At 45.4% G+C, this 71,542-nt stretch overlaps 2 long non-coding RNA genes across 2 annotated transcripts; one reads left to right on the top strand and one right to left on the bottom strand.

Annotated features, from left to right (window-relative positions):
* Positions 1-25,385: 25,385 nt before the first annotated feature.
* On the bottom strand, positions 25,386-29,268 carry LOC123086125 (uncharacterized). The gene is made up of 4 exons (XR_006440508.1): positions 28,415-29,268; positions 28,053-28,230; positions 26,142-26,442; positions 25,386-25,632 (listed from the first exon to the last, which is right to left on the bottom strand). It is a non-coding gene; the product is annotated as an uncharacterized lncRNA (long non-coding RNA).
* A 406-nt stretch (positions 29,269-29,674) lies between these two features.
* Positions 29,675-33,169, top strand: LOC123086124 (uncharacterized). Its single transcript, XR_006440507.1, has 3 exons — positions 29,675-30,213; positions 32,278-32,437; positions 32,578-33,169. It is a non-coding gene; the product is annotated as an uncharacterized lncRNA (long non-coding RNA).
* The last annotated feature ends 38,373 nt before the right edge of the window (positions 33,170-71,542 follow it).

Raw genomic sequence — 71,542 nt, 5'->3', positions numbered from 1 at the left:
TGAAAAAAAAATTAAAAGAAATTTACTAATGGCACATCGTGGGAGTGGTGCGCCATTACTAGTTCAACTAGTAATGGCGCACCGCTCCCACGGTGCGCAGCGGTGCGCCATTACTAGTTGAACTAGTAATGGCGCACCGCTCCCACGGTGCGCCATTAGTAGTTTTGAAAAAAAAATTGTTACTAATGGCGCACCGTAGATGTGGTGCGCCATTAGTATTTGGACACTAATGGCGCACCACATGTCTGGTGCGCCATTAGTATAGTATATACTAATGGCGCACCACATGTCTGGTGCGTCATTAGTGTCATTTCCATCTATAGCCCTTTTCCTAGTAGTGATAGTGAGAGGTGAATGATTAAGAGGTGCACCGGCATGTGAAAACATTTGAAACAAGGAAAAGGGATATGATCAACACCGAAATATTGCATTGAATCCATCGAAGAGAAAAAATGAGAACGACGAATGTTGAACTTGAAGCTCGTGAGCATCTCCATGAGAAATCACCGGTTAGGAACATTGAAGGAAAAGAATGAAGAAAGTTCACATGAATAAAATGGATACTTGATTAAGATATATGAGTCCTTGAAGAAAATGGTGGGTGGGTGGGAAAACAAAGGCAACTTCGGCAGATGGAATAAACACCGTTGAGAAAACTTAGAATTGATCTCGCGAATGTTGAAATGATCGGATCCACTTGAATAGCAACACACCGGTTAGAAATAGAATTAATATGACAATCTCGATGATCGAAAAGGATTAGCACTCCCATAGAAATATGAGAACACCATTTAGGAAAAGGTATGGATTCAACACTTGACATTGAAGCAACTCAAATACCACAACTCCAAAACAAAACAAAGGATTTGGCTTGCAGAATAAACTGGAAACAAACATATGATAGAGATTTACCCAATCCCATATCATGCATCTGTCGGAAAGATATTCTAGGGGCTACTTGAATTCCCACTTATAAACTCCTGAAACTTTCTGGTTATGCAATCAGGTGTTGGGGATATAGGGGAAGCATAATAACTCACCCAAACTAACAACCCCTACATCCAGTTGTATCCATCCTTCAACAAATAACCTAGAAACCTTCGGAAATCATGTACCTCAACCTTCGAAAAGCATCGTTATATGAGTTATGGAAATACTCCCGAATTCCCGCCCCAGTACTGGGTGGCATCGATGTTATCTCACCAACAACTACATAAAAGAGATTTTCGATGTCGGCGAACTTAGGTATTCCAGAACTGTAACAATAAAATTGTGACGTCAACACCTCGGAGCTCAACTCCTGCCACAACCCCTAAATGTCAGGAGGCACCAAGAACAATGTTCTCATCACAAGACTATCGGAACGATTCCAAGATACCCGCATGATCCTAAAAAAAATCGTGAAATTTGAGGGAGAGAAAAGTCAAAACTTCTACGTCAGGAGGCCTCACCAGAGCGACGAAGGGACTGGGGAGTAAAAAGAATCCTACTCTCTGATATATATAATCCTAAGACTCAAAACATGTTGTTCTAGACTCAACAACGTCAGCGATTCGATCAAGCAGGGGGGCTCCTAAGTCTGGGATGGCTCTGATACCAACTTGTATCACCCACAATGCGGCTTATATCCCCCATGTGTCGGGGCACGACTTAGAGGCATAGTCGCATGGTAGTTTTGTCGCAAGAGGGGTAATCTTCACACAATCCCATTTACAGAATAAGAAAGGGATAAAGAGTTGGCTTACAATCGCCACTTCACACAATATATAAATAATTCTTGCATCATCCAAATACACTCATAGACCGACTACAGTCAAATCCAACAGAAAAGGAAGATAAACCCCAAATGCTAGATCCCCAATCGTCCCAACTGGGCACCACTACTGATTAACCGGAAAAGACACATAACAACGACCAAGATCTTCATCGAGCTCCCACTTGAGCTCGGTAGCATCACCTGCACTGGTATCATCGGCGCCTGCAATTGTTTGGAAGTATCCGTGAGTCACGAGGACTCGGCAATCTCACTCTCATGAGATCAAGACTATTTAAGCTTATGGGTAGGGTAAGGTAAGGAGGTGGAGCTGCAGCAAGCACTAAGCATATATGATGGCCAACATATGCAAATAATAGCGAGATGAGAAGCAACGCAATGGTCGAGAAGCTAGAAGTGATCAAGAAGTGATCCTGAAACTACTTACGTTCAATCGTAACACAATATCGTGTTCACTTCCTAGACTCCGTCGGAAAGAGACCATCACGGCTACACATGCGGTTGATTCATTTTAATTAAGTCAAGTGTCAAGTTCTCTATAACCGGATATTAACAAATTCCCATCTACCACATAACCGCGGCCACGACTCTCGAAAGTTTATAGCCTACAGGGGTGTCCTAACTTAGCCCATCACAAGCTCTCACGGTCAACGAAGGATATTCCTTCTCCCGGATAGACCTGATCAGTCTCAGAATCCCGGTTACAAGACATTTCGACAATAGTAAAACAAGACCAACAAAGCCGCCCGAATGTGCCGACAAATCCTGATAGGAGCTGCACATATCTCATTCTCAGGGCACACTGGATGAGCAATCCGTACAACTAAAACCAACCCTCAAGTCTCCCCGAGGTGGCACTGCAAAGGGCTCAATTTTTGGACCAACACTCAGAGGAGCACTGGCCCGGGGGGTTAAATAAAGATGACCCTTAAGTCCGCGGAACCCAAGGGAAAAGTGTTAGGTGGCAAATGTAAAACCAAGGTTGGGCCTTGTTGGAGGAGTGTTATTCAAAGCAAACTATCAAGGGGTTCCCATGACACCCAACTGCGTAAGGAACGCAAAATCAAGGAACATAACACCGGTATGACGGAAACTAGGGCGGCAAGAGTGGAACAAAACACCAGGCAAAAGGCCGAGCCTTCCACCCTTTACCAAGTATATAGATGCATTAATTAAAATAAGAGATAATATGATATCCCAACATATCCATGTTCCAACATGGACCAAACATCAGCTTCACCTGCAACTAGCAACGTTATAAGAGGGGCTGAGAAAAAGCGGTAACATAGGCAAACAACGGTTTGCCAGGAAGTTGGGTTAGAGGCTTGACATGGCAATATGGGAGGAAAGATATAACAAGTGGTAGGTAGCATGACATAACGATAGAGCGAACAACTAGCAAGCAAAGATAGAAGTGATTTCGAGGGTATGGTCATCTTGCCTGCAAAGTTCTCAGAGTTGTCGAAAGCTTGATCCTCGTTAGCGTACTCAACAGGTTCCTCGGTCACGTACTCGCCTCCCGGCTCTACCCAAGGCAAGAAAACAAGCAATGGAATAAACAATCAAACACGATGCAATGCACAAGCAACATGATGCAAAACATGGCATGATATGCAAGATATGATATGCAATGCATATGCGTTCTCCGGAAGGGAAAGAATGATCAAGGCATCAACTTGGCAAACCAAGTATGCCGCTGGAAAGATGAGATGATTTCGGTCGAAATTGATATAAAGATCACCGGAAACGGATGCACGGTTTGCAAATGACAAGAAAAACAAGGATGACGCAAATCTGCAATTAACAGCATGATGGCACTTAGAATGCAACAAGCAACTAAGCTACTGCACTCCAAGATAGCAACAAAGCATATGTCAGTCATTTACAAGAGATGCTTGACAAAACATGAGCACTGAGCTATGGCTAAATCACAATAGAACAGGTTCAAACAAGCACGGTAAAAGTGCAAAAGATAACAGCTTCACAGACTTGGTGAAAATACTAACATGTCAAAAACGACATCAAGAAGCACTTTGTAGAGCTAGCAAACAACATGCTACAAGAACATATCATGGCAAATAAAGTAATGGCATGCTTCTACTAAATACACAGAACACATGTCCATTACCGAACATGAGCCAAAAAGGCACAGAAGGTATGATGGCACCCATGTAACCATAGCATGTTTTATTAACAGTTCTAGACTTGGAAGAAAAACAGAGCATGGTATAAAGAGATTCATGATAGCAATTTTGCGAGCTTATGCCACTCACCAAAAAGCATTAAATGACAACATAAGCATACCAATAGCAAGATGACATGTTCATGAAGCTAACCATGGCAAGCTAAAGTTAATAGGATGCACAGATCACCAGCAATACACATTGCAATTTTGATTAACATGTTAACAATCTGCCAGTAATAATTTATAGCAAAATTAGAGTAAGCAAATGACATGCTAGAGCACTCCATAATTGCAACCAGGGGCATGCATGTATCGAGCGTAACCACATGTTCAAAACATCCTTACTGAAGTAACTCAAAACAAGCATGGATCTCATGGTAGCACCAAGTATACATGGCCTCAAAATAACAGCAGGAAAAGGACATAACAAAATCCTAAGTCCCTGAAAACAGCAACATCACAGAGCCTAGTTTGCATGCTTGTTCTAGTCACCACATAGATCACAAAAATACAAGACATGCACCCCTGTAAAGATGACATGATGTAGTTCAAAACACATGTCGACCTCATGTTAATAGAATGCACACATCAAATGCAACAAAAATGACAAATCACCATGATCTGATAAGTACCAGTAGTTAACATTTTATAGCACTCTTGCAACAATGAAAGTGGCATCATAAAGGGCAGTAACATGCTTCGAAATCCTGCTAACGTTAATAGCTCAACGAGACGAACATTTTAACATGTCACTTGCATGATTCGGAGCAACAAGCGTGGAGATATGACATGTCAAAGGTGGCATAAAAATATCAGGGAAAGGAGTAGTGGAAATTTAACCTCCCAGAAAACAGATCTAGGGTTTGCATAATTTTCGAGGACCACAGGAGATGTCGCCGGAGCTTGCGAGGAGAGGCATCGCCGGAGTCGAGGGAGGCTAGAGCGGGGTCAGGGCACATCGAGAACGGTCGGATCCGGGAAGATCCGGTCGCCGGAGGACGACAAGAGGCGCGGGAGGCGTGACGGAGCTCCGGTGGTGGAGCTCGCCGGCGAGAGGCGGCGACGAGCTGTGGCGCGGGCGGTGCGGCGAGCAGCACAGCGGCGGGAGGCGCGGGCGACGAGGCAGTGGCTCGGTGGTGCGACGGCGCAGCGAGGCAGTGACGGAGCAGGGTGCGGCGGCGCGGTCGGTGGCAGAGGCGCGCGGGCGCGGGCGGCGGTGCTAGGCAGAGCGGGCGAGGGCGAATGGGCTCCGTGGTGGCGGTGCGTGGGCTCGTGCGGGCCGGATCTGGGCCGCGCGGTGGTGGGAGGCGGCGGCGACAGGTGGCGGCCTGCGATTCGCCGGGCGGCGGTGGATGGACGTGTCCGGTCCGGGTCGGACAGGTCCGGCGGCGCGAGGAGGAAGATGCTAGGGTTCATCTGCGCGAAATTTCGGTGAGGGGCACATATTTATAGGTAGATGGAGGTAGGAGTGTTCAAATGAGGTACTGTTTTCGCCCCCACGATCGTGATCCAACAACGGAGAACAAGGAGGTTCTTTAGATGGGTTATTGGGATGTTTGGGAGGGGTGTTGGGCTGTAATCCAAAGCGGCTTTTGCGGTTACCCGGTTAACCGTTGGGGTATCAAATGGCCTCCAAATGGAACGAAATTTGGTAGGCGGTCTACCGGTGGTGTACCAAGGCCACTTGGCAAATCTTGGCCCATTCCAAGAATGTTTAACTCCCGCTCACGAAAAGATACAAGACGGGTGCGCCGGGTGCATGTGGGAGTGTCAGATTGCGAAACGGACAACGGGGAAATTGCTCGGATGCATGAGACGGACACGAATGCAAATGCGATGCACATGATGACATGATATGAAATACATGACAAGAACAAAAAAACAAAACAAAGACAAAAACCCAACCACGAAGGGAATATCATATCGCATCTCCGGAAAAGGCAAGAGTCGGAGTTACAAATATGGAAAGGTGTATCCGGGGTGTTATAGTGCTAGGCGTCGTGAACCCTCGCTCATTGTGGGGATTTTATGGTTCCAAAGCATGGTGCCTCATCAATTTTGCGCATTGGGTATTCAAGCACCACACACACCACTTCCATATACATACTTGGGCCACATGCACATAGTGGGTTTGTCTTCATATAATACTCCCTTACAAGGTTATCGGCGACAAGCTAGCCCATTTTGCGAGGCCGTGTGGACGTCTGTCACTTTGACCAACAACGAGCGTGAGAGATTGTACGACCAAGTTGGATTCTGCTTGGTCCGTGTTATAGTACGTCTTGGTGAGATCCCTATCCCCCGACTTGTGTCTGGGGGGGGGGCTACTTCGCACTACCTGCAACCTCCGTGGGGTCGGGGAAGTCTGGTTAATTTGTGAGGCACACGTGCCACATCAAAGTTGTGAATGGTAGTTAAATATCACACCACACCCTTTTCATACATATAGTAGGGCCACCCGCATGTGGTTCGTATGTGGTCTCACCCATCTCGCGCTACAAGCACACATTTGTGGGTCGGCACATGGTCCACCTTTGTCGGGAAGCGAAAGGGGAAGTTCGACCATATATATATGATGGACTCCTTTAGGTTTTGTGTTATGGTAGGCTGAGATTTCATACCTAGCTATTTGAGGCATGCATTCGTAGGGGTGGCTGACTAGCAATAATGTGCTTTTGTGCGACAGGTGCCACATCAAAGTTGTGCATTGGGTATTCGATCATCAAACCACCCTTTTCATACATATATTTGGTCAGCATGTAAGTGTGTTCGTGTTTTGACCCTCTCCCGAGTTATTCTTTTTGCCAAATTTATAAATAACACATGAGTTGGATGTAGAAACCGTCTGGGATTGGGTACGCAACAAACACGGTTCGGTCAGACTACCCAAGTGCCATGCCCGTGCCCTGCAGTTAGTCACATCAGCACAGTAGATTGGGCTCCACGAGGCTTGCCTCCTGGTCTCGAAAATATATACTGCCTCGTAATCTCTAAAATATCTACCGCTTGGAACGTTTTAATGTTTGATAAAACACGATTAGTATCAGCGGACTGTGTGCGATGTCTGTTACTTCCGCTCTGCTTCAATCCCTTGATTCAAATTTTCAGTAGCCCCGGCATTTTACTTCCGCCTGTGCATCCCTCGTGATCTCAAAAGTATCTGCTTGCTCTTCATTCAAATTTTCAGTAGCCTCGCCTTGTTACTCCCACCTCTGCATCCCTCGCAATCTCCACTTGATTCAAATTTTCAGTTACCCCAGCATTTTACTCCCGCCTCTGCATCCCTCGCAATCTCAAAAATATCTGCTCGCCCTTTATCCAAATTTTCAGTAGCCCCGCCTTGTTACTCCCGCCTAGTAAATTTTTAGTTGCCGCGATATTTCCTCAAGCACCACCTTACCCCCCCCCCCCACTCTACAAACACCACACACTCCCCAAAACCTCCACTCACATAGACACACACCACCCCTCCCTCGCTTGAAACCATTGGTAGGTCTCCGCCATCGCCGCCTCCATCCTCAACCTCTACCTGTGTGCCGGGGAGCTCGAGGAGCCAATGGCCAAAAAGAGGTTTATCGCGGCCTCTTCGCCCGACGCCGGTAAGGTGGCCGCCGAGGTGTCCCGGTTGTCCTCTGCGACCTCTTTATCGATCCACCGTCACCGATCGCCCAATCTGCCTGACGCCGCGCCACTACACCGGTTCGAGGACTTCCCCGTCATCCCTCGCTCCCGGCCTCCAACGAGGTCCTACCTTGGGGTCCGGCAGCGGCGGTGGGGGACATGGGTCGTCGAGATCATGGATTAGGAGATCCACACCCGCCGGTGGCTCGGTAGCTTCCACACGGCCGAGCTCGCGGCCATGGAGTATGACCGCTGGCAGGTCCGCTACCATGGCGCGGCGGCTAGGCTCAATTTCCCCTTTGGCACATGTTCGGTCGACCTCGTTCCGCCGGAGCCAGGGGTTGTGAGCTCGGCCATGCCGCGGGAGGACCGCGAGGAATGGGAGCGCCTCGAGGCCGAGGCCGCCGACGATGCCTACATGCAAGAGCTCCGCCGGCAGCACCCGGAGTTCGTGAAGACAGAGCGGGTGATATTTGCCGATGCAGGGGGCGGCGAGGTTACCGTGCTCTCCTCCGATGAGGAGGTCAAAGGTGGCGAGGACGGTGGAGCGGAGGGCGTCTAGGTGGGCTACGAGGACGAGGAGATCGCGTCGACGAGTGGAGGAGTGTCTTCCCCACTGACCCTGATGACGGCACCGACCCGGACTCGGCTCGCGGCACACCATACCTGACGAGGAAGGATTGGCTCGACCTCCACTTCGACAAAAGTAGTTTAGCTTCGTTTAAATTTATGTTTTATTTTCGATTATGCAAAACTATCTCTGTTTATGTTTAAATGCATGCTACTTTTGGTTGAACCTGCTTTGAACTTGATCAAATTGAAGTTTACAACATTATGTTTAGGGGATCGACTAAAACAACATAAAATTGTTGGAGTGTATATATATATCCACTAAGGGTTTTAGTACGTTAACTTTCAAAGGATCGGCTAGAGATGGCCTTATGCCTTGTTTATTTCAGTTCTTCACAATGTGATGCTCTATATCTGCAACTATTTGTCGTGCAGTTCAATTTCATCAATAACAGTTTCAACAATACCACTATGAATTATTGTATTTGGTTGCTATTAAGGATGTTGCAGTTAACATGACTTTTCATTTTTTTTAACAATAACTAGTGTACTTTAGACCTGCACAATACAAGTTTGAATGACTATTTGCTTGTTTTTAAATGTTATGCCTGATGCAATTAACACACCTTTCCACTTCTTGTTTTGCTTAACTAGCATGCTTAAACCTGCACACTGAAGCTATCATTTGTAGATAATGTTGTCTACCATGGATATATTTGGTTGATGTTTTGCCTGTTGTGCTTAACATGCCTTCATATGTACTCATGCAGGATTGAGAACAATGTTGTTTTCCATCGAGGTTAGTTTCATCGCATTGCTTATATGTACTCACTGTTCAGGATATTGGTAGCTGGTACCATATAGCCTGGGGGCTGACAAGGGATTAATCATCGAATCGGACATTTCATTGAATATGTTTGTAACCCATTTATCAGTAGGTTAACTAGGTCCATATTTAATATATCTAAGGCTACATAGCAACATGCATTGTACTGAATGACTAAATATTCAATCCCAAGCTACATAGTAACAAGGAAGAGTGTTACCTTAATGTTCTGATGATGTTTGGATATACATGTAATAAAATCTTATATAATGGGATGGGGGGAGTGTTGGACTACATCATTTTGCAATTGGTGTTTATCTACCAATATGAACTTGGTGCTTTTAGGTACATATGTCATTTCCGAAGATCCAAACTTAGACCCTTTCTGCATATGGGGCAATGAGATATTCATGAACCAGCATCAAGTGAGGAACTGATAAAGATTGTTATTAAATGGGTCAAAAGATGTCCATCGAGCTATTTGTTTACACTTTATGCAAGACAACAGTGAATTGCAGGATGGTAAGTAAGAACTTTGTTGCCTTCTTTTTATTGCCCGTAATAAGTTGTGTTAGATGACAATGTCTGAATCTTTTTCCTTTGTACTGGATCCTGAAGCAATTTACTCAAGATTACTTCTCAAACTACATGATTGGCGGCATGCCATCATAAGGGGTTGGACTAGAGTCGTGCATGCCTTCTGCATCCAGGAGAGCACAATAGGGCCCTTCCGCTTCACCTTATTCAGCAACCAGAATGTATGTTGCCTCTTTCTTTACCGTCTGTAATAGTACAAGTATATAATCCTAGTTCATCATTCTTTATTTGGTGCTCATGTAATTCCGGAACATATGCGCCTGTAAATCGAATAATGCTTTGGTTGTTTGAACCAGATGGATATGAATAAAGCTATAGCCTACTTAGAAGATCAAATTAGCTACAATTTTAAATAGGAGTAATTAAATTAGGGTGAAATTAGGGTGTGCAGGTCATTACGGCGCAGACGGTCTATAAACCACAGTGTGTGCAATATACATCATAATCTGACACGGTTCACGGAGAGGAAACGTGTGTAACAATCCACACAATTGTTGTTTGCAAAGCGTGTATGATGTCGGACACTATCACCAACGGTGCAGGAAAACTAAATGTGTGTGATTGTCTACCTATCGTACATGGTTTACAATCATGAACTTGTTATGATGTGCCAGGCATCATAAACGTAGAATCAGTTTGCTACGTGCCTGGGAAACTCCCATGCCTGGAATGTGCCTAGTTTTAGGTAAAACCACCAAACTCTGACTATGATGGCAATGCGAGCACAAACGAGTAGCAAGGATGAAACGTTTGGGATATTCGAGATATCAAAAACGGTTATATAGGGACAACTGTATGCATCAAGGCTCCCTATCCCCGACGGTTTCTGGGTCGTGTGGGAAGGATCGCACTATCGCAGTCACTCACTTGGCGACGGTTCCAAATGTCGTAATGGAAAGGGGTTTAAACCATTTGTATAGCACCTTGTTGTACCAGTGCATCCTAACCAAGCTCCTCCATAACCTTTACTTGTGTAGGTGTGAGAAACAAACCCGGTACCAATTCATTGTAGCATTACATTGAGTGATACTTGATACATCCTCAATCTTCCGAAAAAGGTAACTTTGGTATTGTTCCCTCACATTCCTACTCACCACAACTTTCTTGTGATGGCTAGGAAAGGCACATCATCTTTGGTCTTAGACCGCATTGAGCGACTAGCTATCGACATACGACACTCTGAAGCAAGGAAAATGGACTACATCAACGTCAAGTAGGACACACACATGGATGACATCCGACACGTGTGGGCCAAGTACAAGTTTTCTTCCCCTTCATCATCTTCAAGGCATAGATGCTCAAGTCACAAATCTTCAACGTGACAATCCGATAAAGGTACCACGCGGCACCATCATCATCTTCGAGACGACCGACAAGCCGCCCGCAAGCCCAATGTGAACAACGACGAAGAGCACCATTGACTTCAAGCACGACAATGTCATCACCAAGAGGAAGCTACAACCACCACCACCACTTCGGCATCTTCGCCTTTGGACGTAGGACATCTTCACCAACTTCGCACGAGTACACCTACATCGACATCATCAAGTCCAAGGCGACCACCTACAAGCGAGGGCGACACTTCCATCTTCAGAAGCCCCTGAAGGAGGATGCCTGAGCATGGGAAATTCGCTTGGTCATGGAGAAGAGCTACGAGGTTCCACATAATATGGGCCTCATACAAGACAACGACAATACGGTCGAGCAAGGGCCATCCCCTTCGACCACGGCAATGAGCACAAACCTCTCCAACAACATGAAGACGGTGCCCCAATGGGACTCTTACTCTGAGTCAACCTATGATAGCGCACATGAGACCTTATCTTTCATCTCGAAGGAGAGCGATGATTTGCCACATGGAACAGCATTCATCTTTGGAGGCGTTATGGATGAGGAGGTTGAGCATGAGACTATCCCTTCAACCAAGGCGGTGATAGGAGTTGAGCATGGAGACATTGGCACCTACATCTCTCCGACTTCCACATATGACAAGATGCTCCAATTCCCATGTGAGGAGAGCCACCCCACAATGAGCAATATGAGTGACTCCACCATATGCGACATTGAGTGCATTTCCTACGAGAGGATGAGTGTGACCACCACTAGCCCCACACACGAGAGTATGACACACATCCCAAGTGAGGTTGAGAGCCATTTGAGTGACTCCACCAATAATATGATTGAGAGCATCTTACCGGGAGTGAGTGAGCCACAACACTTAGTGAGTGAGGTAGTTGAGACGGCATGTGAGGCCACTATGACTTCTAATAACTTAACCTCTAATCCCAGTGTGTTCTCCTTTTTGGTGCTTGATCTCCAATGCAACAATGCGCCAATCTTCAATGAGGCCATACCTCCAATGGGCAAAACGATGACCATGATGGACGATGACGCACACTCCACATGGTACCATCAAGCTGATGAAGCTATGAGTGAGTTCTCCCATATTGCATCATTCCAATCTGAACATACTAACTATGCACACCCCATTAAAATAAATCCCATTCGCACTTATGGCATAGATGACGAGATCATGGTTTTTGGTATGTGTTTCTCTTGTGATGATATTGATATGCTTCATTTGCATCATTTATCCCATATGCCATGCCATGATCATCTAGCTTTGGACATGCATTGTTGTCCATGTTGTCACTTTTATCCATATTATGCTTCTAATATTGCCCATGAGGAGACCCCCATAGTTTCTCATACCCATTAGAAGATTTTCCTACATCCTATGAATTGCATGATCCCCATGATTGTGTGCACCATATGCATCCCATGAATAAAAATGATATTATTGTGCCACACACTTGCTATAACTTGCGTCTCGATCATGTTTAACACAATAATTATCATTGCATGATGGATGGCATGTTTCTATATCATGCTACTCATTTACTTGAGCATTAGATATTTTGTGCTAACCAACACATGCACGTATGCAACATAATGGATGATGTGTACATATACCACGCACACACAATTTTTGCTTTGGCTTTGTTTTGTGTAGGTACTTATGCAAACTCGTCAACCTCATAATCCCATGAGTTAATGAAACGAGATCTTGAGAGCAACGATGATTTGAGATCTCGTGGATTATCCTTACAACCATTCCCTTTGCGCAAGAACTTCGCGCCTTACTTTTACTTGGCTCTAACATGGTTATGGGCTATATATCACTTGTCACCTTATGCCCATTTTGCCATGTTCACTTTTCATGCTATGCTTGTTTCTATGCCTTTGCCATGCAATTGTGACCCTTGCTTACATTTACCCTTGATTCGCCATCTTACTACTTCTATTTGTATTGGCATGCTTGGTGGAGATCCTTGTTGCTTCTGCCATGATCTATACATGCCCCATGCTATTGTCGATTCTTGTGTTGGGAGAGTCATGATGTTCCATTGCTATTTACATAGGACCTCTTGCCAATGCAATGATAATACTTTGCTCATATCTTGTTTACATGCTTGTGATATGTCATGTGCATTATATATGACTACTATTTGCACACATGACTTGATTTCCATGATCACCTCTAGTATGTTGCATCTTTGCACTACTAGCTTGCATGACTTGATTCATATGATTACCTGCCTTATTGCATCACTCATGACACATAATTGCTCGTTTCATTGGATTGACTCAAATTACAAATGCCTTGATGCATCTTGCCTTTCCACATCATCCAGGATACATGAGCTTGTGCATTTCATTAGCAAATTTGTTGTGATCTTCCTCGATGGAATATTCATATATAATGATCACATTGCCCATCTTCAATTGCATGATCGCATAGTCGCATTAAGCACCAATTGCCATGTTCCTGCTCTTAATAAACAATCACTCTGTGACATCATTTTGCAGAATGATAGAACGTTTAGCTTTGTGCACCATGCCAATTCTCGCAACTTTATGAGCGCAACTGAAAGTGCTAGTTATCGATTAGAGGGGGGTGAATAGGCGATTTTTATGGAAGTCTACAAAACACAAGGTCTTTGAATACAGACAAGTAATTGAACCTATATGATATGCAGTGGAAGATGAACTACACTAGACAAGCCATAGTTAAGTAAGCAAAATAGAGAAAGCACGAAGACTAATAGCAGCTAGGTAGTGCGGATCGGAATGGAAGACAGTATGAAGCCAAAAAGGTAATAGTCTTCACACAATGAAGTCAAACAGATCAGACAAGCAAGCAATGACTTCACAAAGCCAAATTGAAATGTAAAGAAGGTAGGGGATAGAATCAGTAGCTTGCTGAAGACAAGGATTTGGTAGACCAGTTCCAGTTGTTGTGACAATTGTACATCTGGTTAGGGAGGCTGAGATTGAACTCAAAAGACTGTGTCTTCACCCTATTCCCCTTGAGCTAAGGACACCCAGTCCTCGCCCACGTCTTCAAGGTAGACTTCCAGACCTTCACAGGCTCCATTCACTAGCGATCCACAATGACTCCTGGATCCTCAAAACGTGATGCCTGACCGGCTAGAGGATGCACAGTCCTCCAGTGTAATAAGTCTTTAGGTCACGCGGACAGAAAGACTTCAGTGATGCCTAACACTATTTGGCTCTAGGTGTTTTGGGCTTTGTCCTCACAAGGATCTCTCTCAAAGGCTTCGGAGGTGGGTTGCTCTCAAATGACAAAAGTCGTGCACTAAATCTGAGCAGCCACCAATTTATAGTGTAGGGGTGGGCTACTTATAGCCAGGAGGCAACTCGACATGATATGTCTGAAATGACCCTGGGTCACTAAGGAACCAACACGTGTCCAATGGTAGGATTTCAAACAAACGCGGCAGCTTGGCTTGGGCTACAAGCAAAGCTGACTAATCCAACTCTGGATAAGATTTGCTCTCATTGTCTTTGCTCAAAGACATAGGATTTTGGTTGACCATCACTTTAGTCATCTGACTTAGTTCACTTGGACCCCACTTAATAGTAGGGTGGTTCTTATGACTCAAGAAAGAGGAAAAGGAAACTATGAAAGAAACTATGTCTTCGCACTCCAAAGTCTTCAAGTGAATGTCTTCATCGTCATTAGCTTCAACGTGAATGTCTTCACGAACCACCATTGTCTTAAATGTCTTCATACATTTTTAGGGGTCATCTATGGTACGTAAACCAAATTAATGAGGGACTACTACCTGTGTTTGTCGGATTTCGGGTTGCGGCAAAACCCTTGAGGTTCGAACACTGGGGTGCGCACGAAGATCTCTCCCCCTCTAGCTCTCGCCCTCACCACAATCTCAAGTCTTAGCACCTCGAACTCACAGAACAAAGGGACACAAGATTTATACTGGTTCGAGCTACCGTTACAGTGTAATACCCTACTCTAGTGTAGTGTGGTGGATTGCCTCGTGGGCTGAGGATGAACAGTTACAAGGGGAAGAACGGCCTCCTGAGGAGAGGTGTTCTTGTCCTTGGCGAGCTTGTGTGGTGTCTGGTGGTCTGAATGATCCTCTTCCTTGCTAAGGTGGTGGCTAGTCCTATTTATAGATGCCCTGGTCCTCTTCCCAAATATTGAGCAGGAAGGGATCCCACAACGTCCAAGTTTGAAGGGGGACAGGTAGTACAAGTTATCCTGACAAAAGTAGTCTTCACCTGCCAAAGGCTCCAATGGTGACGCTGTCTTGGGCTCCACGGTGACCTCCATCCTGCCGTCCTGCTGGTCTTGGTCTTGTTGCACCGATATGGAAACTTTTGCTTGATGCCTCGGGACTCCGCGCCTGAGCTAGCCTCTTTAGCACCAAAGAGGAAACAAGGACACTGCACGCACTGGCGCCTGCCAAGTAACCGCCTGGCCTTGGTCGTCATGGCTTACATCATGGGGACCTCGCGAGGTCTCCCTTGCCTTGATCTCTCCGCCCCTCATGAGCCAGCCTGGTGAGGCTGCCCTCGAGGAGGTCTTGCGTCGTCCGCCTCGCGAGGTTTGGCCCCTCGCGAGGGTTTTGAGTGCTTGCTGGTGAAGATGGGCCACACAGGGTCGCTGGTAGAGCCACGGTGTGGGCCGCGGGCAGGCAAGTCTGGGGACCTCCATTCCCAGAACGCCGGCAGTAGCCCCCGGGCCCAAGGCGCGCTCGGGCTTGGCTTCGAGGCAAAGCCAATGTGCAAGTACGGAGCGTCGCGGGCCCTAACAGCCTGCGGCCTTGGTTGACACATGGTGATTGATTGGTCGTGGGCATCTCCGCTTCCCTAGGCTTCCTCGGCAACTGCTCGACTTGACGGGTCCCTGCTGCATGCAGAAAAAGGTCATCATTATGTTAGATTGTGGAGGCCGGTTGTTGGCCTCCTCTTGGCTATAAATGGGAAGGGGGAGCGGAGCCCCTGTCACCCATCACTTCCTTCGCTCCTTCTGCTTCTTCCTACTCGCTTCCTTGCTAGGAGCGACACTCATGGTGCCGACGAGGAGGTTCTCGGCCGTGGAGAAGGGGAAGGCCTGCCAGGAGGGGCTCGGCTCGCCACCACCCAGGAGGGGCATGGTCGCCCACGCAAGCACGCCACGACCCCCGCTGTGGCCCCTCGCGGCAGCGCCACCCCCCCCCCCCCCCCCCCCCCCGTGTGGAAGGAGTCGCCATGGTCGTGGCAGTCCCGTTGATGAAGTGAGGCGTGTCGTGGTTGTGTAGCCTCCTCGGCCGTGCTTCCATTCGGCGGAGGTGATGGCGGAGTTCATCGTGTGGTCGAAGAACCTGGCTGGCACCTGGCTTCAGCTCCCGCTGTTCTTTGTCGGCGAACTGCCGTCCGCAGGTCCAGGCGGTCTCTGGCTGCAGGCGGACGGTTGCTGCAGTAGGGCTTTGTGGGTCATGGTTGAAGTCTCCGCCGCGGGCAACGCGGCCTTGGCCCGCGGCTGGCAGACGTTCACCCACGCGCGCGGACTGGGCAGGCGGTGTGCCCTCCAGTACAAGTACGATGGCGATGCGACCCTCTTCGTGAGGGTATTTGGGGAAGATGGTCGCCGCATTGGGTGCTGCCCCGAGCACAACGACGGCGACGAGGTGCTCGGCCTTGGTGATGGTCGTGACGAAGAGGAAGGTGGCTTCGTCACTACTAGGAAAAGGCCTACTAATGGCGCACCAGTTTTGCCTACTAATGGCGCATCACTGGTGCGCCATTAGTAGCATGCCACTAGTAATTTTTACTAATGGCGCACCACTGGTGCGCCATTAGTATATAACACCATGCACCATTAGTGTGCCTCCCAGGGGCCATATTTAACCATGTGCTTTGGCACACTAATGGCGCACTGCGGATAGATGTGCCATTAGTATACTTGGCATACTAATGGCGCACTCTGTAGTGATGCGCCATTAGTATGAATATTAGGTTTTATTTTTTTTACTTTTCTGATTTTTGCACATGTTACAAAATATATTATTTGACAGAATATAGACAGTAGCACACAGCAACAGCAAATTCATCGAATACAATAGAAGATTAGTCTCCGAATTCAAAAGACCAAACAAAGATAAAACATTACAAGTCTCGAGACCGCGAGTATCGAGTTTGTCGGAAGTAATATTAATCCTAACAAGTCCTACTAATCATCATCATACAACTTCTACTCGTTATTCATAACAAGTCATACGATCATCATCTTGATAGTCATCGAACCAACCCTACTTAATTGTTCTTAGCACATGATCATCAGTATTAGGCAGGACCTAAATACCCTATTTAAGCTAAAATAGCATAAAACAATATAGACCTTGACTCTCCATTATGGAGAATGGAGAACATCATGTCTCCAATTCTTGCGCTTCGCTTCCTTTTGCTTCCAAGAAGCTCCTTACGACTGTCCATACATTTTTTCCATCCTTTGATTTTCATGTCTCCACTTCTTTTAGAAATCTCGTATGGACAGTTGAGATTCGTAGGACGACCTGGCTGTATGTTCAAAACATTAACACTACCTTTCTGATACATCATATGAGGCACACAATTCTCTGGTATTATCTCTTGAAAAACATAGTAATAACTTCATAGTTAGCAATGATGTACTAGTTTTAGAAGTATGCAAAAGATGCACGGATGTCGTAATAGTAAAAATCTTACCAGGGTATCTCCATGGTAGTTACCGTAGTTGAACACATGCACTAGTGGCACGTATTTACCATAATGTTGAGGAGTTTGTTTGTGGATAATGTAATTCTCAATGTCAGTACAAAATCCAACCAGATGATTTTTCTCCTTGTAAGTTGTTAATTCGGAGCCATCGGTGTAGTGGGTTTTGTCTACCATCTCCCGCACATTCTTTGAACAATAAAAATAAGTTGTCAATGGAAATAAGTTATCAACTATTTTGAAATAAACAATATAAATTAGCTAATAACTATGTTTGAGAAACTCACATAGCGGTAGAACTAGAGGCGTATCAACAAGGACCCAAATGTCCATATTGTCTTGGTTGATGTCAGGATTACCAAGATCCATGGTGATAAGCATACCCTCATCAACACCATACATCTTGCAAAATGCTTCCCAATTTTTGCAACCAAAATGGGTTACGCTCTCAGAATTATATAGATTTACTTCAAAGTCCACATTGTGATGAGTCCTTAGGTGAATTTTCTTTGTTTCAGAAATTTCATGGTCTTCAAAATCCATCCTCTCCAAGACATAGCGTCTTGCATGGCATGGGATAAGCTATACTCGAATTGTAAAAGATGAAAATTACACGTTGAAATAGTTGAAGTCATGCTTAATTATGAAAATAACACTTGTCGTCGTTGTGTACTGTTTCAACTTCAAAGGTCTCCTCGAGCTTAATGCTGAAGCGCCGATCATCGTCCAGGTGAGGCATGTCGCACAGACCTCGATCGTCGTGGCACCAGTCGCACCCCGCCGGGATACTTTCGTCGTCCGATGATGATGACGACATATCCTACGTTCATAATTCAAAACTACATCATTTAGGGTTTGTCGACACCGAGGCATCCTAAAAGCTAAGCTTTTATCATTTAGGGTTTGTCGACGCTGAGGCACCCTAAAAGCCTAAGCTTTCATCATTTAGGTTCTTATCGACACCGAGGCACCCTAAAAGCCAAGGTTTTATCATTTAGGGTTTGTCGACATCGAGGCACCCTAAAAGCCTAAGCTTTCATCATTTAGGTTTTGTTGATGCCGAGGCACCCTAAAAGCCTAAGCGTACATCATTTAGGTTCTCATCGACACCGAGGCACCCTATAGAAGCGAAGTTAAGTTTTCATCATTTAGGGTTTATCGATGCCGGGGCACCCTAGGTTGGGCCTAATCACTTGGCACTAATCACTTGGCTCTATTGCCACCTATGTTGGGTTTATCATCTAGGGTTTATCGATGCTAACAAGAATTCTAAGTTGGGCCTAATCACTTGGCTCTATTGCCACCTATGGTTTAATGCAGCAAGAATGGCGGGGCAGTTGATCCTACTTAACTAAGTACTAAGATACCCCGGCCCATGCATTAGTCGCAAGTACCCCATATGTCCTATTTTTAGCAAAGTCATGCTAAAATTCACGGAAAATTTCAGCATAACCTTTGCTGAAAATAGGACATATGGAGTACCCGAATTTGCCGGAACGGAAGTTAATCGACATTCCGGCAAACTCAAGGGCCTCTTGGGGTACCTCCAAATTCATTACCCCACCCCACCCAGCTACAACCCCACAACACCCCACAATATCATCACGACACAATGGTCGGAGACAAAACCCCCCAATATCATCAAAATACTCCAGTTATGAAGTAAAATTCCTGAAGTGTTCCAGGAGTAGAACCTGAAGTGTAGTCGGTGGCTTCACCTATGTGCATAAAAATCATAAAAATTCAAAATCATTTGAAACCTGATCACTAGTCATAAAAATTCAAAATCATTCAAAATCAAAATCTACTAATTAGTTCTTGTGCTCATCCAGTAGCAACATCTTTCATACATGATCAGTAGTCATGTACCAAATTTTTATTTAAACTGAATTTGCAAATCAACAAGAGCTCTACTTGTTTCAGACTAGATTTACACTAAATACACTAGAGTATTTGACCAGTAGTCATGTGAACTCTTTGAATTTGTAAACACTTCCAGACTTGAGCATTGAGAGTTCACAATTGCAAAAAATGTCCCTTGTTCCTGAACTTGTATTGTACTCCATTCATTCAAGCAGAAAGAAACAATTATTGTTGATACTCATGTGCTTCTTTCCATATAATTTTATTTTATTCAGAGTTTGAGAAATTTTGAACAAAAAAAGAACGCAAGATACAGACTGAATTTGATGTTCAAAAATAACCGATAGTAGCATGCTATGGTACAGATAAAGTTGGGTCATAGTAACACACAGTAACATTTCTGGAATCCAAATTGAAACAATAAATCACAGCTAGCTAGCAACTGAAAATCAAATTGGCACTTTCTCCAAACTCATACATGTCTTCTCTTTTTGTAGCATCAGTGCTCACCTCGATGGATTAACTGAATTTTCTACAAACACCAAGTACTAGGGCACACAAAAGTTCTGAAATTTGTGTGCCTAACTGAATTAACTGAATTTTTAGTAACCGAATAAACTGAATTTTCAAAACTGACAAATATTAATAGGTTGACTATAGCAAATCCAATTTGCATGCTTCACTACATATAATTTACAATAATCCGAGGGGACAAATACAGCACTGGAAAAGTCAATTCAGGTTTATCTGAATTGGCAGCTACAGTGATGCCATTTAAAGCTAGCTAGAGGGAAAAGCCATTTAAAAAAATCCTCTCATCTCATATGAGGAGTGTTAATCCTAAGACTAATAGTTTGTTGTGCAGTACAGCTACAGTGATGCCTTGTCCATTTTGTCCCTCCCCAACTAGATACTAGAGTAGCACTGTTGATGCCCTGTTCTTGCTGAACTTTATGCAGTATATACAACAACTTATCCTCTTAAGCCAAAACAACTTTCTAAAAGCCAGATGCAACTTGTTGAGCTAATTTTGAGCAGAACTCCTTGAGGAACTAGCAGCAAAAGGTACTGAACTAGCAGCAAGCTTGTGTTATTCCTTACTAAGGTACTAAACTGATCAGAACTTCAGAACAATGAGCTTTACATACTAATTTCAGAGGGATTTGAACCTAATTTGACCTAAATTCGAGAGGGATTTGACCTTATTTTGCATCTACACTAGCCCCTAATCCATGGCTAGAGCTAGTAGTAGGAACACATGGTAGAGTAATTAGGCAGCCTTGAGGAACCCAAATCCATGGCTGCCAGATCGAATGAAACAAGGACGGGAGTTGGGGGCACCTTCACCTTGGGTGGCTGAACGACGGCGTCGTGGATTTAGAGGTCTAGGTGGAAGAAGCCCTTGATTGCGATGACTGTGGTGGCTGGGTGCGCCCCTCCTGCTCCTCCTCCTCGAGCAGGACAAGGTCGGCGGCTACACAGTGAGGAGAAGGCCCTCCTCTCCTCTCCGGGCGTCGTCCTGGTCGCTTGCCGGCGCGGTCTACCTGTAGAGACGAGACAAGAAGGGGTCAGGGGTTTGGAGTGGAGGGGGGATTACGGGCGGAGGAGGAGGGGGCTTACGGGCGGAGGAGGACGGGCGGCGGCGCAGTAGGGGCGGCGGAGGGAGGCGCTGCTGGGCTCCTGTGCCGGCTGCGGGGCAGCGGAGGCTTCGGACGGCTGGGTGCGCCGTGGCGTCGGGCTGGCAGTCGTGGCGGCAGGCGGGGGAGCCGGAGCGGGTGTGGAGCGGGCGCGGGGGTCGTTGGAGCGGGCTGGGGGTCGTCGGAGCGGGCGCGGCGGGGGAGGGAAGGGGGGTCTGGCGAGGGAGAGGGAAGGGGGATCGGGCGAAGGGGTATCCAGCTAGACACTATAGCAATGGCGCACCACCCTCTGGTGCACCATTAGTAGTTTTTTTCTGATAGCAATGGCGCACCCTCCTCTAGTGCGCCATTAGTAACTTTTTTTTCTGACAGCAATGGCGCACCCTCCTTTGATGCGCCATTAGTACCATTTTTTTCATTATTTCTTGTTGCATCTAATAATTTGTTTTTTTTCAAATTTGTTATTTTCATGAGGACTAGAACAGAAGATATCATCAAATATCATCAATTTTTTTTGAAAATATCATCAAATTTGTTTTTTTTTATTTTTAATTGAAAATATCATCAAATTTGTTATTTGAAGATATCATCAAATTTCTTATTTAAAAATATCATCAAATTTGTTATATAAAAATATCTTCAAAAAGTGGGGGAGGGTGCGGGTGTCGGCGGCGGCGGTGGAGCGGGCCGGGGGAAGGTGCGGGGTGTCGGTGGCGGCGGTGGAGCGGGGGAGGGTGCGGGGGGTCATCGGCGGCTGTGGAGCGGGGGAGGGTGCGGTGGGTCGGCGGCGGCGGTGGAGCGGTGAACTTTTTATTATTATTTTTTAAAAAATGAAGATAGGAGAGGAGGCGCGGGTGGGATCGAGATCGAGATGGAGGGGGAATCGAGATCGAGATGGAGGGGGATCGACATCGAGTGTCCTCATGAATATTCAATATTTTATCATATTGAATGTGAAAAAATATCATCAAATTTAAAAAAAATATTCATGAATTCAAAAAGTGCCCATGAAATTTAAAAGTATTCATGATATCAAAAAGTGCCCATGAAATTTAAAAATATTCATGATATCAAAATATATACTAATGGCGCACTTCTACAGGGTGCGCCATTAGTAGTTTAAATTAGTAATGGCGCACTGTGAGGCGGTGCGCCATTAGTAGTTTTGCAAAAAAAAAGAATAAAAAAATTCAGTACTAGCGCACTCCATGTCTGGTGCGCCATTACTAGTTAGAACTAGTAATGGCGCACTTCGGTAGGATGCGCCATTAGTATGTATGTAAAAAAAATATTTATCACTAGTGGCGCACCTATTTTCTGGTGCGCCATTAGTGTCTTCCACACTAATGGCGCATCACCAACTGGTGCGCCATTAGTATATAGTAGTGGCGCACTACTTCCCTGGTGCGCCATTAGTGTCAATCCTATCTATAGCCCTTTTCCTAGTAGTGCGTCCTTGGCGCTGGCCACGGCTCATCCAGCTACGGCGGCTCCTCCTCCAGCGACAGCTCCAGCAGCGACGGCTATGACCAGCCGTCGCTCCCGTTTTGAGGGAGGCAGCGGGTCATCTCGTCGCCGCGCTCCAGTGAAGCATGATGAGGGGTCTGGCTGAGCTCAGGGAAGCGCCATGGGTCCGCTCTCACAAACTGCTGTGGGGGCACGCACCACTTTTGTTTTGCTCTTTCCTTCCTGCGTTTAAGAAAAAACAAGTATGGGCCCTGCGGGGGCGTGTAATGAACCATAATTTCCGAGTTGATATGTTATGTGTATCGTCCCTGCGTCGTGTTGTGGTACCAATGTTTTATGTGGGCGTGTAGAGATAACTTAGCTTGATGTGCCTAAAGAAGTTTCTGCCTCACGAGGCGCGCATTCCCCAGTGCCTGGAGAGGCCTCCTTTGCTCGGAAGGCATTTGGGAACTGCAAAAAAATTTGTTAGGAAACTCTTATTCTTCCGAATCCTAGTCGCAGGCACCGCCGGCCATGACCCAGCGCTTCGTATCGCGGTACCCGAGGAGCACGGATTGAGAGAGGTGTGCCAGCTTGCGGGCGCGGGCGTGGGTGCCTCGCGAAGAACAGGAAAAACGCTCACGAGGGCACCTTCACGGGGGCACCTGTCCAGCCCCCTCGCGAGGCATGCGAGGGTGAGCACGGACCAAAACAAAAATCCAAGGAAGAACAGAGGGTAAGGCAATCGAACAAAGAGGACAAGAAAGGCCAGAATGCAAACTTCCATTAAGAAAAAGGGGCAAGCCAACTACAGAAAGCAAATGAAAAGCCGCGTCCGGCACCTAGTCTAGTCTTCTTGTCTTCTCACCAGCGCGGAGCTAAGTGCTGCCACTAAGACGTGGGAGGGAGCCCCCGAGGCCCAAGGGCGGCACTCCTGAGATTCCGGGGCGTATACAACTCCACTCATTATTACGTGAGAGTGTCACGAGCGGAGATCTTCACAGGCACGGGGCCTTGCTTCACAGGCGCTGGGCCTTGCTTCATGGGTAGAACCTCCGGAGGTGCTGGATGTTCCAAGCGTTTTAGATGGAGATCCCGTCCTGTGTCTCCAGGCGCGCGGCGCCAGGCCTGGAGACACGGGCGATCCTAAGCGGGCCCTCCCACATGGGGGAGAGCTTGTGCAGCCCTTCCCTGGAGAGCACCCACCTCATGACGAGATCGCCCACCTCGAGCGTCTTGGAGCGGATGCTGCGACAGGGGTACCGTCGCGGCGCCTGCTGCTACCTTGCCGCTCAGAGCGAGGCTTCACGGTGGCATTCCTCCCCCAACACAAGGTCCATCCCCCGCATGGCGTCCTGCTGCATCTCATCGAACGCCAGGACCTGCGTGGAGCGATGCTTGACCTCGTGAGGGAGAACCGCTTCTGCTCCATAGACGAGGAAGAACGCGGTCTCGCCTGTTGGCTTGGTGGCGGTGGTGCGGATGGACCACAACATAGACTGGAGCTCGTCGTGCCAACCCTTGCCGCAGGCCTCAAGCTTCTTTTTGAAGGTCCTGGTCTTAAGGCCCCTGAGGACCTCCGCGTTGGCGCGTTCGGCTTGACCGTTGCTCCTAGGGTGTGGCACTGAAGTGTAGCAGATCTGCGTTCCAAGGTTAGCACAGTATGCCTTGAAAAGATTACTAGTGAACTACGAGCCGTTGTCGGTAGTGATGCGATTAGGGACCCCAAATTGGCTTACGACACCCTTGATGAACTTGACCGCAGATCCGGCTGGAATGGTGCGGACGGCTTCTACCTCCGCCCATTTGGTGAACTTGTCGATGGCGTCGTAGAGGTAGCGGTAGCCCCCAGGCGCTCGAGGGAATGGGCCTAAGATATCCAGCCCCTATACTGCGAACGGCCACGAGAGCAGGATGGTCTGGAGGCCCTGAGCTGGCTGATGGATCTCCTTGGCGTGGAATTGGCAGGCCTCGCAGGACTTCACTAGCTCGGTTGCGTCGTTGAGAGTCGTAGGCCAGTAGAACCCGTTGCGGAACACCTTGCCGACGAGGGTCCGTGATGAAGAGTGGTGCCCGCAGTCCCCGCCGTGTATGTCGGCCAATAGCTCATTCCCCTGTTCCCTGGAGATGCATCGTAAGGTAACATCATTTGGCCGCTTCCTGTATAACTCACTGCCCCGAATGCAGTATGTCGTAGCCTGTCGGTCCACACGCTCCGCGTTCTCGTCCTTCTCCAGCAGCATCCCTTGCGTTAGGTATTCCTTGAACTCCTTGGTCCAGCACCCCTCCTGAGGCTCGACCTCCAGGAGTAGGCGCGCTCCCAAGGTCGGGCCGTAGGCCGAGGCTCCCGAGGCAGGTGGTTGGGGGAGTTCCTCCCGAGGAGGCGCCGACACTACACCACAACACTGATATAGGGACAAAAAAACTGCCGGGAGAATGCACTTATAAGGGCAGACAAACTGCCGGGACAGTGTTTCTCCCGGCAGATAGAACCGCCACGAGAACGGCTGCCGGGGATTACTTGTCCCGGCAGATAGATTTCTCCCGGCAGTTTCTCTGCCCTGGCCCTTGTATTTGCCGGCAGTCTATTTTCTCCCGGCAGATTGGTCAGGGCACACGAAACTACAATTACTGGCAGTTCAGCTGCCTGCAATGCATGTTTTCCCAGCAGTTATGATGCCAGCACTTCGATTTCACTAGCATACTATTGTACACATCCCTGATGCAATATCCATCCATTATGTTAAGCAATCAGGACACCTCACACAATTTATACATACACTTCAAAGTAACATATAAGCCTCATCAAAAACCCTAAACTTCATTCCATAAACATAAGAACATATATAAGCAGACTGCCACAGAAGGAGTACATACATGTTTATGTGCCAAAACAACCACCAATATGAGCACAACTTGCCAATGTCTCCAGGTTCAACAAACAAGGCTCATTACATTATCACTCCACCAACTTAATAGTAGATCTTGCAAACCTTCAGCAGCTTGTAGATCATCCAAACCTCCATCAAGTAGTGTATCTTTGGGAAACCTGTAACAGAAATACAGAATGGAAACTCAAAATGGAGCTCTCATAGCACAATAAACCTATTGTAACATACATTGACATGCAACTAGTACTGGAAGCAAAATAAAAATGCAATTTTTACATCACATAAGGACAAGTGTTCTAATGCCTTCTTTGTTTGCCTTGCTATTGGGTGTTGGCTGTAGCAGCACACGTTGTGAAACTATTCAGTATGTGGAGTTTGAATGAAGGCTGATGTTGTACACAGATCGTTTATTGGAGATGAAAAGGATTTGAATCAGGCTAATGTACACAGCTCATTCCATTCCAGTTATAGTAACAAAACAATGAAAAATTATAATTTAATATTCTTGTCGTTCCAAACTTGTTTATAGTAACCTAAAGGTTGCGGTTATGACATACCCTGAAGAAAAGCTCCCAACTTGTTAGGCATACAAATAAGCCACCAACAATAAACACCATTTCATCCAAATAACGTGCTTGTAACAGGATAAAATGTTTGCCATGGTCACCTTTCGCAAGACTGCTACTCGACTAAAATGGATGCAGAAACCTCTAGCTTGATTTGATGCACCTTAGACGATGGTTCCTTCTCCCTCTGGATGATATGCATGCAGAAGAAAGCAAATCGAAAAGGATTGGTTCATTCTGTAAAATTGTGACAAGGAGACCTTCAAGTTTACACTCACATTTTCTTAACTAATCTCCGGTAGACCTAGAGTTCAAGTTTTTCCAACACAAGGTAGACACCGCATTTTAGTAACCCTCCAAGAGAAATAAGTAATCAGTGTCCACGCAAAGCAATCAGGGTCCCTGTACAAAAAAGTAAGAAGCAATCAGTGACAGCAGAGGGCCAAAACTTTTTCAGAACACAAATATGTGAACTTAGTGGTCTGCATGTCTATCAAGGGCTTGCTTAAGGATCCTGGGATCCGCTATCCTAAGTGAAGTCACAATATCTGCATATTGGAAGGTTAAATTACCACTTTTACAAATCAAAATGGTTATGGGGAAATCTTTAGGTGGGCTATTTCATTTTTCCTCTGTATTTCCATTTCACCTAATTTTGTTGTTTACTAAATTGGATACAGATTAAAATGGACTAAAATGCTGCTGGTTCCTGTATATAGGTTGTGAATTAGATAACAATTGTAATTATCTTTATATTTGGATTTCGATCTACAACATAATAATCTAGAGCATATAGTTGAGAATGGGGTATAAAAAATATGCTTAGTTCTGGAATCAGGCCCATTTTGTTGCAACATTTTTGTATTTTATTTATATTTAGTAAAAGATTGACAAATTGATACCTAATACATTCAGAAACAATTCAAGTCAGTAACATTAACAGGTAAACTAATTAAGTTCAAGTGAGTTGATAACAAAATAAGGAGGAATCCATGTGACAAAACTGTAGTTAGGCATATCCTAAGAATATATTGGAAGAATAAGTGCACAAACACAGCTAGGAGCTTTGCATTGAGAAATCATGCAGCTGCTCGATCTCGTAAATGCTCCTCTTAAAATTATACTTGGTTTTGCCCATGTCCTTAAGCACACTGAATGTCTTATATTCATCAGAAACAATTATATATTACTATGGCACAGGGAATGGAAATAGGAAGAGCGACAAACACATGAAGAGAAATCAATTCAAGACATTCAAAAATGGAGGGTAAGCTAAAGTCGACCGGCAAGAGCAACCATACTGAAAACTACAGTAACTAAGATCATATAATAACTTGAGATAAAGTTTCTCACTGATATTAACAATCTGCATGCAAAGATTACTTTATTACATAAGTTGACCCAGAGATATCTTGTACTGTTTCTAGTGTAGAATATTGTTTTACTTTGGATCAGTGGCCGAGCTACAACAAAATAGCTGGGCGGGCCAGCTTAAAGAAAAACACAGGAAAAAAATTCAACATTTGAACCATGGTAGTACTAAGGCATTAGTCAACACTCAATTATTTTGGAAACACATCATCTCAGGCTTGCTGGTCTGCTTTTCTCATAGACTGGGCTGCAGTGGGTTGTGCATTCAGTCTTTGAGCAACAGCTAGGCTCTCTCGTGCATTCAGGCGGGCTGACAAGAATAAAAGTATCTCATCTATGCTGCTCATGGAGTATCTCTAGTTATATAGGACCTAAGAACTCGAGTTGCTTTAACAGTAGGGTTTTCTACATTGCTCTACAAATTAGCAAACAAGATGATGTGAGAACTTAACATCAACATGCACCTAATATGTGCATGACAAAGTGAATTGCAAAAAGCATGAATTAATATGCATGACAAAGTGAACTGTGCAAAGCATGAATTAATGTGCATGACAAAGTGGGCTGTGCAAAGCATGTAACAAGATGCAGTTTTACGATAGATGCAATTGTACAATAGATGCAGTAACAAAACAGATCACCTTCTTCCTTTTATTTTGTCCCTGACTGGCTCGGCCTCCAAAATCTTCATTTAGATTTGAAAATTTAAAGGACCCAAATCGTTCAGAATCCTCGCTGTTCCTTGCTTTAAGTATAGCTAGCCTCTCTTGCTCTTGTGCTTCAGCATTGTCTTCTTCTCTTCCTTTTCCATTCTTTTTCCTGAAACAAGAATTCGTGGCACATTAGGATTGACACGTTAGGTGTCACCTAGATAAGCATGTAACTGAAAACTGGAAAGAAAGGCGCACACTTTAGTTGCTGAATATCATCGTCTATATTATAAAAAACATAGCACTTGTTTTTTCCATCGGATTTTGCAGAACACAAACAGAGAAGCTACTACCAAAATTAGCAGAAAATATTAGTATGGATGCCTTGCGGATCTTGCCCAACCTCCGACACCTTCAAGATCTTGTCAAACCTTTCAAGACCTAAGTTATAATGCCGAGCTGAAATATGAGGTTAGTCTAAAACATGAATTCTAAGTTGGTACAAAGCAGAGCAACATCACTCTGACATAGTAGTGCCACTTATCACAAGACTATCATTATGACAGGAAAAATAGAAGAGTCGAAATAAAACAGAGAAGGTTGACTATCACAGCAAGATGGAGGACAATTAACTTCAATGTCATCTTTAGCTAGAATGCAGACATCCAACAAAAAACCATAGAGGGCCTGTTTGGAATGGTTTTAATTTCTTCTTGTACCAGTCTACAAGACCCTATACTTGCGCTAGGTACCAGTCTACGAGTAAGTATGGTTGTCAGTTTTTTCTTTTCACTAATGTCAATTTATTGAGCTAAGGCACGAAAGTGGGTGATATCCTGTATTATCTTCCTTGCGCACACAGCTACTACATAGAAATACCATTTACTAGTCAAACATATTTAAAAGGAGATCATTCCTTCATGTTTTTAATAATTTGAATACGAACCTTCCATAAATGTAATTCTACATCCTTGTGGAGATGATTCAAAGCATATTTCTCTTCCCAATATACAACAAGAGATCAGTAAGAGGTAGATTTTTATATACTATGCCCGTTCCTAAATATAAGACGTTTTGGCAGTATAATTTAAACTTCCAAAACATCTTATATTTAGAAACAGAGGGAGTATATCCTAGTGCATTGAGCACTTGTAGCTAAGCAAGAAGAGGATGCAACTTGACATGGCATGTAGACTAGGGGCATGAACTATACAATCTGGTGGCTTGTGGAAGTGGCGGAAAGAGCATCGATGTGGGTGACCTTCCAGCGTCTTGGGGAGGCAGCAGAGACACTTCCAGCAGACTGGGACAGGGGAAGGAACTCCTGCATTGTTCTATTTTTATCAGACTTCACAGAAGTTTGCAACACTTATATTTATAGAATAAATAAATATCCACATACAGAAACAAAAATGTACTATGTGAACAAAGGGACTTCGGACCCTAGACAGCTCACCTGAAACATCTAGTAATTCATGAATTTGGTCTGATGATTAAGATACAATTCAAGTAATACTTTTTCCCCAGGAACAGAACCAGTATTCTAGACCAATAAGATGATACCTACTCCCTCCGTCCGGGAAAAGTTGTCTCCGACAACATTTTGCGAAAATCACCTCCCCTTTCCTCCGACAAACAACACACTCCCCGCGCCAGAGCCAGAGCTCCCTTGCTCGTCTCCCCCTCGCCGGAGCTCCCCCGCGCCAGAGCTCACCTCCTCTGCTCCCCCGCACAGCTCTCCCGTGCGTCGCCGGAGCTCCCTCTCCCCACGCCACTGCCGCGTTGCTTCCCCCCTCCTCGTTCCTCTCATCGTCCCCCCATGGCGAATCACGGCGAGGAAGGCTCGACTTTTTTCGATCTGCTATCCGACGGCGTCCTTCCCCGAGGGCGGCGAGCCGGAGCTTCCCCTGCGCGTCGTCGACCACCTCCTCATTGGCTGGACGCCGTCGACCACGAACCCAGTATTCTCCAAGCGCACGCCGCTGTGTGGGTCGCCGAGACGCCGAGGCCGAGGCGGAGCTCCAGGCCATCGAGGTCGCGTACGCCGCCGAGTCCGGCAAGCGCCGCCAACTCCCAGACTGGTCCAAGGCACCCGCCCCCGCCTCCGTCTGCCCATAGCCCAACCCAGTCCCCTCGCCCCCCTCCTGCCAAGGTGCGGCTCCCCCCTCTTCTTGCCTCCCGCTTTCCCCTTCTTGTACTCCAAAATGCTTCTTTTGAGTACATTAGCTGTCAATTTAGTCTATCTTGAAGCTTGGGAGCTTCTTTAGCAAGTTCACTGTAAAATTGAGTACAAGATCACGGAAAATTTTCTGGAGTGTATGTTCTGCAGTCACTGAATTTTCTCGAGTGCATGTTTACTGAATTTTCTGAAGTGTATGTTCACTGAATTTGGTTTTCAGTAGTGTTAAGAGTTCAAATCAATAGTGCAGGTTCGTGTACATGGCCACCCCCCATGGATATGCATTGGGGCGCTCCTGGGAGAGAGGATTCATGGCCATCCTAGCTAGCTGCTAGGTGGAGAACGTGTTAGGTTCTTGCTGTCCGTGGCAAAAGCTGGGGCGATCGAGTAGGAGTAGCTAGCAGTGTTGATGGTGTGTGGTGTAGAGAACCATGCAGATGTCATGGGCAGGCACTCATAGTCTAAATTTCATTGATGTCAAATTTTATTTATGTGTCAAGTTTGAAATCAACTTGACTGAACATCAACTTGTTCTGGTTTAGTGTAGAATCACTTAAGTAGATGGAGTAGTTATTTTTTATACTCTCACTGAAGACTGTGTTGCTAAATCGACATCAAGTTTAGGAACAAGTGTGTGTTCCTAAATAATCTTCAGTTTCCACTATATTTACTGTCAAGTCTGAAATTTTGATCTTTACTGTCAAGTCTGATTTGTCTCTGAACATTGGTTACAGTAAATTAGTGGTTAACTGGACATAAGGATTAGATCTTAGCTAGTGCTCTTTTCAGATGGCTTGTTCTCAAAATTTGGTACTCCATTAGAGTAACTTAATTCTCAATATTAACCGTTTCAGTTTCTAACAAGTTTCTTCCATGTGTTCTGAATTAAGTACAGTCAATGATCAAGTGATCTCTTCTCCAAGTTGCCTGAAATTGAATCAGTCATTTAGTTAACTTGGATTTTTTTTTCCAAAATCTGTACATTTAGTCAAGTTTCTTCCATGTGTTCTGAATTAAGTACACTATGGGATCATTTTATTTTACTGTAGATTTGCTTGCAACTGGTTTTAGAAGTATTGCTCGTTTTCCAATTTATGCTGTTTTTTGATCTTTTATGCATAGTTTTATTAGAAGTATTGCTTGTCAAAAGAGTGTTTAGAGATTTTAGGGCTATGTCTAGAAAATCATACCAAGAGTACAAAAGATGAAAGGAGATCTTTCTTGTTGTGGCCAAAAGAAAATGGATGGATATACGTAATGTAGGAGGAGGATCATGTTTTCAGTGCCTTAGTACACAAAAGTAGGCAAAGTTTCTGTAAGAATATACTTAAATCAAGTTTATTCAGTTAACTAAATCAAGTTTATTCAGTTAAGGACAGAATTATTTTGATCAAGTAATTACTGTGACAACATTGCAACATTTCTTCAGAGTACATGATCAGTTTTGCCCCTTTTTAGTAAAGAGGTGCAGCAACTTTCTGGGATTTCTGAAACTTTAGTCACCGGGACAATATACAGTCACCTGGGAGTCACCTGGGATTTCTGAAACAATACCGCCACTTGGACAATTCAAAACAGTTAACTGAAAGTGTCTAAAACAGTTAAGTGTTTCTGGGATTTCTTTTTTCTTCTGCAAGGCATGATTTCTTTTTTCTTCTTCTTTTTTCTCTGGTGTGTCATGTCTTTTTTTAGACTAAAAGTGAATCAGAGCAAAAATCTTCTATGTCAGTGTGCTAGAAATAAGAAGACAAAATTGGACTAAAATGAATGACTGAAATTGGACAATTGGAAACTTTAGGCATGTTTGCAATTGGACAAATGGTGTATAAATCCAAATAAATCAAATAAATTCAAATGATTCAAATAATCTTAGTTTGCAATTGGAAACTTTAGGCATGTTTGCAATTGGATAAATGGTGCACACTTGTTTATTTCCTCTCTAGTGGCCTAATTCTAGTGGAACTTTGGTTGGTTAGTGCTCTTCTGTTGCTTTTGACTAATCTTAGTTTGACGGACCTGACTTGTGCTCATTTCCAGTGGACTTCACATTCCAAAGGAGGGACAGAATCTGGAGTAATTGATTATTTCCAAAATCTGGAGTAATCTTCTCAAGTTACATGATCAGTTGTGCTTGACTGAAAATTTTCACAGGAAAATTTTGACTGGAGTAACAGAGGCATAACAGTACAAATTACAGGTATAGATTGCTCTGTTCAACAAACTTCCTATCAGTCCAACAATGTTTCTGAATCTAAACTTTTTCAGTTAACAGAACCTGAACCTGAACATGTTCAGTTAACAGAACCTGAACTTTTTAACCTTCCCTCTCCCTTTCAGGCGAATGTGGATGTTGCACACTATTGTGAAGGTGTAGCACTGCCCAATTAAATTTCCACTTCACATATCTACTTCAATTTCTACTACAAATTCACCTTTTCAACAGCAGACGCGGGGCAGAGAAGTCAGACGGCGAGGATGAGCAGAAGCATCAGACGGCGAGGAGGAGCAGAAGCATCAGACGGCGAGGACTCGATCTGGGGGCGTTGGCTTCGCCCAACAGCTGCAGCATCAGAGGCTGGAGGGAATCGCGGCGGCAGCAGAAGGAAGCGGCGGCCGGCGACTTGCCCAAATCCCGCACCGGCGGCCGCGGGCGCGAGGAAGCGGGCAGAGGATGAGGGCGCGGGCCGCACCGGCTAGGGACGCGAGCAGGGCGACGAGGGAGGTGCCTTCAGCCGTGGAGGAGGCGGGCGTCCAGTTGGTCGCCGCGGAGGAGCAGTCACCTCCGTGTGGGCGGCGGCGCAGCTCGCCTTCGTGCAGGCGGCGCAGGCGGGCAGGGGCGCCGCGGATTGGCAGCGGCGGCGCAGCGGCGACGCAGGTGGACGGCAGCGCGCTGGGCTCTACGGTGGCTGCCGACGGCGCGCTGGGCTTGTTCCTGCCGCGGGCGTCTGGAGGAGGAAGAAGCAAAGGGGTAATTAGCAGGAGATTTAAAATCCTAAGGGTTTATTTGCAAAAATCATAATGAACTACGCCGTGGACAACTTTTCCCGGACGGAGGGAGTACTACCTAAACCATGTATAGAAGATTTGCATAAATCAGATCTTATCATTAGATTGATAATAGTTACGAGATCAAGATAATTTATTGAGAGAGCCCCAACAATTAGGTGCACAAGAATAAGGGCTTACAAGCTAGCATAGGCCATGGTCAACCTGGTTGTTGACGGGGAGCCATCACGCCAAGGCAGACTGTTGAATCAGTCGAGCTTGCACCCTTAATGTTGTGCCTCTGGGGCCAGTTGGGAAGAAGGATTGAAGCCACGGTGAGCGGCGGGTACTCCTCCAGATCTCCGTCCAGAGGCAGAGCTGCGAGGCGGGGGCGCAGCATATAAAGGCGGCCATGGCAGGGAGGGAGGAGGAGATGCGAATCCACGTCGTCTCGGCCGGCGCTTGTGGAGAAGAGGTGGATCCGCGCCATCCCTGCTGCCGCTGGTGGAGGAGAGCCAGATCTGTGGTCACACGTGGCTCCAAGCAGGAGAGGGGAAGGAACGGTGGGAGGAGCCAGATCCGTGGTCACAAGCTTTGGAAGGAGGGTGGAAGCCATTTCCTCTAGCGACCAACCGGAGGACGGCTAGGAGGGCCGGCGGCGTCAAACCCTTGCCCGCCACGGTGGTCGGGAAGGAAGCCGGGAGCGGTAGGGATTTGGGAACGGTGGAGGGTGGTCGAGGGCGGGGAAGGGTGAGGCTAGGGTCGGGGACGGCGGAGGGTTATCGGCTGTCGCTGAGGTCGACGGGAGCGGCGAAGGGTGGTCGGCGGCGGATGGGATCGAGGGTGGAAGGCTGGCTGATTTGGGGGCGCGACTTGGGGGAATAGAAGAGGTGAGGTGAGGTGCGGAGCCTATTTCTTTTCTTTTTTGGCTGAAATGTCTCAGTGTCCCGCGCCAATGAGCCAATTATTTCCAGTTCGCCCCACAGACAGTACAGGCAGATAATGAGTCGGGGTTCGGTTCTCCCGGCAGATAAGGACCTAAAACATGGACATCGTTGCCGGCAGTTTAAATGCGTGCGTTGCTCAACTTCTACTGGCAGTTCTTCCGTCCTTAAGTATTTCTTCCGGCAGTAATAAGATTCCTGACAGATAGTTTGCCGTTAATCTGGTATTTCTCCCGGCAGTTGACTGCCTCCAATTAAGTGTTGTGGTGTAGTGCGGTTCCAGGAGCGGAGGTGCTGCCGACGGCTTGAAGAGACCCTCCTCAAAGATGCCAGGCTCTTGGGGTTGTCGCTTGGACATCCTCTTGGCGATGTTGTCGGCCTCCTTGTTGGTGCCACGGGGTACGTGCTACAGCTCCAGACCCAGGAAGTGCTTTTCCATTTTGCGTACCTCCGCGAGGTATGCCTCCATGTGTTCGTCCTTCGGCTTGTATACCTTGTTGGAGAAGTTGACGAGGAGCTGCGAGTCGCCCTTGATGGTGAGGTGCTTCACCCCTAGGGCCATCGCGGCCTTGAGGCCGGCGATGAGGCCTTTGTACTCCGCGATGTTGTTGGACACCTTCTCGCCCTGCTGGAAGCAGAGCTGCACGACATAGTAGAGCTTGCCCCGAGTAGGAGAGATGAGCACTGCTCCAGCCCCCGTGCCCTGGTGTGCGAACGCATCGTCGAAGTACATGACCCAAGCCATCTGGTGCTTCACTTTCCTGGTGAGAGAGATCGGTCCTCGCCTGCTTCAAACCCCGAGGCGTCGGTCCATTCTGCCACGAAGTCGGCGAGCGCGGCCCCCTTGATGACCCTAGTTGTGCTGAACTCTAGCTGGAATTCTTGCAGCTCGATGTTCCATTGAGCGACTCTTCCAGCAGCGTTAGGGCTCCTAAGTACCCTCTCCAGCAGGTAGGCCGAGACGACCTTGATTGGGTGACCTTGGAAGTAGTGTCGCAGCTTGTGTCAGGCCACCAGAAGCGCGAGCAAGAGCTTCTGAGGCATCGGGTACCGTGCCCTAGCATCCCATAGTGTCGTGCTGACAAAATACACCGGATGCTCGACGAAGGCAGGAACGTTGACGGAGCTTGTGCGTGCCGGCAGTTGGGGCGCCTCCTGAGATGAAGGGACCTCAAGAGCCCGATCGCTTGCTGGGGCCCCTGCCGGCCCGCGAACGTCGTCCTGCTAGGCCTGGTCACCCGTTGGCCTTGCTTCAGCCCTTGTAGTTCCCTCCGGGTCCTGCATCGCCTCGGCTGGTGACGCGACGTGGCGCGGCAGCCCCTTGGCTTGGTGCTCCTCCCGGATCGCCACCAGAGCTGCACTAGCGGAGTAGGGAGTGGCGGCAAGGTAAAGCACCAGGGGCTCGTGAGGGCGAGGCGCCACCATCACCGGTGGGCTGGTCAGGTATCTCTTGAGGTCTTGAAACGCTTGGTCGGCTTCTGGGGTCCACTCGAACGGGCCCTTCTTCTTCATCAGCTTGAGGAACGGCGAGGCGCATTCTCCCAGCTTTGAGATGAAGCATCCCAGCGAGGTCACGCAGCCTGCAAGCTTCTACATCTCCTTAAGAGTTTGTTATGGGATCATGTCCTCTATCGCCTTGACCTTTTCTGGGTTGGCCTCGATCGCCCTGTGGGACACGAGGAAGCCCAGCAGCTTGCCGGAAGGGACACCAAACACGCACTTCTCCGGGTTGAGCCGCAAGTCCACCTGGCGCAGGCTCGCAAAGGTCTCCTCCATGTCCTGAATCAAAGTTCTCGCCTCCCGAGACTTCACCACAATGTCGTCGACGTAGGCCTCAGCGTTTCTCCCAAGCTGCCATCCCAAGGCGATGTGCATCGACCGTTGGAAGGTTGCTCCTGCGTTGCGCAGTCCGAATGGCATGCAAGTGTAGAAGTATAGCCCACATGGGGTGAGGAAGGCCGTCTTCTCGACATCCTCCAGCACCATCTTGATCTGGTGATAACCCAAGAATGCGTCCAGGAAGCACAGCAGGTCGCATTCGGCGGTGGAGTCGACAATCTGATCGATGCGCGGGAGCGGGAATCGGTCTTGGGGACAAGCCTTGTTGAGGTTGGTGAAGTCAACACACATGCGCTCCTTCCCACCTTTCTTCAGTACGACGACAGGGTTCGCTAGCCACTCGGGGTACCGAACCTCGTGAATGACACCCGCCGCCTCCAGCTTGCGAGTTTCCTGGACGATGAAGGATTGCTTCTTCGTGGATTGTCGCCGCGCTTTCTGCTTCACGAGGCGCACATTGGGGCACACCCTTAAGTGATGCTCGATCACCCCTCTTGGGACCCCCACTAGCTACTTGGGTTCCCGGGTGAACACATCCTTGTTCGCGTGCAAGAACTTCACCAGTGCCTCCTCTTGATTTGGGTCGAGGTCGGCGCCTATGATGAAGGTGGCTCCCGAGGACCCATCTTGCTCGACTGACACCTGCGTGGTTTCGGCCCGATCTTGAGTGAACAACTACTTCTTCTTTGCTGACGCGACCTCCTTAGCCCCTGGGACGGCCTCGTTGGCCGGTCGTGCCGCCGCAGCGGTTTTGAGGGCACACCTGAGCACCGCCAGGGCCTCCTTGGTATCCCCAACCATGGTGAGGAAGTCTTTGCTCCCGGGCATCCTCATGAGGTTGTATGCCGGATGGGTCGTAGCCATGAACTAGGCCAGAGCCGGGTATCCAAGGATGGCGTTGTATGGGAGGCTGATGCGGGCGATGTCAAAGTCGATCAGCTCGGTGCGGTAGTTGTCGCGGGTGCCAAAGATCACCGAGAGGCGGATCTGCCCCAAGGGGCTAGCGGAGCCGCCGCCGACCCCGGAGAAGGGCTTGCTGGGTCGGAGCCATTGAAGGGGTACATGGAGAAGGCTGAAAGCCTCCACAGAGAGCATGTTGACACCAGCGCCGCCGTCGATGATGGTCTTAGTGACGGCTATGTTGTAGATGGTGGGCGTGCATAGCATTGGGAGCACGCCCGAGCCAATGGTGGTGGCGGGGTGATCCCCCGCGCGGAAGGTTAGGTCGGCCTTGGGCACCGCCCAACCCGGGGGAGCTCCTTGGCGCGCGGAGGTGGTTCCAATCTGGCGAAAGAACGGCTTGGTGTGACGGTCTGAGGGTGGTGCTTGCGAGCCGCCGAGGAGGGCCGTGACGGCGAGGGGCGCCGGTGCCGCGAAGCGCACGACGAAGAGATCGTGTCGTTCCTCCCAGGAGGTCACCGAAGATCCCGGTAGGCTGAGCAGCCAGGCGCATGGCGCACCGGCCAGGGCCAGGAGGAACCAGTTGGCCATGACCTGGTCATTGCCTCTGGCTTCGAGGACGGCCTCCTCATACACCTACAAGAAGGCCGCCGGATCTAATGCGCCATCGTAGCGGGGTGGCATCTCTGGCTTGAACTTGCGTGGCTACTGCACCGGTCGCAAGGTGTGGGTGAAGGCCCGGACACCCGTGGCGCATCCTCAGGCGCACGCCGGCTTAGCATGAGGGGTAGCATCTGCCATGAAGCTGGACGAAGCAAGCGAAGAGGTGGAGCTTCAGCGCACCCCCTACCTGGGGCGCCAAATGTCGGATTTCGGGTTCCGGCAAAACCCTTGAGGCTCGAACACTAGGGTGCGGATGAAGATCTCTCCCCATCTAGCTCTCGCCCTCACCACAATCTCAAGTCTTAGCGCCTCGAACTCGCTGAACAAAGGGACACAAGATTTATACTGGTTCGGGCCACCATTGCGGTGTAATACCCTACTCCAGTGTGGTGTTGTGGATTGCCTCGTGGGCTGAGGATGAACAGTTACAAGGGGAAGAACAGCCTCTTGAGGAGAGGTGTTCTTGTGCTTGGCGAGCTTGTGTGGTGTCTGGTGGTCTGAATGATCCTCTTCCTTGCTAAGGTGGTGGCTAGTCCTATTTATAGAGGCCCTGGTCCTCTTCCCAAATATTGAGCGGGAAGGGATCCCACAACGGCCAAGTTTGAAGGGGGACAACTACTACAAGTTATCCTGACAAAAGTAGTCTTCGCCTGCCAAAGGCTCTCATGGTGACGCCATCTTGGGCTCCAGGGTGACCTCCGTCCTACCGTCCTGCTGGTCTCGGTCTTGTTGCACCGATATGGAAACATTTGCTTGATGCATCGGGACTACGCATCTAAGCTTGCCTCTTTAACACCAAAGAGGAAACAAGGACACTGCGCCCGCTGGCGCCCGCCTGGCCTTGGTCGTCATGGCTTATGTCACTGGGACCTCGCGAGGTCTCCCTTGCCTTAATCACTCCGCCCCTTGCGAGCCAGCCTGGTGAGGCTGCACCCGATGAGGTCTTGCGTTGTCCGCCTCGCGAGGCTTGGCCCCTCACGAGGGGCTTGAGTGCTTGCTGGTGAAGATGGGCCGCACAGGGCCGCTGGTGGAGCCATGTCGTGGGCCACAAGTAGGCAAGTCTGGGGACCCCCGTTCCTAGAACGCCGATGGTGTTTTCCTGCAATTCTCACAAACACATTAGTCCCTCAACCATGTTTGTCGTCAATACTCCAAAACCAACTAGGGGTGGCACTAGATGCACTTCCAATCTTCCCCTTTTTGGTGATTGATGACAAAGTGGTTGAAGTTTTCAACGGGGATAAAATTATGTGAAAGTTAAAGTATATGGGAATTGTCTTCATAGGTTGGAAGAGGCTCCCCCTGAAGATGTGCATATAAGTAGTTTTCCTTTGAATGCAAATTCACATGGCAGGTATTGCTTTCTGGAGATCTTCTTCAACACCTGAAGACAATTTATCATGCATACATAATAGTAATGAAGATAATGAAATGCATAATGAGAAATGGGCGATTGCAGAATGACTTCATGCGAAATTTATCATCACATTACAAGGTATCAGAAAAAGTTGCAGACAACCATCAAGTTTAAGTGTTACAATTCAAAAGCCAACAGTTTCAAGAATGAGAGTTGTAAGAACTTAGCAAACATAAGCACCCGACCCATATGGACCCGCTGAAAGACTATAAACTCATATGCTTCTCCCCATTTGGTCATTAAGGAACAAAAAGGTTTGAATACATAGAGTGTCTACTCATTCCCAGTCACTGAAGATGTTGGGGCAGTAGGGTCGATGTTGGAGTTGGGCGGTGCAGAGGGGCCTGATGCAGAATTGTGATGCAGTGAAGCCATCGCTGCTGAAGTGGCGTCGTCCTCTTCATCTATGACTCATGCAACAACATTGGAAACCGAATATGAATAGTCATAATCTTCAAGGGAAGGAGTTGGATGCTAGCTTGTTGACTAGGGAGGCCTAGAGTCAAACTTGAAACGTTCAGTGAAGCCATCTGCTTGAAGATCATCTTCAGAATAGAGCAGCGTGTGGCTCTTCCAGGACCGCCGATAGGCTTCATGTGCAACAAATGAGTTCTTGGTTGCAAGGTTGCGAATGCGATTAACATCAACTAGGAGACTCTATATCTGGCGCTTCAGCCAGTCATGATGCATATCCAGCTTTTGATGAAGTGACACAAGAAGCTCTCTGTCATTTAGGACATGAGCACACTTCTGAGGCCTTTGAGCTACCATGTTGGCTGTTGCATCAGTGTTGGCACAATGCGGCAGCCGAAGCTAACTAGCAAGAGGACCAGCGAGAGCAGGAGGATTCGGCACGTGAATGCCTTCAATGGGCCGAGTGAAGCTTTGAAAGGCGGCATTGTCTTTGCGTATTGGCTCCTTGGTAGGCACATGATAAATAGCTTCATGTGACATGTCTACTTCAGGAAATAATACAACATGGTTGCACACTGAAGCTTGATAGTTGATGGTTGAGTGAAGCTTTATCACCCGCATGACCCATGGAGCATAAAACTCGAGACCAAAGAGATCAATGCCAGAAGCTGCCAACTGTCGAATGAAGAAGTCTTGAGTGTTGAACCTAATGCCATTGATGATGTAGAAGACCAATGTCTTCATTGTGCCTTCAAGCTTGGCGTCAGGAGAATGTCCCGTGATAGGCCACAGAGTACGCCTCGGAATGTGATAAATGGTGCGTGCAGGTACTCAAGGTCCTTTACATAGAAATCCTTGGGATATTTAGCATCAATGGGCAAAGGATTCATCATGCTAAGCATTTGACTCATATTGGGCTCAGGCTTCTGGAAGACACTCTGCAAGTCTTGCACATGGCGCTGACAACCTGGTTCATACAGATCACCAAGAGTAGGCAGGGAAGTGAGGTCGATGATATCTTGAGCTTTAGCTTCATGATAGACATCCCCTGACATCCGCTCAAGGACCCATGTCTTCGGATCCCTGTTGTAGCCTGATATATGTAGAGTGGCATATAATTGCAAAAGAACCTCTTCATTCCAGTGCTCCTTGTCAGTGGAAAATGGGAGTAAACCAACTTCACGGTAGCAGTCAAGGGCTTCTTCAAGGCATGAGAGCCCAGCAATGGAATCATAATTAAGACGCTTATCGGGAAAAATCATGTCTTGATTATAGAGAATGCATGAATAGTAGCTCCTTTGCTGGTGGCTCCAGAACCTTTCAGATGAAATCTTTGGCTTCCTGAAGGGGTTCTTGGCCTTGTCGAAGAAAGTATTGTGCTCTTTGAAGCTTAGCACACTGAAGGAGCCTTGTATAGTGGCAGCACTTGGAAGCCTTGGTAGCCTGGGCTTTTGCTTCTGTGTTTGAGGCCTTTGCTCCACATGGTAGTCATATTGTGGACCAGGAATAGTTGGAGGCGTCAACATTGGCCAATTGACAGTAATAAGCTCACCATGATAGAACACACGTTCCATGGTGCGAGGCACAGGGGGACGAACAACCACATCCAAGGTGGATGGTTGTGCATTGTCTTCCATGGCATCATTGACTTCGGGCTTCACATTATCTTCAGCCATGACAACATCATTGGCTTCAGTGGTAGTGGTCGCATCTGCGTTTTCCTCAACTTCAGTGGCTTCAGGAATTGGGGGGTCTGGCACAATCACTTCTTCTTGAACAACTGGATCAACAACAGGGGGAATAACTTCACGGTCTTCTTCTTCCTTGTCATCGGCTGATGTAGCCGGAATATCTTCAGCATCTTTGGCTTCAGATTCATCAGCAATTACTAAAGGGATGACTTCAGGAAACACTTGATGTGCTACTGAGCTGGTGGTATGCACATCCTCTTCATGAATGCTATACATGGAGACCGAGGGCCTAGGGCTTCTACGAAGCCTTCGGAAAGAGGGAGACGCCTGTGGTGAAGGAGTGGTCTTCTCCATGTCTTTTGGTGTAGCTTGCGGGGTCTCAAGTACCGGAGTGGCGACATGAGCGGGTGGAGAGCGAGGAGTGACTTCATGCAACGGGGAGTTGGGGTTTGCTCTTCCTAGAATACATCTTGTGTGATTGGCATCGTGGGACCGCCAATGCTTATCAGTTCACTACTTGTAGGAGCAGGCGATGATACCGGGTTGGGAGGACTTGAGGAAGGACTACATCATCTTCAACATTGTCTTCCTGACAAATGTCTTCAGCTGCGATGGGGTCGGCAGCTGGAATATCTTCAGACTCATGAGCCTCTATGGTAGCAGGCTCATGCATGATGAGACGACGCTCACGGTTGGTGGAAGCAGGCAAAGCAACAGAGATAGGATTAACGAGCAATTGTTCTTGGGGAGCAGCATGTTCTTTGCATGAAGTTTGCTACTTTGTCTTCCGCTTCTTCTTGGATGGAGCAGCATCAGAAGTGTCATGATGCTTCCTCTTCTTGGCTTCAGCCTCAGCCAGCTTAGTCTTCTTCTGCCCAGAAGATGTTGAAGGGTCCTTTGGCTTCGTGCCAGTCATCCTGGTAGGGAAGATTATGATTGGTCTTTCCTGCCTTGGGGCTTCGGGTTCAGCTTCAGCAGGCTTGTTCTTCTTCTTGGCAGCCAGCTTGTGGTCAATGCTTGGACGCCCAAGAGCCTTTCTCTTCACAGCCTCTTTGTGATCCTGGATGCATTTTTCAGCATAGTACTTCATGCGCTCATGAGAGCCTTTGGCTTCATCATGTTTCTTCTAGAACTCATCCTTGAGGTCAATCATCATCTGCTTGAAGTTCCGAACCTCAATGCCGCTGAGCTTGGCCATATGCTTCTCGAACAGAGCCTTCTCATGTTCTATCTTGTTCTTAAGCTCAACAATCTTTTGAGCAATAGCAAGCTCCTTGGCTATGCAGCCCTGGAATGTGACACTAATGTCAATTGGCAGTTGTAGATCGTCAATGTTAAGAGAGGTGTCATCAAACCACTCATCAATGAAGTTGTTGAGAATATCTGCATCAAAGAGAGGCAAATCCTTGAAGATTTCGGCCTCTTGCTTGATCTTGATAAGCATTTCCAGAGCATCATCAGCAAGATCTTCATCACTGGAGAGATCTATAGTATTCTCTTCATTTCGCGGGATGCTAGCTGGAGTGAGTTCATGTCCAGAAATCTCCTTGGACTTCTTGGACTTCTTGGAGATACGAGATTGATCCTCACACTGCACACTGGATTCAGGAGGTGCAGATAGCAATGGCTTCACTCTTGAAGCTTTTGGAGCAGCAGAAGATTTTGAAGCCTTATACTTTTTTCTTTGGCTTCGAGGGCTCTAGAGCATCCTCATGCTCCTCTTCACCAGCAGCCTCTTGAACAGTGGCCCTTTGTGCAGCGATGTGGGAGAGAAGCTCATCGAAGCTATTAAAGGGGCCAATGATATTCTGATTGGCTACGACTTCTATCTGATCTTGGAGCTGTTGGACCAGGGTTGAAGTCAATCCCCAGGTCCTTCTTGTTCTGGACTGCTGAAGCCCGGGCAAACTAAAGATTTTGTTCAAACAATTCATATTCGCGACACCATCGGAGACTAGATGGGTCGGCATCTTCGGGCTGAGGTCCTCTGACCATGCAAGGATAGAAGCCTTTGGTAATGGCTTTGTCCTTGGTCTTGGGAATAAGTTTCCTATACACAATATCTGCCCATGGTGGCCTCACAGCATTCTTCCTCGCATACTCAGGTGTAATAAAATGGTACTGAAACCATTCTTCTGCCCAATATCTTTGAATCCATTGGACTCAAGTTTTGCGTTCACCATAGGTTTCCTCTGGATCAGACTTGTATTGCTCATAGATTTTTGGGGGTAGGTCCAAAGCAGTATTGTCCTGGCGCTGCCTGCCACCCTTCTTTGTAGTTTTTCCACTAGCCATTGGATTCAGAATGAAAGGCTTCACAACAGTGTTTGGCTTCAATCTACTTGCCAGACAAGAGCTGGCTTCAGGTGATTCAATGTGATGCTGTAAGAACTCTGCAAATGAATGCAGACTATGAGAACCAAGGGATTCTCTCACAGACATGTACCTGTGACATCATTAGAGATGCGAGGGAAGGGGAAGAGGTCATATGCATTCGTAGAAGATTTTGAAGACAAATTAGTTTGAAGACATTGACCTCATAATGCGAACACATTCACTTATCGATGTGAGTTGGTTCCAGATTTGTACAAATCCATGAATAAGTACAAGTGAGGAATCTAACTAGTTGTAATGCATAAGTGAACATACTTGCAAGTTATGAGATGCAGAAATAGAAAGATCCAGATTTGGAAGTGTAGAAACAACTTTTGGAAGATGCGGATAATTCAATGGATCAAATAAACGGTAAAAATAAGCTTTTATTTATCGCGTGAAGAACTACTAGATAGGAAAGTTGGAGACCGAGCAGTCCAATCTCCTGCGCCCTAACTTGGCGGTGGAAGACACCTATGGCGGCGGCGGAGAGGACGATGTCCACGACTGGGGTGAAGACGACGTCGGAGAGGTCACGACAACAAAGCACGTCGTCTCTGGCGATGACTAATGCTAGCGGTGGTGCCAGGGTTTGAGCGAGATGGCGAGGTGGGAGAAGAGATATTGACCGCAAGGGGAGAAGTATTTATAAGAGGAGAGCGGTGCAATGCAATTACGCAGGTGCCCCTGGCGGTTCACATCTGAGGGATACGTGGAAGATATGCAACTTATTGAAGATTGAGCCACGACCCCAGACGTGCCTGGTTTGTCGGGTGGTCGTTTCGGCTTCTCAAGTATTCAGGGAAAAATGATAGAATATTAAAAGCAGTTTTAAATGTGTGTCTTTGTATCTTCAGCTGACAAGGACACAGTGAAGATATTCGACACATGTCAACAGAATGCATATGAAGAGATAGAGAGAATTTGAGGGATAAGCATAGAAGGGTTGCCGATCTCATTCACTTAGTGCAAAAAATAGCAACTTGAAAGCATAGCTATAAGTGAATGCTGTAGAGGACAAAACACACACACACACGCACACACACACACACACATATATATATATATACACATAAACACTATTCTGATCACGGGATCAGAATAATATTCTAATCACAACCTGACCTGTCCCGCTACTAGTACGTTGAACTTCCATGTGAACTAGGTTGAACTTCCGCCAACATTGCCCAAATGGGGCTTGCGATATACCATTGAAAAGCTACGGACACCAATATCATGACCCAACTTAAATTTTTGGCAAAATATAAGCGGTTTAAGAGCAGTTTTGAAAACCGTTTTTTCTTCGCACAAAATACGTGAATCGTATTTTCGATCGCATTTCTAAACCGTTTATCGGAATGAGGCATATAATATGACGTTGGAAAGTTGCTGCAAAACTGCTCCTTCCACATGTTGAAAGTTTTCTCTAATTCCCTATGGTTAAAGAGTAATTTGAAAAAGTAAAATTTCTTAAACCGAACAGCCGAGTTCATTTTTTGATGTCATTTCTAAACGGCTAATCCAATGGAGGCATATGATACGGCGTTGGAAAGCATACGAAAATGCGCTACTTTTTCATCTTGAAAGTTTTTTCTAATTTTGAATGGTTTAAGAGTAATTTAGAAAATGGTCCAAGTCCTACCGAGTTCGTATTTTCGAGCTAATTTTTTAACTGTTCGTCCGAATGCAACAAATGATATGGCGTTGGAAAGCTTGAACAAATGCGAAACTTTTTGGTATGTATTGTTTCTCCCAATTCTTTACGGTTTTAAGTTAGTTTCGAAAATGGCGAAAAACGTATTTTCACCGTAATTTCTACAAACTTTATCGGAATGGGGCAAATAATATACCGCTGAAAAGCTACGGAAAATAATATACCGTTTTAAAGTAATTTCGAAAACGGCGGGATCATGCATTCTGCCTTCATCGTGAAACAGATTCTTCGAAAATGCACCGCGTGAAGAACCTGAACTTCTCGGCGCGTGTACCTGAACTTCACTCTGTTTTTCACGTGATTTTTTTGCTCATAGGTCTCCATCCACTGCTCATAACTCTCCATCCACTCACCGGAATTGAGCAAGTGGTATACCAGTGGAAATCTGCTGTAAGCACATAACTTTCCCGTGTTGATCGTTTTTTCATACTCGTGATGATTTTAAAAGTTTTTCATCTAAAATTCATTCAATGTAGTAGTTGAACTTCATGCTATTTTCACATTGAACTTCTGTGACGTATTTTCATTTGTAATTTTCTCGTCCATTCATCAGTGTCACACAAATGATATTCTTGTTGTACAAACCTCTCTCACAATAATTTTTTTAACTTTCTCCGACGGAGTACTTGAACTTATAACGACAACAAATTTAGCCTTTGCATTTTTATTCTTTTTAAATACAAAATGCACACCATGTAGAACATGAACTTCTGGTAGTTTACCAACCCGAACTTCTCTGAGTTACGTGAAAATATGTAAGTTTTTTATAAATATTAATCTGAATTTCTTAATCCTTTTTTTGTGAATTTTGAAGCGCTCCATTTTTAAAAGTTGAACTTTTTTTTTCAACTTCTTGCTTCCATTGTTTCATAACGAGGGAAATTTGAGTTTTCTATAATCATCGAACTTCTCCATCTTTTTAATATGGACTTCCTGATTTTTTTCTTAATCTTTTTTATGAATAAAAATATTTTAAGACACCAAAACAACATTTTTGTGTGTGTTTTTGCATTGGTTTCACATCAAAGCACGTCATCTTTAAAAATTGAACTTCTCGTTTTCTTTTTGTTTTCTTTCAACATTGTTTAGCATGTGGAACCACGTCATCTTTAGAAATTGAACTTCTCCTTTCTTTTTGGTTTGTTTCAACATTGGTTTGCATGTCGAACCGCTTCATATTTAGAAATTGAACTTCTCCTTTTCTTTTTGTTTTCTTTCAACATTGGTTTACACGTTGAACCGTGTCATCTTTACAAATTGAACTTCTCCCTTTCTTTTTCTTTTCTTGCATGTTTTACCTTGCATGTTTAAATTTATTTTTGAACTTGCTAAGATAACACACTTGACCTTCTCGAACACAACATTTTGACCTTCACAAAACATAAATTAAAGCCAAACTTTTGACCTACAAAGCATGTACAATTTTCTCCACTTTTTCAAGAATAAACGTTGAATCGCCCCGTTAGTTTGACATGAACTTCTGTTGCACATTTTCAATGTCAGTTTGATTTTCCTTTTCCAAAAGCACATTGAGCTTTTTTATTATGGCCTGGGCGGTCCGTTTTTTGTTCATAGATGAATTTATTCAGTATGTGGTACACGTGAACTTTAAGAATTTCTGAAATATGAACTTCGCATTCTATTGAAATTCAAGAAAATTACACACAACAATGCACATACACTTCGTGTGTTACATGTATTTTACACAATGATGAAGGCACACATCTGAAAGAGCATAAAGTTCTCACACAGAGTTCAAAAAATAGAGTGAATTTTTTTCCACAAGAAATGTTGGTCGTTTTTGGTAGGAACCTGTACATTTTTTCAATTGGTTTGCACGTTGAACCACGTCATCGTTAGAAACCGAACTTCTCTTTTTCTTTTCTTCTAATAAAAAAACAACATTATAAAGGAAATAAAAATTTCTTTTTGCAATCCTTTTGCACGGGGAACCATCCTCACATCAAAGAATGAACATACTGTTTTGCAATGAAGGTATGCATTTAAAACACACACACACACACACATATATATATATACAATACACACTTGACCTTCTGCAACACAACATCTTGACCTTCGCAAAAACAAAAATTTTAATCCAAATAAATCGCGCACTAGTAAAAACAGGTGCCGGTGAAGCCGCCAAGCGTGGCTGCCGGAAAGTTCATATGCACAATAGCAAATCCCGCAGCTTGTTCACACATTGAACCTTTCAAAAATTGAACTTCTCATCCACAATTTTTTTGTGTATCAACATCTCATATGCACAATAGGTCACGGCGGCATCGCGCATGTAGCTGTAGAAATCTGAATTTGTTCAGAAAAGTAAGAACTCTGAACCTGTAGCTATAGAATCTGAACTTTTACTTTTCTGAAAAACTTGGTTATCGTGGCTGGAGGACGGAGGACCCGGATGGGGGAAGCGCTCCTCAGCCAATGGGCGTCTAGGACGGCGTCGCGTGTGCGGCCTTGGGTGGTGGCAGCTACAGAGGTAGGGGAAGGCCGGCGTGTGGAGGAGGAGGAGGTGCTGGAGAAAAGCTACAGCCGTAGGTTGAGGAGTGCCGTGGAGGTCGCTTGCTGTTGTGGGAAGCCGGTGGCCATAGTGTGAAGCTCCTCGCCCACCCGAGATGCTCGACCAGACCTGCAGTGGATGGGACCAGAACTGCAGTCGAAGGAAAGGTCAAGATGGCCGTTGCTGGAAGTTCAGCAATCCCTGTAGATCCACCGGAGCCGTGTCTTCACCGGAGAAAAGAGAGGAAGGAGCGGCGCATGGCTAGGAGGCGGCCGGAGGAGCTGTGGTGGTGGCGAATCCGAGGATGCCCCAGTGGTTGGGGGTGGCGCGAGGGCGGCGGCGCCAGCTGTGTGCGCGGTGGAAGCGCGCATGGGGGGTGCTCGGGGAACCCGACCGGCTGGGATCTGCGGTGGCGGAGCAGGGTAGGGCGGGGGCGACAGCACGCGGGATGGGGCGGCGGCGGTGCGGGATGGGGTGACGGGGCAGCGCGCGGGGTAGGCGAGGTAGGAGGCGGCGCTGGGTGGGGCGGCAACGGTGGCCCGCGGTGCGTGAGGTAGGATGCGAGGCGGGGTGGGGCGGCGGCGACGACCCGTGGGTTGGTGTGGCTGGATCGGGGGGAGGTTGAGGGGAACGTGGGGAGGAAGGGAGGTTGCGGGAGAGAGGACAGCATTTCATGTTGTTGTTTTTTCTCGGGAGTTCGGGAGGACCTCCGTTGCCCCTATATAGGCTGACGTGATCCAAATAGTTATTTTGATCCCGAGATTAGAATAGTGTCACTCTCTCTCTCTCTCTATATATATATATATATGACCATTGCGAAGATAAACTTTGAAACCAAATAAATGTTGAAGACAAACCAGTTATGAAGATAAAGCAATCAAGACACCAAATGGAAATCTTCAAGAAAGGTTGGTGGTGGCGTTACCCACCGTATAGGAAATATTAGACCCAGACATGGCGCACAATTATCCTGGCGCTCCGAAGTCAAATTCCACATTAATGTATTCACACTTAGAGGGTAAGTCTTCATGAATTTAAGATATATGTTACTTCATGTGTTGCGCACCTAAGTCATCAACATGCATAAGCGTTAGGATGTCTGTCCATTTCATTCGAGGATTCTAAGATATTTAGCTCACACTGCAGCTTGAAAAACCTTTTCTCATACAAGTGCTTCGTGAAGATATCTGCCAATTGCTCTTCGGTGTTAACGCAAATGGTATCAATGTCTTCCTTCATAACCTGATCTATGAGAAAGTGATGAAGGATTTGAATGTGCTTTGTCTTCGAGTGCTGAACTGGATTGTTAGCAATCTTGATGGCGCTTTAATTGTCATAGTAGAGTGCCACATGCTTCATGTTGGTGCCATAATCCTTGAGAGTTGGCTTCATCCGGAGAAGCTGAGCGCAGCAAGATCCAGCAGCAATATATTCAGATTCAGCAGTGGAGAGTGATACGCAGTTCTGCTTCTTTGAGACCAATAGACCAGAGATCGTCTAAGAAAGTGACACGTCCCTGATGTGGACTTGCGATCAACCTTGTCACCAGCATAATCAGCATCTGAGAATCCAACTAGTTCAAACTCTGAGCCCTTTGGATAACATAATCCTAGCGTTGGGGTGTGAGCCAAATATCGAATTATTCGCTTCACCGCGAGGTGATGCAATTCCTTTGGTGCCGCCTGGAATCGGGCACACATGCAAACGCCAAGCAGTATATCTGGCCTAGATGCACATAAGTACAATAAAGAACCAATCATGGAGCGGTATACCTTTTGATTGAACTCTTTACCATTGTCGTGGGGGCCCAATTTGCCTTTGGATGGCATTGGCGTTGTGTATCCTTTGTAGTCTTGCATTCCAAACTTCTTCAGACAATCTTTGAGGTATTTTTCTTATTATATGAAGATGTCATTTCTCTATTGACGTATTTGAAGACCAAGAAAGAATTTCAGCTCTCCCATCATGGACATCTGATATTGCTCTTGCATCATATGCCCAAACTCATCAAAATATCTCTTATTTCTATAGCTGAAGATAATGTCATCCACATAGATTTGGCATACAGACAATTCTCCATCACATGTCTTTGTGAAGAGAGTGGGATCTAGCGAACCAGGTTTGAAGCCTTTGCTCTTCAAGAAGTCTTTAAGCATGTCATACCAAACACGAGGAGCTTGTTTGTCAGCCTATAGTGCTTTGTTGAGTTTGTAGACCATATCAGGACGCTTTGGATCTTCAAAACCAGGAGGTTGGGCAACATATACTTCTTCTTCAATTTTGCTGTTGAGAAAGCCACTCTTCACATCCATTTGGTATAGAAGAATGTTGTTGTGATTAGCATCGGCTAGCAGTATGCGAATGGCTTCAAACCTAGCCACAGGAGCAAAGGGTTCATCAAAGTCAATTCCTTCCACTTGTGTGTAACCTTGAGCAACCAGACGGGCCTTGTTTCTCACAACTTAACCATGCTCATCTTGCTTGTTGCGATAGATCCATTTGGTGCCAGTAATATTGTGCTTGCGAGGATCAGGATGTTTGACTAGCTCCCAAGCATTATTCATCTCAAATTGTTGAAGCTCTTCTTACATAGCTTGAATCCATTCAGGTTCCATGAAGGTTTCATCTACTTTCTTGGGTTCAGATATAGAGACAAATGCAAAGTGCCCACAGAAGTTTGCTAGCTGTGTTGCTCCTGAACGAGTGAGAGGACCAGGTGCATTGATACTATCGATGATCTTTTCAGTCTGAACTTCATTTGCCACATGAGGATGAACAGGGCGAAGACTTTGCTCTTGCTGACTGTTGTCTTCAGCATCAGCATTCTCTTCAGACTGAGCATAGTCTTCATGTTGATTAGGTGCTGAAATGATGATTTCCTCATCAACATGTTCCTCATTGGGTATGATTTCTCCAGTACACATTAGCTTGGTGGACTGACTAGGAGAAGCTTCATCTAGCACATTTGGCAGGTGCTCTCTTTGCGAGCCGTTAGTCTCATCGAAACTCACATCTATAGTTTCAACCACTTTACAGTGAAAGACGTTGAAGACTTTAGAGGTGTGTGATAACCCACAAGTATAGGGGATCGCAACAGTTTTTGAGGGTAGAGTATTCAACCCAAATTTATTGATTCGACACAAGGGGAGCCAAAGAATATTCTCAAGTATTAGCAGCTGAGTTGTCAATTCAACCACACCTGGAAACTTAATATCTGCAGCAAAGTGTTTAGTAGCAAAGTAATATGATAGTAATGGTAACGGTAACAAAAGTAATGATAGCAAAAGTAATGTTTTTGGTATTTTGTAGTGATGATAGCAATAGCAACGGAAAAGTAAATAAGCGAAGAACAATATATGGAAAGCTCGTAGGCAATGGATCGGTGATGGAGAATTATGCCGGATGCGGTTCATCATGTAACGATCATAACCTAGCGTGACACAGAACTAGCTCCAGTTCATCAATGTAATGTAGGCATGTATTCCGAATATAGTCATACATGCTTATGGAAAAGAACTTGCATGACATCTTTTGTCCTACCCTCCTGTGGCAGCGGGGTCCTAACGGAAACTAAGGGATATTAAGGCCTCCTTTTAATAGAGTACCGGAACAAAGCATTAACACATAGTGAATTTACATGAACTCCTCAAACTACGGTCATCACCGGTAAGTATCCCGATTATTGTCACTTCGGGGTTAACGGATCATAACACATAATAGGTGACTATAGACTTACAAGATAGGATCAAGAACTCTCATATATTGATGAAAACATAATAGGTTCAGATCTGAAATCATGGCACTCGGGCCCTAGTGACAAGCATTAAGCATAGCAAAGTCATAGCAACATCAATCTCAAAACATAGTGAATACTAGGGATCAAACCCTAACAAAACTAACTCGATTACATGATAGATCCCATCCAAACCATCACCGTCCAGCAAGCCTACGATGGAATTACTCACGCACGGCGGTGAGCATCATGAAATTGGTGATGGAGGATGGTTGATGATGACGATGGCGACGGATTCCCCTCTCCGGAGCCCCGAATGGACTCCAGATCAGCCCTCCCGAGAGGTTTTAGGGCTTGGCGGCGGCTCCGTATCGTAAAATGCGATGAATCCTTCTCTCTGATTTTTTTCTCCCTGAAACCAAATATATAGAGTTGGAGTTGAGGTCGGAGGAGCTCCAGGGGGCCCACGAGGTAGGGGGCGCGACCTAGGGGGGCAGGCGCGCCCCCCACCCTCATGGACAGGTGGTGGGCCCACTGGCCTTCATCTTTTGCAAGCATTTTTTATTATTTTCGAAAAGTTGTTTCGTGAATTTTCAGGTCATTCCGAGAACTTTTGTTTCTGCACATAAATAACACCATGGTAATTCTGCTGAAAACAGTGTCAGTCCGGGTTAGTTCCATTCAAATCATGCAGGTTAGAGTCCAAAACAAGGGCAAAAGTGTTTGGAAAAGTAGATACGACGGAGACGTATCAACTCCCCCAAGCTTAAACTTTTGCTTGTCCTCAAGCAATTCAGTTGATAAACTAAAAGTGATAAAGAAAAACTTTTATAAACTATGTTTTCTCTTGTTGTTGTAAATATGTAAAGCCAGCATTCAAGTTTTCAGTAAAGATTATGACTAACCACATTCACAATAACGCTTAGGTCTCAAGTTTACTCATATCAATAGCATAATCAACTAGCGAGCAATAATAATAAATCTCAGATGACAACACTTTCTCAAAACAATCATAATATGATATAGCAAGATGGTATCTTGCTAGCCCTTTCTGAGACAGCAAAACATAAATGCAGAGCACCTTTAAAGATCAAGGACTGACTAGACATTGTAATTCATGGTAAAAGAGATCCAGTCAAGTCATACTCAATGTAAACTAACAGTAATGAATGCAAATGACAGCGGTGTTCTCCAGGTGGTGCTTTTTAATAAGAGGATGATGACTCAGCATGAAAGTAAATAGATAGGCCCTTCGCGGAGGGAAGCAGGGATTTGTAGAGGTGCCAGAGCTCGGTTTTGAAATAGAGGTGAATAATATTTTGAGCGGTATACTTTCATTGTCAACATAACAACCAAGAGATGGCGATATCTTCCATGCTACACACATTATACGCGGTTCCCAAACAGAATGGTAAAGTTTATACTCTCCCTTCCACCAACAAGCATCAATCCATGGCTTGCTCGAAACAACGAGTGCCTCCAACTAACAAGAGTCCCAGGGGGAGTTTTGTTTGCAATTATTTTGATTTGATTTGCATAAAGCATGGTACTGGGCATCCCGGTGACCAGCCACTTTCTCGTGAGTGAGGAGCGGAGTCTCCTCTTGAGAATAACCCGCCTAACATGGAAGATACGGACAGCCCTAGTTGATACATGAGCTATTCGAGCATACAAAACAGGATATTTATTTGAAGGTTTAGAGTTTGGCACATACAAATTTACTTGGAACGGTAGGTAGATACCGTATATAGGTAGATATGGTGGACTCATATGGAATAACTTTGGGGTTTATGGAGTTGGATGCACAAGCAGTATTCCCTCTTAGTACAGGTGAAGGCTAGCAAGAGACTGGGAAGCGACCAGCTAGAGAGCGACAACAGTCATGAACATGCATTAAAATTAATCAACACTGAATGCAAGCATGAGTAGGATATAATCCACCATGAACATAAAATATCATGAAGCCTATGTTGATTTTGTTTCAACTACATGCGTGAACATGCGCCAAGTCAAGTCACTTAAATCATTCAGAGGAGGATATCACCCTATCATACCACATCGCAACCATTTTAATAGCATGTTGGCACGCAAGGTAAACCATTATAAGCTCCTAGCTAATCAAGCATGGCACAAGAACTATGATCTCTAGTTGTCATTGCCAACATGTTTATTCATAATAGGCTGAATCAGGAACGATGAACTAATCATATTTACAAAAACAAGAGAGGTCGAGTTCATTCCAGCTTTTCTCATCTCAATAAGTTCATCATATAATCATCATTATTGTCTTTCACTTGCACGACCGAACTATGTGGATAATAATAATAGTGCACGTGCATTGGACTAAGCTAGAATCTGTAAGCATTCAATAAACAGGAGAATACAAGGCAATATGGGCTCTTTTGTCAGATCAACAATAATGCATATAAGAGCTACTTCAACAATTTAATTATGGTCTTCTCCTATCGACCCCTAAAGAAAAGAAAAGAAATAAAACTATTTACACGGGAGAGCTTGTGACGCCCCAAGACCGGAGCTTCAGATGCCTTCCAGGGTTTCCGAGTTTCGTCGTGTGATTTGTTTGGTTCGTTGCATCATGTGCATTGCATCATGTCATCATGCCATCATCTCATAAATCTTTTGCAACTCAACTAAATAAATTGCATGGATCTTCGGTCCATTTAAATCGAGGGAAGAGTGACTTCTCTTTATAACATTACCCTCCTGATATTTAGGGAGCTATTATAAATTTTCCATTAATTTGGAATTATCCGCAACCCAATTGCATGTTAAATCCTTGACCTTTTCCTTTTTTTCGATTTTCGACTCTCAAACTTTGTCGATAATTCTTTTACCTTTTTCCGGAGCTCTACCAAAATTCTCAACATTTTTGGGCACTCCTAAAACCTATCCTAGTTCAAACCTTTTGAATTAAATTGAAATAAATTTGAATTTATTCTTTCAATCTTGGTCTTTCCTAATTTCTTGTATCAACACATTTTCGTGAGTCCAAGAAATTTAACCCCTTGCTCAAATTCGTTCACTAACCCTCTCTTTATTTTTTTCTTCTATCCTTTTTTTCTTTTCTCTTCATGGTAAAGAGAAGAGGGAAGGAGAGAGGAGCCCCGTCAGGCCTCTGGCCACCCGGGCCTCCCAACGACCTCCGGCCCATTTGGCTATTTAGGCCTAGCCGGCCAACCCTAGCGCTACCCTAGCCGATCGCTACCATCTCCCTCGATCCCACTCCTCTCCCTCTCATCCTCCCTCCAGCACCACCTGTGAGAGGCAGAGCGCACGCGCTGCCCGATCCAGTTCTCCCCCTCTCCATCGATCGTGCCCCTCTCGATCCCCTCCTCCTTCGACGCGCCATCAGGGAAGGAGAGCAACGCCCGAGCCACCTCCCTCTCCTTCGTTCCCCTGCTCTCATCCGTTCCTCTGCTCCGCCTCCTTGCCATGGTGCCCCGTCGGCCGGCAAGTCCACCTTGCCGCCGCGCCCGCCGCTGCAGTTCACAGTGCCTCCATCTCCGGCATTCACCAGCGTCCGGCCATGCCCACACCTTGTGCCACGTCATCGCTGGAGCGAGCTCGCGCCCCACCTCCCGCGGTTGACCTCGGGTCGCTGCTGCTCTGTTGCCGGCGAGCTTGCCTCCGCCTCTACTCCTGCTGCTGCTTCCCTTGCTCCGACGCCTTGCCTTGCCTCCTGCCTCCAGCATGCCCCGCTGGAAGTGTGTGTGCCCACGCCCAGTGCCAAGACCTCCCCTGCCTCGACATGTCTAGGACGAGGAGGATGAACCACATCACCTCCTGCTCGTGCTTCGCCTTCCGTTCGCTGCCCCGCTGCCTTTTTTTGTCGTTGCCAAGGTCACCGAATCCAGGGATGCAAGGCCGCCTTCGGAGATCCTTTTCGCCAAGTACCATGCCCGGTGAAGACCAAGACAAAGACCTTATCGAGCAGGAATGTTTTTGGGATCGTCAAGGCCACCTCAAGTACGACTACATTTTGCCACCTCGACCGAGACCAACAAGTACCACGACGACGCGTCATGTTCATATACCGCCGTCTTCGGAACCGCTAAGAACGGCAAGTACCTCGGCTAGTACCGTGATGCTCGATGCATAGAACAATGACCGTCGCCGAAGACCCGGGTAGCAAAACATCAAGTACCTATGACCGAAGAACGAACATGTACCACTACATCCGGAGACCTCGAACCCGTCAAGTCTGAAACAATTGTGTACAACTACCGATGAGATGCATGTTGCCAAGTACCCTCTCTGGATCGTCATGTTCGACTACCAATAAACATGTACCACTACCGTCGCTGAGATCGCGAGAACCTCTACCGTCGACCCTAGAGCATGAGAGAACGACTACTTCCACTACGAAGGTCCCAAGAATGTCTACTTCCCCTTCTCCGCTTCGAACTTGATCCGTTCCGATAATGCACGCTCCGAAAGGTATAACCACCGAGACAACCTTCCGAAAATGAATGCAAGTTGTATGAGATGCTCATGTTCTAACCGTGTTCGAATTGTCGATGCATGTTGCCCCTCTTTTGCCTTGTTACCGTCGTCTCATGGGACACCCGGTATCCGGGAGTTCCCCACCATCTTTTGCACACATCCGCATACTTCTCCTTTGTATCGGTATCTCAATCGAGTTACCGGAACCGGAACGTTTCCGTGGCACCGTTACCGTTATCGTTGTCATGGCACCCCTTTTCATTTCTGCCAAGATGACAAAATGCTTCATAATGCTTTTGTCAACTTTTAATAAAAACTGCATAAACTTGTTCATGTCATCCGCATCATGACAACAATAATTAAAATGTTTAAATTGTTGTTGCAATATATTACTAATGCATATGGGGATTTACCGGATTCGTTATTTGTTATACCCAACCCCATTTAAATTGTTTAGATGGTGTAGTTTTGTTATGCCTCACCTCTTGCCATGTTAACCAACATTTAATATTGTTGAGTACCTAACTGAGAGAGAACTAAATAATTGATGTTGTGTTCCGTCAATATGCAACTCGTTGCATATTGAGGTCCACTTAATTTGTAGGATTGTTTGTGCTCTTTGCCATGCCATGCCTCTTTAATCCGGACATGCATCATACTTGGTTGTGCATCATGCCATGTTTATGTGTTGGTTGTTTACTATGTTGTTTGATTCTTTTCCGGTGTTGCTTCTTCGGGTTAGTTCCGATAACGTCGCATTTGTGATGACCCGTTCGTCTACGTCCGTTTGTCTTCTTCAGGGACTCACTCTTCTTCCTTGTGGGATTTCAGGCAAGATGGCCATACCCTCGAAATCACTTCTATCTTTGCTTGCTAGTTGCTCGCTCTTTTGCTATGCCTATGCTGCGATACCTACCACTTTCTTATCATGCCTCCCATACTGTTAAACCAAGCCTCTAACCCACTTTGTCCTAGCAAACCATTGTTTGGCTATGTTACCGCTTTGCTCAGCCCCTCTTATAGCGTTGTTAGTTGTAGGTGAAGATTGGAGTTTGTTCCATGTTGGAACATGGATATTTTGTTGGGTTATCACAATATCTCTTATTTAATTAATGCATCTATATACTTGGTAAAGGGTGGAAGGCTCGACCTTATGCCTGATGTTTTGTTCCACTCTTGCCGCCCTAGTTTCTGCCATATCGGTGTTATGTTCTCGGATTTTGCATTCCTTACGCGGTTGGGTTATAAAGGGGACCCCTTGACAGTTCGCCTTGAATAAAACTCCTCCAGCAAGGCCCAACATTGGTTTTACCATTTGCCACCTTGCCTTTTCTTTCCCTTGGGTCGGCCGACTCAAGGGTCATCTTATTTTAACCCCCCCCCGGGCCAGTGCTTCTCTAAGTGTTGGTCCAAACTGAGCGATGTCCGAGGCTACTAGGGGCAACTCTGGGCTGGCTTACCCGACGTCTGGCTCATCCGGTGTGCCCTGAGAACGAGATATGTGCAGCTCCTATCGGGATTTGTCGGCACATCTGGGTGGCTTTGCTGGTCTTGTTTTACCATTGTCGAAATGTCTTGTAACTTGGATGCCGAGTCTGGTCAGAATGTCTTGGGAGAAGGAATATCCTTCGTTGACCGTGAGAGCTTGTGATGGGCTAAGTTAGGACACCCCTGCAGGGATTTGAACTTTCGAAAGCCGTGCCCGCGGTTATGGGCAGATGGGAATTTGTTAATGTCCGGTTGTAGAAAACCTGAAGTTGATCTTATTTAAAATGCACCAACCGTGTGTGTAACCGTGATGGTCTCTTCTCGGCGGAGTCCGGGAAGTGAACACGGTGTTGGAGTTATGCTTGACGTAGGTTGTTCTAGGATCACTTCTTGATCATAGATTTCTCGACCGTGCTTTGCCTTCTCTTCTCGCTCTCTTTTGCGAATAGGTTAGCCACCAAATATGCTAGTCGCTTGCTGCAGCTCCACATCATACCTTTACCTTACCCATAAGCTTAAATAGTCTGGATCGCGAGGGTGTGAGATTGCTGAGTCCCTGTGACTCACAGTTTACTTCCAAAACCTATTTGCAGGTGCCGATGATACCAAGCAGGTGACGCAACCAAGCTCAAGGAGGAGCTCGATCAAGATCTTTTCCTTTGTGTTGTTTCATTTCCAGTTGATCAGTAGTGGACCCAGTTGGGGTCGATTAGGGATCTGGGTAGCATTTGGGGGTAGTCTTCTTTTATTTTGGCTCCGTAGTCGGGCCTTGATTGTATTTGGATGATGTAATGCTTTATTCATGTAATTGTGTGAAGTGACGATTGTAAGCCAACTATGTATCTTTTTCCCTTATGTATTATATGGGTTGTGTGAAGATTACCTCACTTGCGACATTGCTTTCAATGCGGTTATGCCTCTAAGTCGTGCTTCGACACATGGGAGATATAGCCGCATCGAGGGCGTTACAAGTTGGTATCAGAGCCTTCCCCGACCTTAGGAGCCCCCTGCTTGATCGAATCGCTGGCGTTATTGAGTCTAGAAAAATGTTTTGATTCATTTAGGAATTATATATATCTTAGAGTTAGGACTTCTTTTTACCCCTCAGTCCCTTTGTCGCTCTGGTGAGGCATCCTGACGCAGAGTTTTGACTCTTCTCTTCCCAAGTTTCACCAAATTTTTTTAGGATCACGCGGGTATCTTGGAATCGTTCCGATGGTTTTGTGACGAGAACATTGTTCTTGGTGCCTCCTGACATTTAGGGGTTGTCGCAGTGTCCTGGGGAGTTGAGCTCCGAGGTGTTGTCGTCACAATTTTATCGTTGCAGTTCTGGAATACCTGAGTTTAGTTTCGCCGACATCAAAAATCTCTTTTATGCAGTTGTTGGTGAGATAACCTCGACACCACCCAGTATTGGGGCGGGAGTTCGGGAGTATTACCATAACTAGTATAACGGATGCTTTTCAAAGGTTGAGGTAGACGATTTCTGAAGGTTTCTTGGTTATGTGTTTTTTTTGAGGAATTGGTGTTCTTGGTTATGTGTTGAAGGATGGATACAGCTAGATGTAGGATTTGCTAGTTTTGGGTGAGATATTATGCTTCCCCTGTATCCCCAACACCTGATTGCATAACCGGAAAGTTTTAGGAGTTTATAAGTGGGAATTCAAGTAGCTCTTAGGATATCTTTCCGACAGATGTATGATATGAAATTGGGGTTCGACGTCTAGTGGTCCTCCTATCCACGGTTGGTTTTACAGTGGTCTCGTTGTGTCTTAAAGAGTCCTTGGCTATGCCGACTCAGGGATGCTTCGTATGTCATGTGCACTGCCTTGTACATGATGGTGCTGTACGATCGAGCCCGTGTAGGCCCCACCATGAAAACTTCGGACAAAATCTCTATCATATGTTTGTTCCGGCTTATTCTGCAAGCCAATCCTTTGTTTTGTTTTTGAGTTGGGGTTTTCGAGTTGCTTCGAAGTCAAATGTTGATTCCATACCTTTTCTAAACGATGTTCTCATACTCCTATGTGAATACCAAACCTTCATGATAATCGAGACTGTCATGTCAATCCTTTTCAACCGGTGTGTTTCTCTTCAAGTGGATCCGATCATTTCAACATCAGCAAGATCAATTCTCAGTTCTTCTCAACGGTGTTTGTTTCAGCCGTCTCCAAGTTGCCTTTGTTTTTTTCCTGCCCTACCTCCCTTGTTTTTCTTCAAGGACTCAGATTTGTTAATCAAGTATCCATTTCTTTGATGTGAAGCCTCTCCATTCTTTTCCGTCAATGTTCTTACCCGGTGATTCTCATGAAGATCCTAACGGAGCCTCAAGTTCGTCATTCTTTGTTTCTGTTATCTTCTCCAGTGGATCTAATTCAAGCTTTCGGTGTTGATCATATCCTTTTTCCTCGTTTCAAATACCTTCTTATGCCGGTGCACCTCTTAATCTTCCCCTCTTGCTATTCAATTGTTCCAGAGTGCTCAAGATATCTTGAAGATTCGTGTTTCCACTCTGCTTTCGTTCAATCTCTTTTCGAGGATGTTATCTCATTCAATCCATTTAAATTCAACCGGTGCTATCTCCTTTTCAAGTTATCGTTCTACGGTGTTTCTTTTGAGTGGGCCCTAACCCATAGGTCTTTTCCCAGGATCTTACCTGACTCTTCTTATTTTTCCGGAGCTTCTCAAATTCTTTTCTAAAGTTTGACGTAAGAATGATTTATCATCAATCAAATGTCTTTCTCCAAGATTTTTCAAATTGTTTTCATCGTTGGCTCAAATTTTCCATCTTTCATTCCGGTGTGCCGCAATAATTCTTGGTGGTGTTTCTCATCGGTATTCTCAACATTTGAAGACCGAAGAAATTTTTTTCTCTCAATCTTGATCCATTCTCTTCAAGATTCATGGCTCTAGCTTCGTGCCATCCTCTTGTAATTATTTCGGTTGTGAGAATTTCTTTTCACCCATCCGGAGCATTTCAAGAGTATTTCAGTTTGTTTTCTACGAAGCCCATCATTTCAAAAGATTTATTCATTCTAGCTTTCAGCTCTTGTTCTCCAAATCTTACCGGTGCTTCATTCAAGTTTTCTCTAATCAATTCGGCATCTCTTCATTCACTTGCATCTAAATTCTCTCAAGTATCTTCACTCATTTTCCAATTCCTCCTACGGATGTGTTCGTTTTCTTTGTTCATTTTCAATTCTTACGGTGGTTCTTCCAAGATTCTTCTTCCTTCGTTTATCATATCAATTTATTCGTGTTTCAATTCTACCGGTGGTGCGTTCAAGAGATCTCTTTCTTTCGTTACCGTATCAAGTCATTTGTTGTTTTGCAAATTCTACCGGTGATTCGTTGAAGACCTTCTCAAGTTTGTGCTATATCTATCTTAGTCCTTTCTACGAGAATAAGTAATATGGCGAATCCATTTCTTGTCATCAATTAAATTGATGAAGGATAAGCATAATGTAGTTCTTATTCTTCTTTCATCGAGTAAAAATTCAATTTCTGCTTTCCGGAGTGGTTCATCATATCACATTCTCGGTTCAAGATGCTATATCTTTTCTTTTTCCCGGGGTTCCAAGCTCTCATCATCATGAAGCTCCATTTAATCATTGCAAGGCTTCACCTTGTGTTTTACAACTTCTCTTTCTTTTTGTTTGATCATCCTTTTGTTACTGGAGTTCTTCATGGATGTTCTACATGGTGTTTCATCAAGGATTTAATTCCTTCTAGAAGTGCTCATCGAGATTCTTCTCGGAGGAGCTCAATCATTCTTCATCTTGAAATCCGGAGTGCAATCCTTTCTACCATATCATTGGAGGTGGTATTATGTCATTCTTGATAATTTGAGTTCATGTTTCATGATTCAGATGTTGTTAAGAATGAGAAATTTTAAATCCCTCAACCTCTTCGTTGGAGTTATGTTGGGTTATATTTCACCTAAAGCTTTCCCTAAGGATTTTGCTATTTATGATGGTTATAAATGATCCAAGTTCTTCTGTTATCCTTCCGGTGAATAAGTTTCTCGTCTCCTTATTCTTATCAATACAATCTTTTTCCGTGAGTGGCAGGTTGTCACCTCATTATTTAAGATGTATTCCATAAGACCATATCAAGCTTATTCTTTTCATTGTTGGTTTTCCAACAACTCCGTCCTAGTATTTGTTGTAAGTGTGCTCTCTCAAGATCGTGTTCCCCTTCGTTCATTCCATTCCATTCCATTCTTACTTTTGTTCCGGAAGGATTGTGATGTTGCTTTTTTTTCAACCCATCTTATTGTTCTTGTCAAGATCATGTTCTTTCCTTTGCTTATCCATTTAACTGGAGTGTTGTGTACTCTGCTCAAGTTCTTTTTGCCTGATCAAGTCTTGCATCTCTTTTCAACCGGAGTGTTGTCCAAATTTGTTCTTCCTTGTTTCTCTTTTCTAACGGAGTGTTTTCAACTTCGTCCATCTTCGTTGTTTTCTTCTTTAAATTTGTTCAACCTCGCAAGGTTCTTTGGTTTCACTCATTTGTCAAAGAAGCAATTAGTTTTACCTCTTCTCTTCCTTTTCCGTTTCCCTCTGGTGCCATCCTAGATCTCGGGACGAGATCCTCTCGTAGTGGTGGAGTGTTGTGACGCCCCAAGACCGGAGCTTCAGCTGCCTTCCAGGGTTTCCGGGTTTCGTCGTGTGATTTGTTTGGTTCGTTGCATCATGTGCATTGCATCATGTCATCATGCAATCATCTCATAAATCTTTTGCAACTCAACTAAATAAATTGCATGGATCTTCGATCCATTTAAATCGAGGGAAGAGTGACTTCTCTTTATAACATTACCCTCCTGATATTTAGGGAGCTATTATAAATTTTCCATTAATTTGGAATTATCCACAACCCACTTGCATGTTAAATCCTTGACCTTTTCCTTTTTTCCGATTTTCGACTCTCAAACTTTGTCGATAATTCTTTTACCTTTTTCCGGAGCTCTACCAAAATTCTCAACATTTTTGGGCACTCCTAAAACCTATCCTAGTTCAAACCTTTTGAATTAAATTCAAAGAAATTTGAATTTATTCTTTCAATCTTGGTCTTTCCTAATTTCTTGGATCAACACATTTTTGTGAGTTCAAGAAATTTAACCCCTTACTCAAATTAGTTCACTAACGCTCTCTTTATTTTTTTTCTTCTATCCTTTTTTTCTTTTCTCTTCATGGTAAAGTGAAGAGGGAAGGAGAGAGGAGCCCAGTCAGGCCTCTGGCCACCCGGGCCTCCCAACCACCTCCAGCCCATTTGGCTGTTTAGGCCCAGCCGACCAACCCTAGCGCTACCCTAGCCGATCGCTACCATCTCCCTCGATCCCACTCCTCTCCCTCTCATCCTCCCTCCAGCGCCGCCAGTGAGAGGCAGAGCGCACGTGCTGCCTGATCCAGTTCTCTCCCTCTCCACCGATCGTGCCCCTCTCGATCCCCTCCTCCTTCGACGCGCCATCAGGGAAGGAGAGCAGCGCCCGAGCCACCTCCCTCTCCTTCGTTCCCCTGCTCTCATCCGTTCCTCTGCTCCGCCTCCTTGCCATGGCGCCCCATCGGCTGGCGAGTCCTCCTTGCCGCCGCGCCCGCTGCTGCAGTTCACAGCGCCTCCGTCTCCGGCGTTCACCAGCGTCCGGCCATGCCCACGCCTTGTGCCCCGCCATCGCCGGAGCGAGCTTGTCGCCCCATCTCCTGCGGTTGACCTCGAGTCGCTGCTGCTTTGTTGCCGGCGAGCTTGCCTCCGCCTCTACTCCTGCTACTGCTTCCCTTGCTCCGACGCCTTGCCTCGCCTCCTGCCTCCAGCATGCCCCGCTGGAAGTGTGTGTGCCCGCGCCCAGTGCCAAGACCTCCCCTGCCTCGACATGTCTAAGACGAGGAGGACGAACTGCATCACCTCCTGCCCGTGCTTTGCCTTCCGTTCGCTGCCCCGCTGCCTTTTTTTGTCATTGCCAAGGTCACCGAATCCAGGGATGCAAGGCCGCCTTCGGAGATCCTTTTCGCCAAGTACCACGCCCGGTGAAGACCAAGACAGAGACCTTCTCGAGCAGGAACGTTTTTGGGATCGTCAAGGCCACCTCAAGTACGACTATGTTTTGCCGCCTCAACCGAGACCAACAAGTACCACGACGACGCGTCATGTTCATCTACCGCCGTCTTCGGAACCGCTAAGAACGGCAAGTACCTCGGCTAGTACCGTGATGCCCGATGCATAGAACAACGACCGTCGCCGAAGACCCAGGTGGCAAAACGTCAAGTACTTATGACCGAAGAACGAACATGTACCACTATGTCCGGAGACCTCGAACCCGTCAAGTCCGACAAAGATTGTGTACAACTACCGACGAGATGCATGTTGCCAAGTACCCTCTCTGGATCGTCATGTTCGACTACTTATAAACATGTACCACTACCGTCGCCGAGATCGCGAGAACCTCTACCGTCGACCCTAGAGCATGAGAGAACGACTACTTCCACTATGAAGGTCCCGAGAACGTCTACTTCCCCTTCCCTGCTTCGAACTTGATCCGTTCCAATAATTCACGCACCGAAAGGTATAACCGCCAAGATGACTTTCTGAGAATGAATGCAAGTTGTATGAGATGCTCATGTCCTAACCGTGTTCAAATTGTCGATGCACGTTGCCCCTCTTTTGCCTTGTTACCGTCGTCTCATGGGATACCCGGTATCCGGGAGTGCCCCACCATCTTTTGCATGCATCCGCATACTTCTCCTTTGTATCGGTATCTCAATCGAGTTACCGGAACCAGAACGTTGTCGTGGCACCGTTATTGTTATCATTGTCGTGGCACCCCTTTTCGTTTCCGCCACGATGACAAAATGCTTCATAATGCTCTTGTCAACTTTTAATAAAAATTGCATAAACTTGTTCATTTCATCCGCATCATGACAACAACAATTAAAATGTTTAAATTGTTATTGCAATATATTACTAATGCATATGGGGATTTACCGGATTCGTTATTTGTTATACCCGGCCCCATTTAAATTGTTTAGGTGGTGTAGTTTTGTTATGCCTCACCTCTTGCCATGTTAACTAACATTTAATATTGTTGAGTACCTAACCGAGAGAGAACTAAATAATTGATGTGGTATTCCGTCAATATGCAACTCGTTGCATATTGAGCTCCACTTAATTTGTAGGATTGTTTGTGCTCTTTGCCATGCCATGCCTCTTTAATCCGGACATGCATCATACTTGGTTGTGCATCATGCCATGTTTATGTGTTGGTTGTTTACTATGTTGTTTGCTTCTTTTCCGGTGTTGCTTCTTCAGGTTAGTTCTGATAACGTCGCGTTTGTGAGGACCCGTTCGTCTACGTCTGTTTGTCTTCTTCAGGGACTCATTCTTCTTCCTTGCGGGATTTCAGGCAAGATGACCATACCCTCGAAATCACTTCTATCTTTGCTTGCTAGTTGCTCACTCTTTTGCTATGCCTATGCTGCGATACCTACCACTTGCTTATCATGCCTCCCATATTGTTAAACCAAGCCTCTAACCCACTTTGTCCTAACAAACCATTGTTTGGCTATGTTACCACTTTGCTCAGGCCCTCTTATAGTGTTGTTAGTTGCAGGTGAAGATTGGAGTTTGTTCCATGTTGGAACATGGATATTTTGTTGGGTTATCACAATTTCTCTTATTTAATTAATGCATCTATATACTTGGTAAAGGGTGGAAGGCTCGGCCTTATGCCTGGTGTTTTGTTCCACTCTTGCCGCCCTAGTTTCTGCCATATCGGTGTTATGTTCCCGGATTTTGCGTTCCTTACGCGGTTGGGTTATAATGGGAACCCCTTGACAGTTCGCCTTGAATAAAACTCCTCCAGCAAGGCCCAACATTGGTTTTACCATTTGCCACCTAGCCTTTTCTTTCCCTTGGGTCGGCCGGCTCAAGGGTCATCTTATTTTAACCCCCCCGGGCCAGTGCTTCTCTAAGTGTTGGTCCAAACTGAGCGATGTCCGAGGCTACCAGGGGAAACTCTGGGCTGGCTTACCCGACGTTTGGCTCATCCGGTGTGCCCTGAGAACGAGATATGTGCAGCTCCTATTGGGATTTGTCGGCACATCTGGGTGGCTTTGCTGGTCTTGTTTTACCATTGTCGAAATGTCTTGTAACCTGGATGCCGAGTCTGATCAGAATGTCTTAGGAGAAGGAATATCCTTCATTGACCGTGAGAGCTTGTGATGGGCTAAGTTGGGACATCCTGCAGGGTTTTGAACTTTCGAAAGCCGTGCCCGCAGTTATGGGCAGATGGGAATTTGTTAATGTCCGGTTGTAGAAAACCTGAAGTTGATCTTATTTAAAATGCACCAACTGCATGTGTAACCGTGATGGTCTCTTCTCGGCGGAGTCCGGGAAGTGAACACGGTGTTGGAGTTATGCTTGACGTAGGTTGTTCTAGGATCACTTCTTGATCATAGATTTCTCAACCGTGCTTTGCCTTCTCTTCTCGCTCTCTTTTGCGAATAGGTTAGCCACCAAATATGCTAGTCGCTTGCTGCAGCTCCACATCATACCTTTACCTTACCCATAAGCTTAAATAGTCTAGATCGCGAGGGTGTGAGATTGTTGAGTCCCTGTGACTCACAGTTTACTTCCAAAAACAGTTTGCAGGTGCCGATGATACCAAGCAGGTGACGCAACCAAGCTCAAGGAGGAGCTCGATGAAGATCTTTTCTTTTATGTTGTTTCCTTTCCAGTTGATCAGTAGTGGAGCCCAGTTGGGGTCGATCGGGGATCTGGGTAGCATTTGGGGTAGTCTTCTTTTATTTTGGCTTCGTAGTCGGGCCTTGATTGTATTTGGATGATGTAATGCTTTATTCATGTAATTGTGTGAAGTGGCGATTGTAAGCCAACTATGTATCTTTTTCCCTTATGTATTACATGGGTTGTGTGAAGATTACCTCACTTGCGACATTGCTTTCAATGCGGTTATACCTCTAAGTCGTGCTTCGACATGTGGGAGATATAGGCGCATCGAGGGCGTTACAGAGCTCCCAACAAGTAAAAGAAGAACATGAAATCTTTTTGGGTTCTCTTTTCAATTACTACTACAAGCATGGAAAGTAAACTAATTAAAAGCTACAACTAATTTTTTTGGTTTTGCTTAAGGTTTATCAAACACACAAGAAGAAAGCATAAAAAGTGAAATAAACTAGCATGGATGATACAATGAAAAAGTATGAGCACCGACATCTGGCAATGAGTGTGTGAACATAAATGTAATGTCGGTGAGAAATACGTACTCCCCCAAGCTTAGGCTTTTGGCCTAAGTTGGTCTATGTCCACGGTTGGCCTGGCGGATATCCATAATAATAGTTGTGGTCGTACTACGAAGAAGAAGACTATGATTGCCACTGGTTGGCAATTATCTCAGGATCCCACTGGTAATTAGACTGTCGTGGAGGATCAACTTGTGGTTCCGGCTCTGGCTCTGTGGCAGATGTAGGGTTCCGATAGGCGTGAATAGCCTCGAACGGAACAAGGTACTGTCCTGCAGATAAATCAAACAAGGAAGGAGCAAGCAAGGTAATAGTCTCAGGATGATGTTTATCAAAGAAAAGTTTGTATTTAAGCTCTCCTTCCCTATTCTTAACAATAAAATCATGTGCCACCATACTCTCATAATCTAAATGAACACGAAGCAGCACTTTTTCTTCCTTCTCATAATGCCTAATAGGTATGTTAAAATGTGCAGCTAGGTGTGAAGCATAGATGCCTACAAAGATGGGGCCCTTTGTACAGTTCAGACTTAACCGTGAAGAAAAATAATAATATCAGGAACACTAAGGTTTCCATAGTTTCCGTGACCAATTAAGAAACGACTAGCAAATAATGCAAAATAGCGTAAAATAGGAAAATGTATGCTAGTGATTCGTGCATCGGAAACTTTCCTTGTTTCCCCTACAGTGATGATATCAATAAACCCATCCACATCGCTGCGATGTGGTTCCTCTGTCGTGCCCTCGAAAGGGACCAAACAAACTCGACAAAAATCATAAAGTGACATCTCCTTATGTTCATCATATAAATAAAACTCAACGTAGGTGGTGAGCTCCTAGAATGGAAATGAAAGTTTTGCACAAAGATATTTGTGAGTAAGAGATACTGATCGTGTTGGTCATGGAGGAAAGCGGTGAGGCCTGCATTCTTAGCCAATTCATAAAAATCTTCATAAATCCCGGCTGCTCTCAAGAAATCATCGGAAGGCCATTCACATGACCGAACCTCCGCGGTGTGAGGCATATTATATTTGAGCTTCTGTGCCTTTTACTTCGAGCTTCGGCTCGATGAGCCCCTCAAAAGTCTCTTCATTGTTTTCTGAAAAATTCTGAAATTTTTAGTAACTTCAAAATAAAAGTAAACCAACCTCAATAATATTGATAGCAAATACTCCTACAAGTGCCTAGGGCCTATATCATGCATCAAAACTACTTTGAACCATATAAGTTTGACATGCAAGCTCAAGAACATGGTCACCTAGGCAGCACAATTTTGCAATGAATAAAGCACTAGAACAAAAACTAATTGGACCAATGGAGGAGTCACATACCAAGGAACAATCTCCCCAAGCAGTTTTGTGAGAGGTGCTTTGAGCAAGGAGATCGAAAATGCCAGCAAAATGAGCTTGGACTCGGGTTTGAGCTGGATATTCGTGTTTGTGGGAGGAAGGAGTGTGTGGGTGAAAGGATAAGTGGAGGAGGGCCACCGTGGGCCCACGAGGCAGGGGGGCGCGCCTAGGGGGGTAGGGCGCGCCCTCCACCCTCGTGGCTAGGTGGATGACCCCCCTGCTGTGTTCTCAGTGCCAAATATTCTCAAATATTCCAAAAAAAATCATATTTAAATTTCAGGGCATTTGGAGAACTTTTATTTTCGGGGTATTTTTATATTGCACGGATAATCAGATAACAGATAGAAAAATACTATTTTTATTTTATTAAATATAAATAACAAAAAGTAAAAGGAGGGTACAGAAGGTTGTGCCTTCTAGTTTCATCCATCTCATGCTCATCAAAAGGAATCCACTACAAAGGTTGATCAAGTCTTGTTAACGAACTCATTCCGAATAACATGGAACTGGAGAAATTTCGAATAACACTATGTTACCTCAACGGGGATATGCACATCCCCAATAATAAGAATATCATATTTCTTCTTGACAGTGGGAAGAGGAAATTCAAAACCTCCAAATATAATTGATGGGATTTTTCCAATAGAGTTGATACTATGAACTTGAGGTTGTTTCCTCGGAAAGTGTACCGTATGCTCATTACCATTAACATGAAAAGTGACATTGCCTTTAGTGCAATCAATAACAGCCCCTGCAGTATTCAAAAAGGGTCTTCCAAGAATAATAGACATACTATCATCCTTGGGAATATCAAGAATAACAAAGTCCGTTAAAATAGTAACGTTTGCAACTACAATAGGCACATCCTCACAAATACTGACAGGTATAGCAGTTGATTTATCAGCCATTTGCAAAGATATTTCAGTATGTGTCAACTTATTCAAATCAAGTCTACAATATAAATAGAGAGGCATAACACTAACACCGGCTCCAAGATCACATAAAGCAGTTTTAACATAGTTTCTTTTAATGGAGCATGGTATAGTTGGTACACCGGGATCTCCATGTTTCTTTGGTATTCCACCCTTAACAGTATAATTAGCAAGCATGGTGGAAATTTCATCTTCCGGTATCTTTCTCTTATTTGTAACAATATATTTCATGTACTTAGCATAAGGATTCATCTTAAGCATATCAGTTAATCACATACGCAAAAAGATAGGTCTAATCATTTCAGCAAAGCGCTCAAAATCCTCATCATCCTTTTTCTTGGATGGTTTGGGAGGAAAAGGCATAGGTTTCTGAACCCAAGGCTCTCTTTCCTTACCATGTTTCCTAGCAACAAAATCATTTTTATCATAACGTTGATTCTTTGATTGTGGGTTATCAAGATCAACAACAGGTTCAATTTCTACATCATTATCATTACTAGGTTGAGCATCATCATGAACATTATCATTAACATTATCACTAGACTCAGGTTCATTACCAGATTGTGTTTTAGCATCAGAAATAGAAATATCATTTGGATTCTCAAGTGTTTCAATAACAGGTTCACTAGAAGCATGCAATGTCCTATCATTTTTATTTTTCTTCCTTTTAGAAGGACTAGGTGCATCCACATTATTTCTCTGAGAATCTTGCTCAATTCTCTTAGGCTGGCCTTCAGGATACAAAGGTTCGTGAGTCATTCTACCACCTCTAGTCATAACTCTAACAGCATTATCATTATCCTTACTATTCAATTCATTGAGCAAATCATTTTGAGCTTTAAGTACTTGTTCTACTTGAGTGGTAACCATAGAAGCATGTTTACTAATAAGTTTAAGTTCACCTTTGACATTAGCCATATAATCACCCAAGTGTTCAAACATTTTTGAATTGTATTTCAATTGTCTACCAAAATAAGCATTAAGATCTTCTTACTTAACCACAAATTTATCAAACTCATCTAAGCATGGGCTAGCAAACTTAGTAAATGGGATTTTAGCTTTATCATATCTATAGAGAGAATTTACCTTTACTACCTGTGTCGGGTTATCAAGACCATGAGTTTCTTCAATAGGTAAAGGATTAAGATCATATGTTTCTTCAACGGGCGGTAAATTAAGACCATGTATTTCTTCAATGGGAGGTAAATTCTTAACATCTTTAGCTTTAATTCCTTTTTCTTTCATAGATTTCTTTGCCTCTTGCATATCTTTAGGACTGAGAAATAGAACACCTCTTTTCTTAGGAGTTGGTTTAGGAATAGGCTCAGGAAGTGCCCAATTATTTTCATTTGTCAACATATTATTCAATAGAATTTCAGCTTCATCCGGTGCTCTTTCCCTGAAAATAGAACCAACACAACTATCCAGGTAATCTCTGGAAGCATCGATTAGTCCATTATAAAGATATCAAGTATTTCATTTTTCTTAAGAGGATGATCAGGCAAATCATTAAGTTACTTGAGAAGCCTTCGCCAAGCTTGTGGGAGACTCTCTTCTTCAATTTGCACGAAATTATATATATCCCTTAAAGCAGCTTGTTTCTTATGAGCAGGGAAATATTTAGCAGAGAAGTAATAAATCATATCCTGGGGACTACGCACACAACCAGGATCAAGAGAATTAAACCATATCTTAGCATCGCCCTTTAATGAGAACGGAAATATTTTAAGGATATAAAAGTAACGAGTTCTCTCATCACTAGTGAACAGGGTGGCTATATCATTTAATTTAGTAAGATGTGCCACAACAGTTTCAGATTCATAGCCATGAAAAGGATCAGATTCAACCAAAGTAATTATATCAGGATCAACAGAGAATTCATAATCCTTATCAGTAACATAGATAGGTGAAGTAGCAGAAGCAGGGTCAGGTTTCATTCTAGCATTAAGAGATCACTGCTTCCATTTAGCTAATAACCACTTGAGCTCATATCTATCTTTGCAAGCTAAAATAGCTAAAGAAGCTTCTTTATCAAAAACATAACCCTCAGGAATAACAGGTGAGTCTTCATCATCAATTTCATCAATATTATCAGATTGAATATTTTCATTCTCTCTAAACCTAGCAAGTTGTTCATCAAGAAATTCACCAAGTGGCACAGTAGTATCAAGCATAGAAGTAGTTTCATCATAAGTATCATGCATAGCAGAAGTGGCATCATCAATAACATGCGACATATCAGAACGAATAGCAGAAGGAGTTTTAGGTGTCACAAGCTTACTCAAAACAGAAGGTGAATCAAGTGCAGAGCTAGATGGCAGTTCCTTACCTCCCCTTGTAGTTGAGGGATAAATCTTAGTTCTTGGATCTTTCAAGTTCTTCATGATGATAAGCAGATATAAATCCCAAGTGACTCAAAGAATAGAGCTATGCTCCCCGGCAACGGTGCCAGAAAATAGTCTTGATAACCCACAAGTATAGGGGATCGCAACAGTTTTCGAGGGTAGAGTATTCAACCCAAATTTATTGATTCAACACAAGGGGAGCCAAAGAATATTCTCACGTATTAGCAGATGAGTTGTCAATTCAACCACACCTGGAAACTTAATATCTGCAGCAAAGTGTTTAGT

Source organism: Triticum aestivum, chromosome 4A (assembly GCF_018294505.1).
Source record: "Triticum aestivum cultivar Chinese Spring chromosome 4A, IWGSC CS RefSeq v2.1, whole genome shotgun sequence".
Classification (NCBI taxonomy): Eukaryota; Viridiplantae; Streptophyta; class Magnoliopsida; order Poales; family Poaceae; genus Triticum; species Triticum aestivum.
Note: the sequence above shows the minus strand (reverse complement) of the source record. Positions and strands in the feature narration are given on the sequence as shown.